This window comes from Glycine soja, chromosome 7 (genome assembly GCF_004193775.1).
Source record: "Glycine soja cultivar W05 chromosome 7, ASM419377v2, whole genome shotgun sequence".
NCBI lineage: Eukaryota > Viridiplantae > Streptophyta > Magnoliopsida > Fabales > Fabaceae > Glycine > Glycine soja.
Window position 1 is genome coordinate 9,502,618 of NC_041008.1, and position 72,089 is coordinate 9,574,706.

The window sequence follows — 72,089 nt, forward strand, 5'->3', positions numbered from 1 at the left end:
GCATTGTCTTATCAGTTATCATACTTAATTAAACCCATATGCCATACTTATTGGTCTTAAAATACACTTTATTTAGTAGACTATATCATGATTTGTTGCACACTTAATACACATATCAATTTTATAAACTGATTCAAATGTTAATAATTTGTTATTTATAAAAAGTTAAAATAACAATTGTCTTTACTATAAAAATTCCTAAATAACATTTCGAACCGAAGTTTATTTTTCCTCTACCATCTAAATACTACTTCATCACTTCCATGGAGCAAAGAGATTGATGTTTTTCTTTTTTTTATTCATAGATTGGGGAACAAACACTCTCTCTTTGTGTTGAAAAGGACACATGCATCGACAAAGCATGTTCCCAAGTAACCTTTTTCACTTTCAGAGCAATCAAGGATTCCTCCACCGACTTGTTTGTTTATACATTTTTTTTCGTTTATACACATACATTTTAATTTGTCATTGTTTGTTTAAACAATATAAACTATAAAATCTAAAAAAGTGTTTGGATTAGGCTAATCAAGAGTAATTAACACTTCTTTTATCAAATGGAATGAGAGTTCTATTTGTTGTCAAATCCCTCATTATACGAACTGCGTCTCTATATACCGTCACATGAAATTCTACATATTTACTCCGTTTGCTCCATATTAATTCCTGTTAGCATTTTGTCGCTTTTAAATTCTTTAATTTGCATTAAGGACATTGATTTTTCTTTTTACAGTCGATCGACATTGATTAACGAATAATAAATAACAAGTTTTTACTGAAAATAACTTTCAAAAAAATAGAAAATATTTTATGCATTAAGGGTGTAAAACATTTTTCCTTCACGGTTATAATGTATTATGTACAGTAAATTTGTTAATTTTAATAATAATTATCTTAAAATTCATACCAACAATAATTTTGTATTGCTAATTTTTTTATATTATCATTAAAATCTTAAAAAATATAGTGAGACTGCATTCATATCATTTTTAATAAAAAAAAAAACTCCTTAACTAGTAGTATAAAAATATGAATATGAGAAATGATAGTAATACATTCCTTACAAATACTTTTTCTTATAGATTAAAATTTATGAAAAACTATAAAATCATGAGTGAGGTCATTAACTAAGTAAGATTCATATTTTATTGTTTTTTAATAAATTTTAATCAACAATGGAGAGTACGTTAGAGGATGCGCACTTAACATTGCTCATATTTGTATAGATACTTCAAACATACGTGTAAATAATTTAATATGAGATAGTTAGTTATCTCAAATGTAAGTTTTAAATATGTGATTATGTTAAATAATAAAAGAAAAAATTTTATTCATCATAATAGTCTTATTTATCTATCTTGAACATGTCTTGTTGTGATGTATAAAGAACATGAATATAGGTTAGAATTCGTCTTATGCTAAAATGTAAATTACAACATGTTTTGTAACTTTACTCCTTGTTCCTTATTCGAGATCAGATCAATTGGAATTTTAAATAAAGAAAGCGCCAACTTTACATTTGCCTAGGCAAGATTCTCTAGTAACATTTCCAACGATCGTCCATGGGTGCCAATGCGCCGTTTTGGATGGGTATGTACCTTTACCTTATCATCACAAAGTTACCTACTAAACCAAATGCATAAAAAAAGTGAACACTTTAATGAACTCTATCATTTTTGCTATTTGTTAAAGGTTTTATGTATTGCCAGTTTAGGACAAGTGGAATGAAACGAATGCTTCATATACAAGTGAAACCTAAGTCCCTGCGTGAATAAGATTGAGCATTTTGGAAATTGAACTGCTAGAATTTTGTGGTGCTATTTGGTGTTAGTGGACTAGTGGTACACCTTTTAAAAGCTACTAGTACATTTGTTGGGCAAAATCATCCATTTTTTTTTCCTACAAATTAACGTAAGAATAATGTTAATTTTGAAAAACATAGTGAATGAAATCAATTCATGACCCGTTGACCTGATCCTGAACATGCACTCTCACCATGGACCTTACCTAACAGATAGAAACAACTCAATCAAAAAGCGAAATTTATATGGCTATAATTACACCATAATTACATGGAGAAAGATGCAATTACAACACTGAGATTGAATGAATTCAAATTACCTGTCACTTTTACAATTAATAAATTAAAATCGGACAAATAATCAACCCAAAAAAATGTCTTCATGAAATGATCAATCACAAGATTACATTTCTCTACCGAACCCAACATGCATGTCTTTGTCTTACCGCAATTTGAGGCAATTTGGGCAGCCCAAGCAGTCCCAAAAACGCGTCCTTGGCACACTGCTCTCTGGCTGTACCATTTCTTTCCTCACATCAAAAGAACACATTAATCATAAAACAATATTTTTATTATTATTATTATTTTTCAAATAATTCCCACTTGCTCTCCGTCACATGTATCAATCATATGTGCAAGATTTCTTGAGGGAAATCGCAGCATTGAGCTTTTTTGGATCCAAAGTTATGGAACATTGAATGGTTTTGTAGTACTTAGGCTTCACCAATTTCCCAAGCACATAAGCCCTAGATCGTAGCACAAAGTTGAGGTTCAATAGCACAGGCACAGTGGGCACACCCGTTGTGCTACTTAGGCTAGCACCACTTCCATATAGAGGGATCTTGTTACCCATCACTGCTACACTCACCAACCTTTGGCTCCTCCTAGATTGATAAAACTTCTTCATCTGCAACAACCGTTTCCAACGTTAGAAAAAAGTGAAACATCAAACATGTACGTATTATACTCTACTATACACTAGGATGTGTTGTGTTGTTCATGTATCTTACATTTCCCGAAGCAATTACAATGTCTGAATAGGACAGTTCCACGGGTGTGGATGTGACATGGACCCCAAAAAATGTGCCTGTGTTGCGGTATGTGAATTTCAAAGTGGAATTCAATGTGATCATATCGGTGGCTACCCCTGTTGCATCCGAACCTGCTTGGACCCTAACATGATCAAACTTTATGCTCTGCAAAATGCCCATAAAAAAATCAAAATCACTCATCAAGGAGACCCACTTCAGACTTCATCCTAAAAAGAACATGAAATTAATCAAGAGCAAGTGCACATTTCATTCCAAAAATGACAAATCGAACTAGGCCCACTTCAGATTTCATTTCATAAACACGAAATTGATCTAAGACCCAGTTCATATTTCAATCTGAAATTACAAAACTATCAAAACCCAGCTCATATTTCGTTGTAAGATTAAAACGTTATTAACACAGTTCAGATTTCATCCTAAAAACACAAAATTGATCAAGACCAACTTCATAATTTCAATCTAGAAATGAAAAAAATAAATCAAAACCAAGTTCAGATTTCATCCTAAAAATTCGAAATTGATCAAGACCCAGTTCATATCTCATTAGAAAAACGAAAAATCGATCAAGACTCAGTTCAGATTTCATCCTAAAAACGCAAAATTGATCAGAACCCACTTCATATTTCATCCCAAAATTGAAAAACCAACCAAGCCACCAGTTCATATTTCACCGAAAAAAAAAATGAAAACTCAAACACAACCCTCCTAGATTCCATCCTAAAAACTCAAACTTGATCAAGCCCCACCTCACTTCCCACCCTGAAAAGCACAAACCAAAAACACATAACTAAAGATAAAAAAGAAAAAAGAGGTACCTTGATGTTGATCTTGGGCTTCATGGGCCTACTAGCCCCCCAAAGGATAAGCGAGAAGAAGGAGAAGAGAACCAAAAACCCAACAACGAACGCGAGAAAGTAGCACCGACGTGGAAGCCCGTTATGGTGATCATCCCCTTGAAGAAGCCCTTCTTCTTCAATAACATCGATTTGCTTCCACGGCTTGAGGCTGTGGCTATGGTCTTTCTTGGAGAAGCGCGTGGAGGAGGAGTGGCGCGAGTGAGGAGGAGAGGCAGAGGGGCTGAGAACGGGCGTTGAGTGAAACGACGTCGTTGCGGTTTTCTCGCCGTCGTGAGAGTCTCGCGAGGGAGACTGAACATAGTAGAGAGGACGGCGTGGAGGGGAGCGCGTGGGGGAAGACGCGGCGAGGCTTGTTACCTCTGAGTCTGTCTTTGCGTGCATTCTCTCTTTGTGTTGTCTATGTTGTTGTTGGGATCTGTCTAGGGAATGAGAAACTTGATCTGTGTTGTTTGTGTTATGTGTGTGTTGGGGTTTGGTTATTGGTTCCACTAGCACATGTGTGAATAAGGTCTTGGAGTTGGAGGGTGTTTTTTGATTTTTTTAATGATGATGATTTATGCAGGGGAAGGAAGAATCTGAACAACTGGATAATTGAAGTTGAATATGACACATGTTGTATTTTTTGCTATAGGTAGAGCGGCATGGAATGGAACCAACGACTCTGTGTTCTGTCATCCATAAGTCTTTGACTGCACTGCAATTTGCAACTGTATTTTTTTTTATGTGTATATTTGAAACTTATTTATATTGGCTAGCCTAAAAAATAGGGAAATATTTCTTTTTTATATTCTTATTTTTAAGAAAAAAAATATGGTTTTACTTCATATACTTACACTTTTTAATGTAATTAGGAGGATAAACTTCGTTAAAAGAAATTAATTAATTTTTTTAACAAAATCGATAGATATTATGTAGATTATAAAAATAACTGTTATAAAAATAAAATAAAAAACTTATCTTCCATCAATGCATATGATTAAATGATAATATAAAAAATAATTTATATTATTTATTCTATTTTTATTGTAATTGAACACAAAATGTTGAAAATAATAATTTTAATATTAAAGTTTGAATAGTGCTAATAAAATTAAATCATGATGAATAAATATTTTCAAAAAATTAACTTATTTTTATTATATTTAAGCAATGAAAAATTAAATAAGGAAAAAAAAGTCATCCGAATAAACAGTAACCAAACAATTAGATATTCAACCTCCTCATTCATTAAATTTCTCTCTTGTAAAGTTTATAGAAGCAGGCATAGATTTTTAGGGTGGACATATTTTCTAATACATTTTTTTAATATATTTTAATGTATTATGAATAAAATTTTTATAAAAAAAATGATAATTAAAGTCAATCAAGCTGAAACTCTTCATTAGTTTTTTATTCTAAAGATTAAAGAACAATGATTCATAAACTATTTATTTAGTGAGTTTTTAAAATATATTTTTCGTCTCAATAAATATTAAATTTATTTTTATAAAATTTTGAATATATTTTTATTAAGGGAGAGTTTGATTCAGAAGATCCAATCTCACTTCTTAATGTTAGATCCATCATATAAATTAAAATTTGTGTTGATCCATTAACATTGACACGCGGAATGAGATCTCTTAAATCAAATTTCGAATCAAAATATCACACCTTTACATTTTACGAACACACAAAACATATTTAAAATTTCATAAGAATAAATTTTAAATATTTTGATATTTATCATGATGAAAAATTATATTTTAGTTTTTATTTACCGAGTCATGTATCCTAAGCCTACATTCCAACCTTACATCCACGTGTTAGTACTTTATAACCTACTTGCAGTAGCTATATAAAATGGGTAGTAATAAAGAAATGTGCGAGAATTATTAATGTATTATTAAAAGAATGCATTAGTGGTTAGTAACCGTTTGTCTAGTGGAGTTGAATGTTGGTGTTAAAGAACATTTATGCTTTTACCAAATGAGAAGAAAAATAAATACAGTAGTTTAATAAATTAAAAAAAAAATGGGGACAGAGCCACCACATGGGAAGAATAAAGAAATGGAAATGGTTGAGATTGAGAAGTGAAGACTGAAGAGGAAGAAGTTAGGAAGTAGTGAACCGACAGCCACATCAACATTACATATGCCAAATTGTCAATAAAAGCGGGTCTATAAATTAATAATTCTACAGAATTTTTTAAGAATAATAATTAACAATTAAAATGTATTATTACTTTAAATTTTATATAAGAATATTTTATTTTAATTTATTATTTCATATTTTCTTAATAGTAATATTAAACAAATGATAAATAAATTTTTGCTTACTCTCTTAATTTTAAATAAATAAATCTTAAATAAAAATTGTAAATGTTACAAATATAAAAACTAGACGGATTAAGGAATAAAAGAATAAAATTTCTATAGAAAATAATACTATTCAGTTTTTGTAATATACTCACTGTCATTTTTAATAATGCACGTGCATGACTAAACAACTCTAATTAGCTTTATAACTATATTTAGTTGACATTGGTGTGATTTTGACTCCGGCGAACAACTTTGCTACGACTCCAACGAACAATTCCGGTGTGACTCCATTCAACACTATTATGATGAATCAAGATATTTTCTCTACATTGTTTCCTATAATAATTTTTTTTACATCAAAACACAAAAAAGTTAAATGAGAAGAACTTTTTGTTGTGGCGACATGATTATTATGCTTGGGCTCAATCGCTTCGTTGTGAATCCTCAAATCCCTCTAAGATATACCTTTGATGAAGATCACGACCTTGATTGTGTTAATCCTCTTTTCTCAATGTGGTAAAAACAAGATAAATTTTTCCTTGTTTTGCTTCAATCAACGCTCTCAAGTCCGATGTTTGCTCGAGTTCTTGGGTCGACACACTTGTATCAAGTATAGGACAAGATCCATGCATATTTTCATCACCAGACACGAACAAAGGTGTGACAACTCCAATCAGAGCTCTATCACACAATGCTTGACAATAGTCTAGTTTCTAATTTTCTTTCTCGTATCAAAGAGCTTATTGATGTGCTTGCTTTGGTTTGTGATGCTACTACCTATCGTGAACCACACAGGTGTGATTCTTGAAGATCTACCTAGGGATTTTGATTTAATGATTGCTCTAATTGAGAGTTGTCTACCACTCATCAATATTGAAGAAGCTGAAGGTTACATTCTTATATAGGAACTATGTCTTTGAAAATACACCAAACTCGAATCTTTGAGTAATTCCTTCACACCAAAAGTGGATCTTACTCAAATGAGTTCTTCGCATTGCATTGACAATGAAAACTCAAATTTATACTCTAACACCAATACAGTGTATACAAATCAATATTCCTCTTATTCTAGAGCTTATGGTGGTCGTAATGGCCATGATGAAGGTGGTTTCAACCGTGGTGGTGGCCATGGTGGTTAGAGCTTAATACAATGTAAAGTTTGTTTCAAGTACAACCACATGACTCTTACTAGCAACAATAGGTTCAATCCTCAGTATCAGGATTCAAATAAAACAATGGGAATTATGGAAACAACAACCATAACAATTATGGGAGCAACAATAATCATACTAACTAGTCTCAAAATCACAATCACAATCAAAATTGGGGTTAGGATTAGAATCAAAACAACTAGAACAATTATTCTGCTTCCAATTAGAGTTAACAACAAAGTCAAAATCAGAATCACAATTCTTAGAACTCTAACTCTAGGCCTTCATAAGCTATGGTGGCAAATTCTGACTCCAATACTTCATCGTCTTGGTTTCCAGATTATGGAGCATCCTTCTATGCAACAAATAACTCACAAAATATCCAACAAAAATCTCCTTTTGAGGGTCTATATCAGATCTTCATTGGTAATGGACAAGGTCTAAATATCTCAGCCTTTGGCCATTCCAAATTTATTTCCCCTTTCAGTCATAATGCTTAGCTTGTTCTTAAAAATATGCTTCTTGTTCCTCAAATCACTAAGACTATACCTAGTGTAAGCAATTTTGCTAAAGATAATCATGTTTTCTTTGAATTTCATGCTAATCGTTGCTTTGTTAAATCTTAAGATTCCAATAAAATCCTTCATCAAGGAGAGGATGGACCTAATGGCGTGTACTATTTCTCCAATCTTCAATTTTGCTTTGTTGTGTCTTATCCAGCTTCTAGCTCTTATAGTATAAAATTGTTTCTTTTTTTGATTGTAATAATGTTGTGCCTAATTTTGTATATACTTGGCACCTTAGGCTAGGTCACCCAAACTCTCAAGCTTTAAAGCTTATGCTTAATCATTGTAGTTCCAAATTTTTTGTTAAAGAAGAACTGCCTTTCATTTCTGCTTGTTGAATAGGCAAGATTCATAGATTTCCTTCTAAGCTTTCTCAAACTATTTACAGCTCTCCTTTGGCATTAATATACAATGATTTTTGGGATCCGGCTCCTATTCTTATAGTCAATTTTGTTATTATATGTCTTTTGTTGATGCTTATTCTAGGTTTACTTGGATATGTTTTCTAATAATAAATCAGATGCTCTATCCATTCTTAAACAATTCAAATTACTTGTTGAATTACAATTTAACAAGAAAATTAAAGCTATTCAAACAGATTAGGGAGGTAAATTTTGAGTTTTCTCTTCATATTTGTCTGAACTTGGGATCATTCATTGACTAACTTGCCCTCACACACATCATTGAAATGGTGTTGTGGAGAGAAAGCATTGTCACATAGTTGAGTTAGGCTTTTCTCTTCTTAGTCATGCATCCCTTCCTTTCTACTTTTGGGATCATGCTTTCAAACAACTGTGTATCTTATAAACAGTTTGCCTTCAACTCTTCTTAAGTTTGATATCCCTTATACTATTTTTTTCAAACTAATATTAATTATCAATTCTTAAGAGTCTTTGGTTGTTCTTGTTTTTCTTTCTTGCATCCTTATCATTCCTATGCACTTAAATTTAGGTCCTCTAAATGTGTGTTTTTAGGTTACTCACCTAGTCAAGTGCATGTCTTATTTTTGGTCAAATTTTTATTTCCAAAGATGTCATTTTTAATGAACATCATTTTCCTTATCCTAAATTGTTTTCTACATCTTCTTCCAATCATGTTCCTATTGCATCCTTTTCCACTACCTTACCTATAATTGAGTCATTTTATTTTTCCCTTCCTCTTTAAATCCATCTTCGCCTCAAAGTCTTTCTTCATCACCCTCTCTTGAACATCACAGTTCTAGCATTGTTGTATCTTAGTCCCCTGTTCCTGCACAGTCTCCTGCTTAGGATACAATAACTTCTACTACTGCTGTAAATGTTGGTACTTCTTAGTCTTGTGATCATTCTCAGTCTCCTGCAACTGATGTAAATACTAGTACTTATTAGTTTAAGGATCATATGCAATCTTCTGCAACTGAATCTCAATATTCCCCACAAACCTCCCTTGTTAAACTAGAAAATGTTCACCCTATGATTACAAGATCTAAAGTTGGGATAGTGCAACCAAGGATCCATCCTTCCTTGCTTCTTCCTCATATTGAACCTAAGTCGGTAAAACAAGCACTTCAACAATACATGGACCCTAGTTCTTCTTCCTCCACACAAAAATGCAATTGAATGTAAATGGGTATTCAGAGTTAAGAAAAACTTTGATGGCAGTATAAATAGGTACAAATCCACATTGATGGCTAAAGGTTTTAATCAAAAGTTTGGGTTTGGTTTCCATGCGACATTTCTCCTTTGATTAACCAGTGACAATTTGAGTCATTTTAACACTTGACATCACTCACAAGCGGCCTTTGCAACAGTTAGATGTAAATAATGTCTTCCTTAATGGGTTTTTAGAAGCGAAAGTTTACATGACTTGACCTCCAGGTTTTGAGTCTTCAATTAAGTCACTTGTACACAAATTACATAGAGCAATTTATGGGATAAAACAAGCTCCTAGGGCTTGGTTTGAAAGGCTCAAAGCTACTTTACTGCATTTTGGGTTTATAGACAATAAATGTGACCCATTTTTATTCATTTACAAGACTTTTTCTACAATTACCTACATTCTACTTTATGTGGATGATATCATCATAACTGGTAATTCATCTTTCTTGGTTGACAACTTGATTCAATAACTCAATACCTTTTTTTTGTTAAGCAGTTGGGTTCTCTAGACTATGTTTTGGGGATTGAAGTTCATTCCTTGTCCAGTGGAGCTTAATTAGTGACTTAATCAAAATATATTAGAGATATATTGCAAAGAACAAATATGTTAGAGGCAAAACCCATTTCTTCGCCAATGGTCTCAAGTTGCAAGCTCTTCAAATATAGATTTGATCTATTGCACGATGCTTCCATTTATAGGTCTGTTGTTAGGGCCTTATAGTATGTGACTATCACTCATCTAGAACTAAGTTTTGCTCTCAACAAGGTATGCCAGTTCATGGCTTCACCTCTTGCTGCTAATTCATGGCTTCTCTAAAACCGATTTCTCACTAACTCAGTTTTTTTAAACGTACTTTAGAAATCGGCTCCTAGGAACCAATTTCTAAAATAGTTTTTCTTTGTTTTGTTTAAATGTAATTTAGAAATCAGTTTCTTGGAAATTGGTTTCTAAACTAGGTTTTTTAATCTCAATTTAGAAATCATTTTTTTCTAAATTGAGTGGTTTTTTATTTAATTTTTTTTATTGTTTTTTTAAATTTTTTTCTATTTATTTTATTTTTTAAAATATTGTTTTTCTCTTTTTTCTTATATTTTTTCATTTAATTGGTTTTTTAGGTTTAATTTGTTTTAATTTTACTAATTTATCTATATTAATTTATAAAAAATATAAATTATCTAGAATAATATTTAAGAAAAATGCATATATTTGAATATTCAATATAAATATAATATAGTTAATTATTAATAAAAAACATAATTTCATATGATTTATATTGTATTTAAAATTAGTTAAATATTTTCCTTTTTATGATTAATAATTATCATATGAAAAAATATTTTTGTTTAACTAATGTTTAAGAAAAAAAAAACTCAATATAAATATCTAAATACTCATAAAATATGAATATGTGCGTTAAAATTATTACTTGTGTGGATTATGGATATGCATTTTTAGGAAATATACAATTTTTTTTTAAAAATGTAATATAATATTTTACCTATTAAATAACATCCTTATAAGAAAATGGCAAACAAAATAAAAAGGAACCTTTTTAAATTTTCTTACATCATATTTTTATTACTTTTCTTACTTATTAAATATATTTTTTAAATAAAAATGTATATATTTTTAAGTGATCTAATTCTTTTACCTAAACAAATTAAATAAATAAAGGATGTTCAATTTTAATAGTATATTTTGGTGATTGATGTAAAACCATAAGTACTTAAATATAATTTATCTAATATAGTATTTAAAAAATAATAATTAATCTTTAAATATAACCAAGTTTATCTAAATTGAAGAAGACAAAAAAAAGAGACTTAGATAAATAAAGCTTAGGTAAACATTATAATCTTTTGGGACTAATACGATTAAAGTAGATTTTTTTTAAAAAAATAACAACGAATTTTCAATGATGAATTGCAAGTTTATTCTAAAAAAGTAGCAACAAATAGTTTGTGCAATGACTACACAGATTCATGATGCATAAGAGCAATTATCTCATTAGTCATTCTTAGTTTCCTTGGTTTGTGCAGTAGGGTAAGGATTTCATTTGGAGAACGCATAAAAAGTTGCATTCAACTCAATCAAACATTTGATACTAAATTATGAATAGACGAAAAATATTTTTCCCACATCATCATCACATTTGAGCTCCACACAATCGTATTCAACATAACCATTATCTACGCAGATTGTTTTCCTGAAGGCAACAAACGACATGTCTTCACTTATTGTGATGACTTTAGCATCACTAGGGCATTCAAACACTATCCCTTCATCTGTTAGAATTATGTTAGCATCGAAATACACAAAAATAGATACACTCTCCATGTTTTAAGCAATAAGGTGAGTATCAAACAAAGGTATTGAGTTGCATCAAACCCTTATATATATGTATGTATATATGATGGTCTACTGTTCTCCTATGACTCATACCAATGGCTGAGATCACACTGATAATATAAATGATTTAAATTAAGTCTTAATTAATTAATTACGTAAAAAAATAGTGTTTAATCAAATCGTTTTGTAGAAAGCATTGTGCAATCACATCATCTCAAAACAAGCAATGTGAGGTCAAATCATATAGGAAAAAGCAACCTGGGGTCAAATCGTCTCAAAGAAATGAATGTTTAGTCAATTCGTATCACAAAAATACAGTGCTCAGTCAATTAATGTATTGTTCAATGTTCATTCAATTAAGAAAGGAAAACTAACAATAATCATAATATGACATAATTAATAATGACAATTAATGTCGTTTGTGTCCATTAGTTTCACATCTGGGAGGTTGTATATTTCTTGTCGATTGTCAACGTACTCGTCTATGTTCTTATGGTTGAAGTTTCTCATTAGGAACAACAAGTTTCTCTTCCTGGACAAATTCATTAGATGAAGAATTGTTGACAATACTTTGGTGAAAGGATGAAAATGAAGATATAGACATACTTGGCATGTACGCATAAGTAGACTCTGGTGTTCAAAGATCTGTACCTATGAGGTTGCTTATAAAGTCTTCTCCCCTTGTGTTGAAGAACTATAGATTGTATCCATAATCTTCTTGATGATGATGAGGTTTTGGCGTGAACTCATACGATTGAACACATGATTGTAGTTCTCCATCATGCATATTGGCAACGACTGGTGGGCTTTGTTATGGAGGATGTTGTTTAGTTTCCTTGTTTGGAGCTAAATGAGATGTGGCAGCAACGTTTGGATGAGCTGCAAACTGAGTTAGAAATTTTTTTGAATTTGTCCAGTACCAATTCACTTAGTGACTCATACGTTAAATCTTTCCTATAATTGTTTGGCCAATTAATACATATTTGCGTCTTTCCTTCCAAATTGCAATCCACTTTTGATGTTTCTCTACCCAATTTGTGTCATTATGTCTTCTCATGTCGATATGATAGACTTTGTCAAAATTATGCAGTGAATTTGGTATGTCTTGACAAAGTCCAAATTGAAGTATGACCCTGTTAGTTTACAGTCATACTACCACTGGAAAACAAATTAATTAAAGCGACACAAACACTCCGTATTTTGGAATCTTTGTATGCATGTTCTGGCAGAAATGACTCAAACCCTCTACAAGGAATCCAATGGAAATAGAAAAATAACTTACGTTAGTAATTTTAAAAAGAATATAATTGGTGTTTGAATAAATAAAAAAATGGTTCAACCTTCTCCTTATTCATGTTGTTGAATATTGACCTATAGCTTATAACATCACCGCATGAGATTTCAGAAAATCATAGCCCTTTGCCGCTCCATCTAGTGAAATGTGACATGTTAATGTCAAATAGATTACCAAAAATAAATTGTGTTTGAGTGAGAACTTTTTTTACCTAGTTGCAAGCGGATATAACAGTTAGCGCTTGAGCCTTCGTTGAATGAATGACATGCGATACCATGCCTATGACTTCAACAACACTGTACATCCTCCCAATTTTTTGGATGTGGGATAAATTGTTTTACACATTTCTCAATAAAATGTGCTAAACATGTTGAACCCCTGCTATACCGGCCATCCCGATCAAGATTTGCTAATGGAGGTAGATACATCAGGTGAACTTTGTTCCCTAACTTGTCTGGCATCAACACTCCACCAATCAACCCTAAAATGTATAATATACAATGGGTTGTTAGTTGTTTGGTGTGGGTTTTGCTGGGAGAGTCAACATGTTTTCTTTTAACCATTTTAGTTTAAGTGTTGATCCCATTAATGCATTCTTTGGGGGAACAATACCTATATATTTGTTCCCAATCATAATATGTTGGACCAATAATTGGTCTTCCATCAACACATAAACCCAGTTGAAGAGCAACATCTTCCAAGGTGATTGTGCATTCATCAATAGGAAGATGAAACTTTTGTGACTCAGGTATCCACCTTTCAACCAAAGCAATCACTTAAGCATCGTCGATTTTAACTTGTCCAAGCTTTCCAACATAAAAAACTCAGCTTGAACCAACAAAGATTCAATTTTGGGATTTGGAGAAGGCATAGCCTGGACATATGGTTGGATTGCATCGTATGTTACTTGTAGAAATAAAAATAATAAGAAAATCATTATTTGTAAATCATAACATAATTAAAATTCAATTAAACAGAATGTATTATACATACTTCTCCAAATCTATGAAGGTGTTGTTTCCAAAGAAAAGAAGTAGCTATAGATTCTATGGTTTAAGTTTTGGTGCTAACGTCAAGAAGTTAAGGACGAATATATGAGAACGAAAGAAAGCAAGGTTGAGTTAGTGTATATGATGATAATACATGCATTGTATTTATAGAGAAAATCTAACAGTAAGACAATTCATTCGGTAGGATCTTGGTCGTTGATTTTGTCAGTGGGATCTTGGTCGTTCAATGTGTGTTGCTTCAATTAGTGATATCTAGGCCGTTGATTTTGTTGGTGGGATCTTGGCCGTTCAACATGAGTTTCTCCAATCGGTGATATCTAGGTCGTTGATTTGGACGGTGTGATCTTGGTTGTTCTTTTTGAGGTGTATGTGACAAACCATTAGACATTATAAATATGGTCTACACTGAGGTAGTCTCACCCATCACCTCAGTCAAAAACCTTATTGCTACCTTAAATCCTAACCATAAACCCTAAACCATGACTTCATCATCAGTCAATACGATTATGTACTACAATGGCGTCATTATAACAACTAGACATGTTTCAACATTTGTAAGCGGTTCACTAAAGATCGTTCAACTAGACAACAAAATGTCACTTGGTGCCTTGAAACAAGCTATTGGAAACAAGATTAGTCTACCAAATGGTAAAGTGGTCAATGATATATATTTTTTATTACCTATATCATTTTTTGGTGATTGTGACCACTACAGAGCATGCATGTTGCACGATGATGATGACATAATGAATATATTTTCTTTGGGAAAATCTCCAAGCTTACATGCATGGAGTTATATATTACAATCACAGACACACCCACACAAAGATGGACACATCCACCACCAATTTCTACAAGCTCTTTAAATTATAAGGGTTTGGATGAATACTTCGATGAAGCAATGCACCTTGAATTATGTTTTGAAGACCCCTCCCCCCAAATTTATTTGATTGTTATTGTATTATTTAATGATTTGTAGTTGTCATGTGTGTTTTTCATTATCGTATTTTTGAGGTTTTGTCACATGTGTTTTAATGCCAAAAGTTTGAAGTATGGATTGAGATCTTGAAGTTTGAGGCCTAGATTGAGAGCCAAAAGTTATCTTAATGGCTTCATTGACATAAAAATTACAAGAATGAAACATTATTTTAACAAAATTATTGATAAAAATAAAAGCCTAAGCATCAAAACTTGCCCTCATGGATTGAAATCTTGAAGTTTCAGTAATTTTTTCTTGTTTTTAGCCACCTTGTTAATGTGTTTGAAGGTCAAATCGAGAGTTGAAAGTTATCTTAATGGCTTCATTGACATGAAAACTATGGGAATGAAACATTATTTTAACCATAATACAAATAAGAATCTATGTACCAAAACTTGCTCTCATGGATTGAAATCTTGAAGTTTTAGTAATTTTTTTCTTGTTTTTGGCCACTTCCTTAATGTGTTTCAGGGTTGAATCGAGAGTCGAAAGTTATCTTAATGGTTTCATTGACATGAAAACTATAAGAATGACGCATGATTTTAACCAAAATAGCTAATACAAATACCAATCTTAGTACCAAAACTTGCCCTCATAGATTGAATTGTCGAAGTTTTAGTAATTTTTTTTCTTGTTTTTGGCCACTTCGTTAATGCGTTTGAGGGCCGAATCGAGACCCAAAAATTGTCTTAATGGCTTTTTTGACATGAAAAATCCAGGAATGAAACATTATTTAAAAAAATACTTGATACAAATAAAAATCTAAATGCCCAAACTTGCACTCATGGATTGAAATCTTGAAGTTTTAGTAATTTTTTCTTTTTTTGACCTCGGTCCATATGTTTGTAGCACAAACCTTAACCCTAGTATATTAAATGAACCATGGATACTAACCCCAACCCTAGGTCAGGAATCCAATACTTTATGCCAGTGCGTCAAAGGCACTTTTGCTTTATGTCAGTGTGTTAGAGACACTTTTGCTTTTACACCAATGCATCAGAGACACTTTTTCTTTGCGCGAGTGTGTTAGAGACACTTTTGCTTTATGTCAGTGCGTCAAAGACACTTTTATTTTACGCTAAGGAATTCAATGCTTCAAATCCTAATCCTAACCTTAGGTTGTAAACCCTTAACTTTGTCCCCCTATATATAGAAGTCATATTCACCTTTGTTTAACACATCCACACAACACTTTCTTACTCTATTACTTTCTTTAAACTTTGCAAACACAAACCCTCTATCATATTTCTTTCTCTATTACACAACATGTCTTTCTCATCTGTCAGATGGTTAGTGCATTACAATGATCAAATAACCAAAACAGATTAAGGAGATATGTTTCAATGCCCACACCTGATATTCTTTCAAAAAAAAAATGAGGCCTCACACTTGAAGCCCTAAAAAGAAAAATCCACCAAAAGGCTTCGACTTCAACCACTGGACCAAGTATGTGATATTTCATTCTGATACCCACAAGTAATGGGTCGCAAAATGCTCAATTTTATAGTAATGTAACTTGTTGACAACGAAGACGTCAGATGTTTGATTTCTATTATTTGCCATTATTCTTCAATGCTGTGAATTGTATGCAAACATCCAGCTACATACACTTTCCATTTGAAACCCTCAACCAATACCTCATGAACCATAATATTATCCTTAGTCCCATTATTCACACACATCCGGTGCAACTCAAGACACTTTTGCTTTAATCCAACCACAACAAAATTTATTTGAACCAAACACATCTTCTTTTACTCAACTTCTTTCTGCACCATTTTCCCCCAATTTGTTAGACTCACAAACATTTGATGCTACCAAGGATCAACCTCACCCATACTTGAGTACTTCTATAGTAGAGCCTACCACATCAACCCAACAAATAATCCTAAGTTTACAGTAGAACCTGACTTACCTAACGAACAACTCAGTCCCTTTAGTGAGGACGAATGTGAAGTTCTACACAATCAACCCTAAGAGGAAGATGACGAGGAAGAAGTTGATCCTGTTTCACCAATAACAACCGTACCACTATATTGCATACCACCACACATGCAAAATTTTGAAGAATCTAATTTTTAAGATTCTGAATACGGCCAAAGCTTAGATTGCAAAGAAGTCCAACATCTAGTGGGGATTCTCTTTAAAGAGATGTGTTTTCTTACAAAACAAGAAGTACAACATGCTTTGCAATAGTATCATGTGAACAAAGAAGCTAACTGCAAGACACAACTATTGAACCCAACAAAGCTAATTGTCATTTGTGATAACGATAGTTGTGCTTGGAGGTGCAGGGCATCACACATCCTTGCAAGTAAGCAGTGGGAAATAAGAAAGGTCTGTGAACCCCATACATTTTTAAATCCATCAATATCACAAGATCTTACAAAGCTGTCATATTTGCTCATTAGTAAAAGCATCCACAACTTAATTGAAAACGATCCATCAACTTCAGTACCAACCTTGGTAGCACACATCAAAAGCACTGAAGGATACACTACCATATACCATAAAGCATGACCGACAAAGCAAAAAGCCTTTGAAAACATCTACGACAATTGGGAAAGATCATTCCACAATTTATCGAGATTGTTGCAAGTTATGCAACAATTTTTTCCTGGTATGGTGGTGAAGGAAACATTGCCAATGCCACCACAAGGAGGTCAATCAGTAGAGGATTTCCTAAAATTTCATAATCTTTTTTGGAGTTTCAAACCGTATATCAATGAGTTTCAATATTGCAAGCATGTAGTTCAAGTCGATGGAATGATTGTATGGTAAATTCAAAGAGACCCTCCTTGTGCTAGTTGCACAAGATGACAAAAATAAAATCCTTCCAATAGCCTTTTTCGTTGTCATGAGTGAAACAACAAAATCCTTCCAATAGCCTTTTACTCATTTGCTAGATTCTCTTTTTATTTTTATTACCATTTCTATTTTTCTTCACTTATTTTTAATAAGCTAAATGTTTTTATTTATTTTAAAATGATAATAAATAAATATTTTTAATAATTCATAATAAACAGACATATATTTAAATAAATAAATTATATTTGGATTTTATAATGAATAACTAAAATTGTGATATAAATTTATTTTTAACTGTAAAATATTAAAATAATTTAAAGAACAAAATAAAAATAAACAAATAATATAAAAGAGATAGACATACAATAAAATTATGAATATGGAATAAATTACTTTAAAAAGTTCTATTTGATTTTAAAACATTGTGATTTTAAATAAGAAAATCATTATAGTTTTGATGTGTCCATTTTAATTTAAATATAAATAATTAAAAATAAAAAATAATTAAAAAACCAGAAAATTAAAAAAATAATTAAAAAACCAAGTTATGAAATCAATTTGCCACGAACCAGTTTCATAACATGTGTTATTAAACAAAAAACCTCAAATTGATTCCTGACAAAAAAATTATTCACGTTAAAAAATTGATTTAAAAAGAACCAATTTCTCAACGTCAATAATAATTTATATCATCCACATAAATTATTTTTTGCTTGAATATTTACATAAATTAATTAATGTATTTGTATTATTTATGTAAAAAGTCTATGAATAGACAACAAAATGGTTTTCAAGAATAATAACTAAACAAACCCTTTATCTCTTTTTACTAATGATCAATATCGAAAGTGAAATTGTTCAGAGATAAATAAAAGTTCGTTGTAATGATCTTTTAAATATTTTGGGTAATGATTAGAGTGTTTTACCTCCCTAAAATCAAACCAAACAATAAAGCTTTTTCCTCCGTTGTAATGAAATTTTAATTAATTTAATTAAACTTTTGAAAATGCAAAATTTTTAAAACAACCAAATTTATAATCATTTTTAAAAAGAAAAAAAACATTTTAAAATGCATTTGTAATTATATTTTAAAATAAAATGAGTCATTTCATAAATTTAAATAAACCAAAAATAAATTTACTTAATGTCTCTAAACAAGAAATCACGTTTTTTAAAGCTAAAACAAAAAGGTTAAATGATAATAAGAACACCACCTTACCATTTATCCATGGCTCACACCCTCTACCGTTAAAAAAAATTAAAAGAACAGAAAATTTAGTAGTTACATATTGGAAATGAAACTATATGCTACAATAGTCAATGAACCTAAAAGATTTCAGAATACATTAATTACAGTCTAAATCTAAATTTATTGACATGATTCTGCGGTTTTATGCCAAAAAAATAAAGGTCTGAGCATTAAACCAGCCTACATAACACAACCAGCTCACCCCTTCCTCAGACAATAAATAGGCATCAGACAAACCGCACAGTTTTTAACGAAAAATCCAAAGCTCACTTGAAGAAAACTATCTCAATACAGCAGATACCTTGTACATACACTATCAGGAACCATAGCTTACTTGTATTGACAAATGATTGCAGGTACATTTTACAATCATCCACTGAGCAAAACAGATTATGCAGTGGATTCACCTTCCCTCCAGAACAAATCCTGTAATACCACAAGATCAGAGTTATATACTTAAATTCTGCAACCTCAGCTATGTATTTGTAAGTATAAGTATATACTGTACAGGAACAAAGTTAAGTCAGCAAAGATTCTATCAAGAGGATGAAAAATAATATAAAAGATTGGTGTACTGCTAATTAACCTTTCAAATCACTTATTCTTGGGTAATGTGGTACACTTCACAATCACACAAAATCCCAACTTTGTATTCATATAATCATATTTATTCTAAAATTGCATATACTGTAACAGCCACAAGATAACAGAGATCACGCTTGCAAATGTCACATCTTAAACTTCAATATCTGGCTAAACCCCACGGTACAATAGGAACGCAATTTCAACTTTATGAATTTGAATTCTTATTCAGCTGTTCTTTTATACTCCTCAGTCCTAAATTTCAACACAAGTTTCACGCAGTTTACAGTTTCTCTGTATTTCAAGTAATTCAAAAGTATTAATCTTTTGGTAGCAACTAGCAGGCTAGGAGCAATTTGCCAATACTGTCTATACTGATCACAAGGTTGGAAGTCAAGTGAATAAGTGTTCATACATGTGCACACCAATACAAAGATGAGGTAGAATGCAAGAGAGAGAGACGAGAGAGAGAGAGAGTAATAGAGTCAGCAAGGGAGACAGACGAGGGATGGGTGAGAGTCGCCTCAAAAAGCAGAGGCGGAACGAGAAACAATTCCAGAGACAGGAAGGACCCACAGCGGAGCTACGCCTGCAGTAGCTTCCATGGATCTCGGAATACCCAAACACGGTGGAAGGACAGGTCGAACACTACAAGCTTCTACTTCACCAGATTCCTAGAAAATGTGAACGAGATGGACCTATGGGGCATCTTAGGAGAGTGGGGACAAGTTCGAGAGATATTCATCCCTACGCGTAGGAACAAAGAAGGAAGAAGGTACGGCTTCGAGAGATTTAGCGGGGTGATCGCCGTAAACAGACTAGAGCGGCAACTTGACAACCTTGTGATCGGAGGCCTGAAGCTACACATCAACGTACCAAAGTACGAACGTCAGACCGAGTCACGACCACAATTAAGACTAGGGCTCGAAACGAGGAGAGGCGGTGGAACACAGGTAAACATTGCACCACGGCAGAATCACAGGGTATCTTCGATGTCCTATAAGAATGCCCTACTCACAACGCCGACGACCCTAGGCCAGCGGCAAGGCTCAGCTAGCGCGAGGCTTACCCACGGCGAGTCGCATTCTTCAATCCACCTTGACATTCCGGCGGGAGCCAAACATTGGTTCTCCGATGCGTGGGTTGGCCAACTGAAGCTCATGAAGACACTCGAAGAAGCTTAAGAAGAAATTGCTTGGGAACTCGGGCCAGACATCGTGCCAAAATTCCTAGGAGACAATATGTTTATGCTCCTAGGTCTCTCGGACTCTAGTGCAGAAGAGCTATCAGCGGAGGAAGCTTAGCACGCGTCGACACCATTCCAAACGATGGAGAAATGGAATCCCGGCACCAAACCAGGGCAAAGACTCATATGGGTACAGTGTTGGGGCATTCCCCTCGTCGCTTGGGATACGGAGCAGATCCGGAAGATTGTTGCCGCCATAGGCGAACTAGTGGAGCTTGACGACGACATAAAGGAATTCCGGCGTTTGGACAGAGCGCGGGAGTTAATTAGAACCCCGTGGAGACCCACGCTGCAACATACCATAAACCTCCATATCGGCGGCGACCTGTATCACGTCCACATCGTCGAAGAAACAGGGTCCGATAACCACCCTCGCAGCCGCCAAACCCATTGCAACACAAGATCATCGGATGAGATAGAGTCCGAAGACAGTGACTCCGGCAGCCTACGCTCATCGATCCGTGGCGCGGCGGACGATGACCATGCACCGCCATGTACTGACTACAACCAAACCGGTGACGGACCAGGAGCAAGAGACAAGGAACATGACCCACTACCCAAAGGATCACCTTATGAGCCACTGGGTAATAACCTCGGTAGGTGGTCTGTCAGCATGACTGTCGAGGATGGCGCATATGATCAGGTAGCTGAAAAGGGGAAACTGCTAGCAACGTAGGTCAACATGGGTACAGAGATGCTTTACGCAAATAAGGAAAAAGGTGGAGAGATATTAGACGTATGTGGGGGATGCATCAAAAGGCAGAGCAGGGCAGATATGGAGTCTAGATTAGACAACGACAACTACATGCAGAGCAGAAATGCACAAGTCAACATAGGACCCTGTGGGCCAGCCTTGGACATATCTAACGGGTCACGTGCCCTACACATAGGTAGCACTCAAAATTCAAATATTTGTGGTAACTTAAACAAGGATATCGCTAACGATCACACTGTCGGTGCTAATGGGCCACTACTATTGGGCCTCACCACCCACACAACAGAAAATGAGCATCCTTCGAGCCCAAATACCATCAAAGCTGAAGCTACCACCCCGGTTTCTCGGAAGGTGTACTCAAAGAGCACATGGCGCAAAAAGCAACAGGCCTGCCACCAACCAAATGAACAAGCTGAGCACTCAGACAAGGATCAGAGCGAATTGGGCCTTGTGACCAACAGCATTCTCAATACCGGGAGCTTAACACCCATGTCCGCCGCATCGACCTTCATTGCTGGTACCTCCAACACCCTGCAGGAGGCAGAACACCTTTGGAATATGGCAAAGCAAATGGGGGTCACATGTACTACTGACCATGAAAGCTTCATAAACACCATTTCAGCCATGGAACTTAGAGACAGAAAAGAGGCAAAGAAGTTGGGAAATAGAAAAGTGCCCCATGAACATTTTAACATATAATGTTAGAGGGCTAGGGAGGGGGATCAAGTGGACTGCCATCAAGAGGTTAGTGACGAAACACAAGGTTGATTTGCTATGTCTTCAGGAGATGAAGAAACAACATATTGAAATCAAACTGTGCCAGTCCATGTGGGGTGATACTGATGTAACCTGGGAAATGTTGCTTGCCACAAATACAACTGGTGGCCTACTATGCTTGTGGAGCGAGAAGAGTTTTAATGTGGAAAGAAGGGTCAGCGACAGGGGTTTCATCCTGCTGGAAGGGATATGGAGAAAAGAAGAACAGAAGGTGTTTATAGTCAATATATACGCCCCATGTGATTCTCAAAACAAGCGTGTACTTTGGGAATCTCTAAGGCAGCTAAAGGATCTGAACCCAAGGGGCCTATGGTGCCTGCTGGGAGATTTTAATAGTGTCAGAAATGCATCGGAAAGGGTTGGAGTATCACAGAGAGGGGGGGGGGGGGTGATCATCAATGAATTCAATGACTGACTAGATGATGTTGAAGTTCTTGAACCACCATGCATAGGGAGCAAATACACTTGGTACAGACCAAATGGGACAGCTAGAAGCAAACTCGATAGAGTATTCATCTCCTCAGATTGGCTTTCTAAATGGCCAGCCAGCACACGGCATATCCTAGACAAAAACTTCTCAGATCATTGTCCAATGCTCGTTAAATCTAAAAATGCTGATTGGGGACCCAAACCATTTAGATTACTTGATTGTTGGCTCAAAGAAAAATCATTTGGGAAGGTGGTCAAGGACAGCTGGACACAGACACAACAAACAGGCTGGAGCGGCTATGTTCTCAAAGAAAAAATCAAATGCCTCAAGGAAAGAATCAAGCTATGGAACAAGGAGCAGAATCGAGACACCTTCAAGAAGTTTCAAAACATAGAAGCTGAGTTAAACAAGCTGGAAAATGACATAGCTGAAAGACAAATGACTCCCCAAGAAAGTCTGAATAGGAAGAGGCTGCAGCAAGACCTATGGAGAGCAGCCCTATCACACAAATCACTAATGAGACAAAAGGCCAGGTCCAGGTGGATCAAAGAAGGTGATTGCAATTCCCGGTACTTCCATCTGATGATTAACTCAAATCATAAATCTAATGTAGTAACTGGAGTGTCCATCACAATGGCTCCTGGGTGGAGGAACCAAACCAATTGAAAGAAGAATTCCGCCGGTTTTTTCAGCAAAGATTTCAAGAACCATTGCAGACCAGACCAACTTTGAATGGTATCAGCTTTAATAGCATTTGGCACCAACCAAATCAATTGCTGGTGGGCACCTTCAGTGAGGAAGAAACAAAGTCAGCAGTTTGGGAATGCGGTAGTGAAAAGAGCCCAGGCCCAGATGGGCTTAATTTTAAGTTCATCAAGCAATTTTGGCAGACCCTGAAACCTGAAATCTTGCGCTTTCTTGGTGAATTCCATGCTCATGGCACTTTCCCAAGGGGAGGCAATGCCTCATTTATTGCTTTGATACCTAAGGTGACCGATCCACAATGCCTGAACAACTTCAGGCCTATTTCCCTCAAAGGCAGCGTCTACAAGATAGTGGCCAAGGTGCTAGCCAATAGATTGAAGAGTTATGCCAACCATCATTGATGAAAGACAATCAGCCTTTATAGCTGGTAGACATCTACTACATAGTGTAGTCATTGCTAATGAAGTAGTGGAGGAAGCAAGGTGGGGGAAAAAGCCATGTTTGATATTTAAGGTGGACTTTGAAAGGGCATACGATTCAGTCTCGTGGGATTTCCTCTTCTACATTCTAAGGAGATTGGGGTTCTGTGACAAATGGATCCAATGGATGGATGGCTGCCTCAAATCTGCCTCAGTGTCGGTGTTGGTAAATGGCAGCCCCACATCAGAATTTGTCCCACAAAGAGGACTCAGACAAGGAGACCCACTAGCACCCCTCCTATTCAACATCGCAGCGGAAGCTTTAACTGGACTCATGAGAGAAGCCGTAAAAAAGCTGTACACTGAATTTCTAGTGGGCGCAAATAAGGTACCAGTTAGCATCCTCCAATATGCTGATGATATCATATTTTTTGGGGAGGCTACCATGCAGAATGTTAAAACAATTAAATCGATCCTGAGGGCTTTTGAACTTGCAGGCAGCTGAATACTTGAATTGCAGAGTCCTGTCTATGCCATTCACATATTTGGGTATTCCAATTGGGACTAACCCAAGGCATAGTGAGCTGTGGGATCCAATCCTAAGAAAGATAGAGAAAACTAGCTAGATGGAAACAGAGACACCTATCCTTCGGGGGGGCGAGTGACTCTAATAAGATCAATCCTAACATCTATCCCAATTTTCTTTCTTTCATTTTTCAGGATTCCCAATAAAGTGGCGGTCAAGCTGGTCCAAATTCAGCGAAGGTTCCTATAGGGTGGAGGGCCGGATCAAAAGAAAGTTGCGTGGGTCAAATGGCAGACAATCTGTCTCCCAAAGGAAAAGGGGGGCTTGGGAATAAAAGAAATCAGGATATTCAACAATGCATTGCTAGCGAAGTGGAGATGGAACATGCTGCAGCAAAATTCAGAATTGTGGGCTAGAATATTGGAGTCGAAATATGGTGGGTGGCGAGCATTAGCTGAAGGCAGATGAGCCAACAATGAATCAATATGGTGGTAGGATCTAATGGAGGTGACACACAAACATAGCTGAATAGAGTACTCCAAAATGAAATAGTATGGAAGGTGGGATGTGGGGACAAAATTAGATTTTGGGAGGACAAATTGGTTGGAGAAGGGGAGACATTAATGAGGAAATATCCAAGGATGTACCAAATATCCTGTCAACAACAACAACTCGTTCAACAAGTGGGAAGTCATACAGAAACAACATGGGAGTGGAAATTTCAATGGAGAAGGCCTTTGTTCGACAATGAAGTGGACACAACTATTGGCTTTTTGGAAGACACATCAAGGTTCCCCATTCATCGACACCTAGCAGATTGCTGGGTATGGAAATCGAAACCTAATGGACACTACTCTACAAGGAGTGCATACCATTTGATGCAACATGAAGCAGCAGAGGCAAATACTGATCCTGCATTTGTGGAGATATGGAAGCTAAAAATCCCAGCAAAAGCAGCCATTTTTGCCTGGAGGCTAGTCAAGGACAGATTGCACACTAAAGAAAATTTGAGAAGGAGACAAATACAGCTAAATGACACATTGTGCCCTTTCTGCAGAAACTACGAGGAAGAAGCTTCCCATCTGTTCTTTAGCTGTACAAAAACACAATCCCTATCATGGATTAACACATCGAGAGCATTTTCAGCCAACCCAAGGCACCACTTCTTGCAACACACTACTGGCCTACACGGATCGAAACAGTACAGCAGATGAAAATGTTGGTGGGTCGCATTAACCTTCACAATTTGGCAGCACAGAACAACAACAACAACAACAACGCCTTATCCCACTAGGTGGGGTCGGCTACATGGATCAACTTCCGCCATAATGTTCTATCAAGTACCATACTTCTATCCAAATCATTAAGTTTGAGATCCTTCTTGATAACCTCTCTTATAGTCTTTTTGGGTCTTCCTCTGCCTCGAATTGTTTGCCTTCTCTCCATCTGGTCTACTCTCCTCACTACAGAATCTACCGGTCTTCTCTCTACATGCCCAAACCACCTAAGTCTATTTTCCACCATCTTCTCTACAATAGGCGCTACTCCAACCCTCTCTCTAATAGCTCTGTTTCTAATTTTATCCTGTCGAGTCTTACCACACATCCACCGCAACATCCTCATCTCCGCTACACCTACTTTAGTCTCATGTTGGCTCTTGACCGCCCAACATTCTGTTCCGTACAAAATCGCCGGTCTTACCGCAGTCCGATAAAACTTTCCCTTTAGCTTGATCGGTACCTTTGCATCACATAACACCCCCGATGCTTTTCTCCATTTCATCCATCCTGCTTGAATGCGATGATTCACATCCCCTTCGATTTCTCCATCATCCTGTATTACAGACCCAAGATATTTAAACCGTGTGACTTGAGGGATAATATGGTCTCCTATTTTCACCTCTGAGTTAGATACCCTCCTACTTTTGTTGAACTTACATTCCATATACTCCGATTTGCTTCTGCTTAAGCGAAAGCCATGTGTTTCTAGAGCTCGTCTCCAAGTTTCCAACCTCTCATTCAACTCCTCCCTCGACTCTCCAAGGAGGACTATGTCATCTGCAAAAAGCATGCATCTCGGCGCTATCTCTTGGATTTATTCCGTGAGGACATCCAGAATTAAGGTAAAAAGGTAGGGGCTAAGGGTTGACCCTTGATGCAAACCAATTGTGATGGGAAAATCGAACTATTTTCTCAAACGAACCATTTAATGGAAGCAGAATGAAGGAGGATGCAATGTTCCTGGTCTGGTCATGGTTCACAGAGCTGGAGAAAAGATTTACAGAGCATTACAACTACTGGTCCAGCAACCTATCAGTAGCTTTCTGTAACTAGCATAGATGGGAAGCTATTGACCAAATGTAACAATGTATCTAGTCTGGATTCTAACAGAGGGACCTTCATCCCACACAGTCATACTCCTGTATTCTTAGTACCCCTGGTACTTTTCTATAATATAAATGATATTTTTGCTGATAAAAAAAAAGTGTTCATACATAAAATTTACATCACCTTCCCAGAATGTAATGCACATACACGAAACATTCAGATAATAAAAGAACATACCAATTTGGTAGCAGCAACTGTTGAGCGCTGCCTTTCCTTTTTCTCACGATTGCACTCGCCACACCAGCTGGAGAAATCTTTTTGATACAGTTTCATCTCTCTAAAGACAGAACTACAATGACATAACACAACTTTCATATTAATTTACTCAGAAGAAATGAACAGAGAATAATGACGGGTGTGATTTCTGAAACTAGTGGATAGGCCAGAGTAATTTAATATGAAGCAAACAACTCAAAAAATCATTAGACAAATTGAAGTAGCAATGAAATCAAGCAACAAGTGAAATCACCTTCTGCACCATAGAAGTAGGTTGACCCGATTACCAGATGTTGTAGCTCTAGCACCATGGCGATGACGACCACGATGAAGGACGGCTCGTCCAGGGACATGAGAATAATCAAAGATCTCCTGCTTTCAAAAGTGTACAACCACCTATGAGAAATAGCAAAAAGCAATGGTCCATAAATTTCCCTACAATAGTTAACAGACAACACCAACTAACTTCATTGGAACAGAATATGAACCCAAAATAAACAATCATTTGGATTTGCTTTCATGATTAAAAACAAATATATACCACTAAAGCTAAACTAAAAAACAGAAATGAGAAATGCTAGGAACACACTCTTTTATTGGTTGAAATTTATTGAAAATTGGAAAAAAATGTGGGTCCCATGCCTTATTTAATGTTCTCTCTAATGATTTTGTAGTATTCAAGAAATTTTAACCAATAGATGTCAGAAAGAAGGTGTTGGAGTGTGTCCCTAGCACTCAACAAAAAAAACACAATTACAGATACACCAATTCACAACACACATGACATGAAGAGCAATATTTTTAATTCACAAGTTATTGTTGTAGGGGCTCAGGTTGTAAACTAAACCAATCCCACACTTCATCCAGATCAATATAGAATCTCCCAAAATTTTTAAATTTGATTATTTTCTTCTCATGCACATATGACTGTACCTAGGGCAATAAACATATTTCTATTTAGCATACATATTTCAAAATAGAAATATTATGGCCAGTATAGTAAAAGGTGCCAAAAGGTAACACCTAAAGCACGGAGGACAGCTAGCTATTTGAGGCACAGAAGGAGTCAATGCTTTTTGCTGATTGAAAGTAGACCAACATACACTTACAGTGATGAAAAAAAAAAAATATGCATTGAATCTTCCTAAAACCAATATAATTTTATGTTACTCAATCACTACAACTTACCTCTGAATGACTTCCAGTATTTACATGTTTCTCACATCGTACACCCCGAAAAAACAATTCCCCTCCAGAAAATTGCTTACCCAAGCAAACATTTAAGGTTACTTCTGAGTCATCCACATGGAAACCTACAGATGCAAGACTCTTAGTTTTACAACATCAGACATATTAACATCAGGAATGCAGATGTATTAACCAGCATATAATATGAACCTAGCATCATCAAAATACGTCACCAATAATAAAGCATTTAAGGTCTCTATCCAAGCTTAGTATGAATTTGAAACTTCAAAAGAAGTAATAAGCTGTCTGAATTATTATTAACCACAAAGCTCCATAGTTATAATAATACCATTATGTAGGTTCACTTACTAAATATTATGCACATGACCTATGGAACGATAAAACAAATACAGATCCAGCAGAAGTCGTACCTAAGTCAACATCTCTATCTTTACCATATTCTACAACAAAACCATGATGAGAATCCAGGGTTGACCCGCCAACTTCTGCAAAGAAGACTGTATAACAAACAATTAAGTGATTGAACATGTCTTGTAAGAATGAAAAATATAGCTAATCATTTCTAAAATATAAATAGATTCAGCCAAATCACCATCATATTATAAAGCAGTCTTCATTTACCTCTAGATAAGGGACGGATAAAACCTTCCATAAGCTTGTCAAGCATTGTTTCAAGTCCAAAGTCATCAAGTACAGCACCAAATTTATTCATTGTATTGGGATGCATGATCCGAAATTTAGTTTCAGTCACCCACTTCTCAAAATTTTCAATCTAGGGAGACAACAAATACATTGTAACATACACAAAACATAAGTAAACAAACAGGCATCTGTTTACAACTTCCAATTTAAAAGAGGAGATAATGCTTGTATCATAGGTGATGATAGTTAAAATGATGAAGTACCTCAGACAGCAATAACTCACAAAAGTGGGTCTGAAATATGTCAAATATAAAAATGCCTGGAAAGGGTTCAGATACTATACTTCTATAGCTTTGTTCTGTATTATCATTAATTGCTCTCAGAAATGTGGGGACAAAGAATGTAGCAGGATCCACAGAGTACAACTCCAGATGTAGAGGCTGCAAAGTTGTGTTTAAAAAACTGTAAGTTTCGCTCTAAAAATACAAGAAAGGAGGTAGAAGAGACCAGGGAAAGAGTGCAATTAATTATCATACTTCACATCAGAAAAATAAACACAATGTTTTAAGATTAATATTTCTTATTTCCTTTGAATGGATATTGAGCACCTTTTCAACAACAGCAACACAAATGAAGGAGATTTAATCACTATTATATTTCTTTTTGTACAAATTTGAATGGATCTCAACAAGTAATAATCAACCTATATCTAGATATTCTTTAAACTGCAGGCTCCCTAATATGTTGCATTAAGGGAGTGGCATGACATCAGGGGCTGGGGGAAGGGGCCAAGTCTCTAGCCATGTAAAGTGATAAGTGTTCATTAGATCATTCATATGCTGACATTTTCTGTTTACTTTTTTTATAGGAATCCTTACACTGGGGAGAATTGCATCATATCAATGGCAAGCATATACAGCAAGAGAAATGTTAATCTCAATATGACTAGATAAAAAATATAGGATTGAAATTTTTAAATTGGTTCAGGGCCATGTAATCAATCCCAAATGGCAGCATGGAGCGGATGACATCAAAAACATCATAGTGGGTAGCAGGAAGGCTGTCATTCCAAGGATTATAAATAATTTATACGATATACATATAAAAAAAAATATAAAAACTTCAAACACAATCTGATTATTAAAAGTTAAAAAAAAAAAAAACAAAAAAATTGAACACTGGGTATTGAGTGGCAGAACAGAGGGTAAAAACAAAGGAATAAGAATTGCAAGCTGGACAGAGGGATGTGGACAGAGTAAGTGTGTATGGTAGAGGTTGAGTAGCAGGGATCAATGGCAACAAGTGGGTGACAGTAAATGCCAGGAATGGCTGGAAATAATCAGTAGCGATCAGTGAGCTCAAGCTCATGAGAAAAAGGAGACCAGAGGCTTGCTTCAAAGTGAATAATGATTGGAAATGAACTAGGGAGAATAAACAATTTTCTAATAAAAAAACATATGTTGAGGAAAAGATGAGACATTATATAATTAGGGATGGAAGAGGTGAAAAATGGGGCTTTACCCTTCATGAGGCAATAATGGTGTAAACAGCATTGGATGGACACTGTACATGATTGATAACATTGGTTTAGGGTGTTCTATATTTCGAGTACTCAAGATCTGCTAACATTAAATGTTGTCTAAATCAGGAAGTTGGATTCATCATTAGATTTAGCCATTACAGTTTATTATATATGCTTTTTTTTATTTAAGAAATTACTTTATGAGACACTCTTTCTCTCTTCCTCCCAGTCTTGTGGAAATCATTCTTTTAGGTTCAACATTAATTTCAGGCCAAAATAGTAGTCAAGATGAACTGTCAAACAAGTTAATGTTCAGTTACCACATACCTGATAATTTGCTATTATCCTCTCTCTATATTCTCTATGCTTTTGTGCCTGCCAAAATAACATAGAAACTATCATATAGTAAAATAATAAAAAGCCACAAGAGTGTGGTAATAATGATGATAACAAGGACTATTTTTTCAGAAATAATCACTTATTTTTTCAAAAATTCTTAGACAGCTGGCAAAAATATGCATTTGTTTTCAAAATAAGTTGAACCAAATATACAGTTATTAACAGAAATGGAAAATTTTCCAAAGGCACTTCAACATCCCAGTCCATAAATATAACAAAAGGAAAGTTATTAAACCACTACAGCATGCAAATGTTATTAAAACTTCTCATTCTCAGAATCATCCTAACCTCAATAATATTCAAAATTTCATTTTGTTTTTCACTAACATAGAACTAGAAGAGTATCTATAACATTGATATCATCCCAACATTGGAAATTTGGCAGGGTTTTACACTTCGTAAAGCCATGTCCAGCTCAATAACCAGACATGGATCATTTAGTGACACTAAAGAAAAAATGACAACCAAAATGTCACAGAATAGCACAAATATTTTTACTCCCCCTGAAGCTTCCTGTCTCAAACTATTTCCAGCACACAAGAATTAGAATTCCAAGCCTAAGGAAACAACAATTGTTTAGAAAAAAAATATAGAGAATTTTTATAATCATATGATTAATATAAGAAAAAATTAACCTGATTAGAGATATTTATAATAATTAAATAAGTAGTCCAATAAGGGAGCCCAAATGAATAGAATAATTTAGTTGTTGTGGGCTTGGGGTCATGAACCAGCCCATTTGCTTGTGAAACCTTAAAAAGACTAATGCATGGGGTTACTTTTACTTATGTAAAAAAAAAAGGCTCCATCCACAACGCTCACCAGCCTCGCGTTTCCCTTTGTATTTTCACTTTCTCCCTTTCACATCTCCCTGTCTCTTCCTATTTTCATCATCTCCCTTCCCTTGTTCCTCACTGTTGCTAGCAGTCAAGTCATTTACAGAGAGAAAACATGCATTATTAGAGTTTATTGTCTTCCTCTATCTATTTTCACTGTCTCCCTCCAGTACATGTTTCTTTTCTTCCTCTATCGTTGCTCTATGTGGCGGCAAACTTCCAATGAGGAAGTGCACACAGTTGCAGCAAGGATTTTTTTTTTTTTTACATGAACGCCCAGTTTATTGTGAGCCATCAAGTTGCCAGTTTTCTCTTAAACCAGCTGAGTCAAACTGATTTCTACAGGGGCATTACATATCCAATCTAACTAGCTACTCAAACAGGTGATATGTCCGTTTCCTGTTCCTGGTTCTGGTTCTACCGACAAGTCAGAGCCAGTTTTGATAACACTGCCTAAACAAAACATACTTGCAATAGGGGTAAATGTGTCATTTTGAGTCATTAAATCACAGGCCTAAGAAATCATCCTACTTTTCTTTGTTTTCCACGTATATCCTCCTATAGAAGCAATCCATGTTGAAAGGAGATGGCCTCTTTCACTAAACCCATCACCCATTGGTAAGAAACCATTCTACTGCTAACACAAACTAGCAACATTCTTCCCATTCGTGCCACTAGGCTATAACTTGACAAACAAGTTACGAAATTCACCCAACTAAAACTAAAAACGCAATCCCTCACATAATTTAACTTAATTTTCTTCCATTTTCCAAACAAACATATTTAAAACCGAAAAACAAGTCAAACACACAGAACAGCGATTAACAGTGAAGGAACACATTAGGGGAAAAATCAGAAACACACTCTGTTGCGTTCCCCGAGGGGCAGATACTTGAGGAGAATCTCGCGCATGAACTTGGCCTTCTCGTCACGCGTCACGTTGAGCATGCTCGGAGGGAGGTACCTCTCCAGCGAGCTAAAAATGTTAGGGCTGAAATCCAATTGCATGTCCTCGTAGCCATCGGGCTTGTGCTCCTTGTTAGGGTTCAGCCGCAGCCTCAGGCTCGCCGTCGACGCCGCGGCCACGGTGCCGTTTCCGCTGGCGCTGCCCTGGAGCGACATTTTCGGAGTAGGGGAAATGAGCTACGCCGTGGTCATGGGGAAGAGCGAAGGGGAAATTAGGGTTTTTCGGAGGAGAAACGAAATCGGAGTTGGAAATTAGGGTTTTGCTGTGTTGGGCAAGGTGAGAGATTGGGTTTTATAAATGAATATTTTTTTTACAGTACTGTACAAGTTTTATAAATGAATATGTGTATTTATACCCAAAAAAAATGAATGTGTAAATGTTTCTTAAAAAAAAAGTGTAAACATAAAATTAGTTACGGTCCGAATGAAAATAAAATTGGAGACAAGGAATAGAGAAATAAGTTTCATTATGAATTTTTGTCAAACAAAAGTTTAATTATTAATTATTATAGTGTGCAATTTAATTTTTAATTGGTTAATATTATAAAAAAATTACATAGAAATTAAACTCAAAAATGAAAATGTTGTTTTATATACGCGATCAATAATATGTCATTGCGATTGTGACAATGAATTTTATATATCTCTTGCAAATTTGTTACCTAAACAAATGCCCTCCTATTAATGGTGCACCAAAAAATAGCTCAACCTATACCATTGTGACTGATGCATGAACGAAATATAACATCTTAAGATTCCAATATGATTATTTTTAGTAAAATAATAATAATTAAATTGTTAGTTGTTTATAAGGTTTAGTGAAAAATGGTTAGTTTAAGAATTCATTGGAATTATTTCGGAATCACAAAAGAATGCAAACATAAAATAAGAAATAATGAAGTAACCATAGACAATAGAAAAGTGAGTTTAGTTGTGTAAAAGAGAAAAAAATGAAAGGAAATTATATATATATATATATATATATATATTTATTTATTTATTTAAATTAAAATAAAAAAACCGTTGAAACATCATCTCTCGGGTTAAAAATAAATAAATTTACACTCTCATAACTAAAAATTCAAATTCAATTGGAGAGAAAGTGGAGCAATAATATGCACCACAATGATTTCTAGGGTTTGAAGCACTTCCCCAAGTCGTGGCTGGAAAACAAGGGAAGAAAAATGAGCGAAAGCACAGAGACCTAGAAGCGCGAAGCTGCTGATTCAGAGAGCAAGGAGAATGCTGTTGCATCCAAGAAGCCAAAGGTCGAATCTTGTTGAACGGGTACCGATGGTAATGGCGTAAAGGAACCATCTTTTCTCATTGAAGCTGATGCCACTGAAGATAAGGGCGCCAGGCACACCATGGAAGATGCGTCGGTCATGCTTCTCGACGTAAGTTTAGATTACCCTGGAAATTTGAGGTTCTTTTTTTGTTTGTGTATAATGTTTTAGTTTTATTATTGTCAAAGTTTCCTACTTTTTGAAAAGAAAAGTAAAAAAAGCCAAAAAAGGGATGTGAGCTGCCATTTGTGTATCAACTTTATTGTATTATACTGGATTTTTTTGAAATGTTCATGCTTTTAGGATTAGGATTTGACATTGACACTTCAAAAGTTAGGAGTTTCAAGATGATGCTAAGTTATGGCCATTCAATAACCGAGTGAATTTTAGAAATTTCTGGATTTGCAATAATATATCTCAGTAGTATGTAATTTATGAGTGAAAGACATGTGAATGTGCAAGCAAAGCATGCATGCTCAAACAATAAAAAAAATTCTACATTAAAAATTATAATTGAAAAAGAAAACAAAGCCCTTGCTGAAGTTATTTCTAATGTTTTGCTTTTCATGTGCTCATGCAATAATTGCTCTTCATTAGTGGTGGTTTGTGCTTCTGGACTTATGGCGTACTTTATTTCTTGGTAACTCTGGTTGCTTGATTTTCAGATGTGCACACTTTGCTATTTATGATGGACATGGAGGCCGGTTAGCTGCAGAATATGCTCGAAAGCATTTGCATCAGAATGTTCTTTCAGCAGGATTACCACGTGAGTTGGTGTTTTACTTGGTCTAATTTCATGTATACTTAGATCACTTAGGCTCTTAAGGCTGTGGCAAACTGAAAAATCTATTTCTTGGTTTTGGTTGTTCTCTGTTTATCTGTTAGTTCATATTTAAGAACCAATTTAAGGACAGTTGTGCAGCCATTCTTAACTGAGTAGTATGGTTTGGAAACGCAGATGTATTTATCTCTTGGTTGGTTGAGGAACCAGGAAATAAGACATAAATGCTATATGGTTGAGAAGTGATCTTTTCAATCTCAGGTAACGGTGTGAAGTGTGTAAGATGTTGTAGGTTCTGAATTTGGTCTGTTAGGCTAATTAGTCTAAAGATCCCCACAGTTGAGTTGATGCAATGCGTCTCAATAAACTAATAAGGAAAAATTAGCCCAATTTACAGATGAAAAGCAGATGATGACCTGATCATTTGATAAATCGAATGCTTGAAATGAATTCTTGTGTCTTTCTCTGGAGATATTTGTTTTAAAATGTGAGCAATTTCCTTTATGAGATCTACTGCAGATAAACATCATACTGCAGATATTTGCTTTCCATTTACCATACTAGTAGTTTACACTGCTGCTGTCTGATGCTAACTGCAGATAAACATCATAGGCAGTATAATTATGGGTATTTTGTTGAACAATCTTTTGATGAATTCAGCTCTTGGTTTGTTTCTGTTTTCTTTAAAGTCAGTTGTAATTTGTTTTTGGCCTTTCCTGTTTGATGAGTATTTGTTAGGTTGTGGTTGCAAATATAGGAGATGCCAAGGCAGTATTAGCTCGGTCAACTAATGGATCCCAAAATCACCCAGATGGTGTCCAGACACAGCTGAAGGCCATTGTTTTGACTAGAGAACACAAACCTATCTTCCAACTGGAGCGTGCACGCATTGAGAAGGTATGAAACTCCTCAATAATGATTGATTAGATCACGAGAATTATTTGATGATAATGCATGCAGTTATCAAATAAGACACTGACTCCTATTTGTCATACTTCAAAGTTACTTTACCACCACTTTTTACAGAGCTTTCAGCTGCACTCTCTTTCTCTGTAACATACATTGTTGAATAAAATGGAGCATTTTGAGATTAAGTTAAGCACCTGTATTATGATTTGTTGCGTGAATCATTGCTTTTTGTTGCCAACAGATTGAGTACATGTTTGGTTGGGATTATTTATGGGAAAAGAATCACTTTTTCTTCTAAAGCTCTTTCAAGATGAAAAAAGTGAATTTATTTCTTCAAAATAAACTAATCCAATCATGGCTCAAATTACTCATGTTGTCATACATTCTATAAGTAGCACAGATTTTATTCTGTAATTAGTACAGATTTGATTTTTTTTTTATTTGTACAGATTTTGTTCCATTTTATTTCTTTTCTTAATTAGGTCATTGGCAGCTTGTAAATAAGTCTTGTATTCACTCTTCGAAAGACAGAATTACAATAATATTCAGATTATTATCTTTCAAGTTGGTATCAGAGCCTCCGATCCAAGGGGATCTGCTTCTGCATTCTTCCAGGCAGCCTTCATTGCTGCAGTTGATACTGTTTCAATGCCCGGTCACTGCGTATACCACTGGTCGCAGTTCGATGCCGTCAACCACCTTCCGCCGTCGTCATTGGAACGTCTACGAGCCTTTATGGATCCTTTCAGTAAGACATCTAGCTCTTGTTCTCTAACCATGGCTGGTAAGAGTTCTAGCTTCCTATCCTTTAATGCTTCTGGTACTGAAAATATCTGAATTATAGACTCTGGTGTTACTGATCATATGACACCTCACTCTTCTTATTTTTCATCTTACACCTTTTTAATTGGTAACCAACACATCATTGTTGCTAATGGTTCTCATATCCCTATTATTGGTTGTGGTAACATTCAACTTCAATCTTCCCTTCATTTGAACAATGTGCTCTATGTTCCCAAACTATCTAATAACCTCTTGTCTATTCATAAAATCACCTAGGACTTAAACTGTGTTGTGACATTTTTCCACTCCCATTGTGTTTTCTAGGATCTTGCCATGGGGAGGATGATTGGAATTGCTAAAGAGTAGGGTGGGTTATACTACTTGCAGCATGAGGACAATAAGGAGTGTACCAGATAAAAGGCTCTCACTTCCAATCATCAGACAAGTTCAGAACCTTGGTCATCCTCCCAAATATGGCTTCAGTACAAGTGTTTGGGTCATCCTCCGTTTAGTGTCCTTAAGTCTTTATTTCTTTTTTTTACAAAAAGGTCAGTCGAGTCTTTTCATTGTGATGTTTGTGAGTTTGCAAAACACCATCGAACAACTTTTCTTCCCAGTACTAATAAAAGTTCTAAACCTTTTGATCTTGTTCATTTAGATGTGTGGGGACCTGCACCTATTAGTAATATTTCTGGTGCAAAGTGGTTTGTTTCTTTTATTGATGACTGCACTCGGGTTACCTGGATATTTTTCATGAAAGACAAATCTGAATTTTTCCAAACTTTTATCGTATAATTCAAACACAATTTGGGAGCTCAATTAAAAGATTGTGTTCTGATAATGGGAGAGAGTATGTGAATCAAAACCTTTCCAATTTCCTCAAAGATAATGGTGTTGTTCATGAGTTAACTTGTGTGGACGCCTCTTCCAAATGTCTGTTCCTAAGTCTTATCGGGGGGAAGCTGTTCTAACTGCTACTTACTTGATAAATAGGTTACCTTCTCGTGTTTTAAATGGTGTTAGTCCTACTCAACTCATGATCACATTTTACCCGTTTGTTCCCATTATGGCCAGTCTTTAGAGTCGTGTCTTTGGATGTTCTGTCTTTGTTCATGTTCATGGTCCCCATCGGGGAAAGTTAGATCATCGGGCTATCAAAAATGTGTTTTCATATGTTATGCCTTAAACAAAAAGGGATACAAATGTTATCACCCTTAAAGTCGTCGTGTCTATGTTTCCAAAGATGTCACTTTTCATGAAATAAAGTCTTTCTTCACTAGTCCTCCGCTTCAGGGGGAGAATAGTCTAGAAGCTGAAATCCCCGAGTTGTCATGTTTTCCCTTGTTATAGGATTCCACTCCTACAAAGGATGACAAAGACCCTGAACCAACATCATCACCAGTTCAACATAAGGAGGACAAAAACTTTGGAAACCAGTACCAGCGAAGAAAAAAACCCGACTTGGTCCAACAACAACTTCAATCATCCAAATCGGAGGTAAGAACCCATACTCTTGAGGACACCTTAGATGCCTCTTGTGAATCTAATTTAGATGATTTGCTAATTTCCTTAAGAAAAGGAAAAAGATCTTGTGCCAAATATCCTATATCCCAATTTGTGTCTACTAAAAATCTTTCTCTATAGCACCAGAGTTTTATTTCAGCTATTGATTCTATCATAATCCCTACATCAGTACAAGAAGCCTTAAAGGATGAGAACTGGGTTTGAGCCATGAACGAAGAAATGAGTGCATTGGAAAGGAATGAGACTTGGGAGATTGTAGAGAGACCAAAAGACAAAAAGGCAGTGGGTTGTAGGTGGGTATATACAGTTAAATATCTGGCTGATGGCACATTGGACCGGTATAAGACAAGGTTGGTTGCAAAGGGATACACCCAAACCTATGAGATTGATTATGAGGAGACATTCGTTCCAGTGGAAAAAATGAATATAGTTAGGATCATCATCTCCTTAGCTGCGCACTTTGGTTGGGAGATGCATCAATTTGATGTTAAAAATGCCTTCTTACATGGAAGCTTGGAAGAAGTGTACATGGAGATTCCTCCTAGATATGGTGCCACTAATGGAGGACATAAAGTTTGCAGACTAAAGAAGGTCCTATATGGTCTCAAGTAGTCTCCTCGGGCTTGGTTTGGTAGGTTCACTCTAGCTATGGTATCTTTGGGGTACAAGCAAAGCCAAGGTGACCATACTCCCTTTATAAAACACTCCCAAGATGGTAAACTTACTTTGCTCTTGGTCTATGTCGATGATATAATCATAGTTGTCAATACCGGCGTAGCGAAGCGGAGCGGCCGACCCCAAAAGTGGGATAGCGGGATAGCGGATAGCGGGATGATTGTTATTCTAATGTTTTTTATATATGTTAAATAATTAATAATATGTATATATATAAGTTCAAAAAGAGTTCAAACCTTAAGCCAATTTCGTACTACAATACAAAATCTGCACTTAATGTCTTACAAAATTAAAATATATTGATGGAGTCCAAAAATTATTTATAATTAAAATGTTTTACCTATGATTTTTAGGGAAAAAAGATGAAATGAATAGAAAATAAGTAAAAAATTTCCTGTCCAAAAAAGTAAATTTTTTAAGTTGTTTGAAATAAAAAATCTAAAATTGATAGCTTGTTTGAAATAAAAAAAAACTTATTAACAAAAAATACTTTTATTTTAAAGTTAAAGTATTTTTTCATATCAAACCTATTTTTAATTTATAATACAATATCTTAAATAAAAAAATAAAAGTATTCCAGAATTAAACTTATTAATTATTTCACTAAACAGTAAATAATACACATTAAAAATATATTTTCAATTATTCATGTATGTATATTTTTTTCTTTCATTTTTTATTCTTTGCACCTAACTTTCAAATGTAGATGTTGATCCTACGCCAAACGGAACCTTCTACACATAATCAAACCGTAAATTGATTATAAACACATATCCCAGGCCCAGCTCGTGGCACCCACACTGAAAAAAAAGGCAATTAAATAATTAGGAAAACAAAAAATGGAAAACCTCAAGCAAGGTGGCGGGGGCGGCACAGACTTAACAGTGTCGCAGACTTGCAGCGTGCTCCTGGGCATGGAGGAAGTGGCGGCGCTCGTCGGTGTCGCAGTGTCGTCGGGGTATCGCTACCTAACAGGTGTGGAGAACAGCAAGCGCTAGGGTTTTTGACTTCCAGCGGAGCCTTGAGCAGGTAATAAAAAATGAAAATACCCTCACTTTCACGTATTAAGTGAGGGCATTTTCGGAATTTCGACGGCTTCAATGTAGCGGCGCGAAAATCTAGTTCAGATCCCGCGCCGCACCGCCATGCTCCGCCGCAATAGTGGTCGCGCCAACCGCAACGTTGAACCGCGCCGCTATGTCCATCCCCGTCGCGGATGGGGGCCGCGCCACTCCGTTCCGCCGCGATAGCGGCCGCGAAGCCCGCGATTGACAACATAGGATATAATTATTGCAGGCGATGATGAGCTTGAAGAACAAACCTTGAGGGAGAGGTTAGCTGCCCAATTTGAGATGAAGGATCTCAAGAAGCTAAAGTACTTCCTCGGGATAGAGGTTGCATACTTTAGGCAGGGTATCTTCATTTCTCAGAGAAAATATATACTTGATCTCCTCAAAGAAGTTGGCAAGTTGGGCTGTAAAACCACTAGAGCGCCCATAGAGCAAAATCACTGGATTGGAAATGATGAAGAAATCCCAAAGGTAGAGAACACACAGTACCAGAGACTTGTGGAAAAACTTGTTTACTTATCCCACACTAGGCTTGATATAGCCTATGCAGTTAGTGTGGTTAGTCAATTCATGCATGACCCAAGAGAGACATTTGCAGGCAGTAAATAGGATCATTCAGTACTTGAAGTCTTCTCTTGGAAAAGGGTTGTTGTTTAAAAATGAGAAAAATTTATCCATGAAAGTATATATTGATGCTGACTATGCAGGATCAATTGCTGATTGGAGATCTACCACAGGATACCACATGTTCTTGGGTGAAAATTTAGTAACGTGGAGGAGTAAGAAGCAAAATGTGGTTGCAAGATCAAGTGTAGAAGCAGAATTCAGAGCTATGGCTCAAGGTGTTTGTGAGTTGTTATGGATGAAGATCATACTTGATTACCTCAAAATAAAATATGAAGCTCCTATGGGACTGGTTTGTGATAATAAATCCGCCATCAATATTGCACCCAATCCAGTTCAACATGATCGAACAAAGCACATAGAGATTGATCGACATTTCATTAAGGAGAAATTGGACAGTGGTCTTATAGCTACCAAATACATCCCTTCAAAGCTTCAGTTGGCTGATATGTTCACCAAGGGACTTCCCACGGAGCAGCTTCAAGACCTTACTTGCAAGGTGGGAATGATAGATGTACATTCACTAGCTTGAGGGGGAGTGTTGTGATACATTCCATAATTAGCACAGATTTTCTTCTGTAATTAGTACAGATTTGATTTTTTTTTATTTGTACAGATTTTGTTCCATTTTATTTCTTTTCTTAATTAGGTCGTTGACAGCTTATAAATAAGTCTTGTATTCACTCTTTGAAAGACAGAATTACAATATATTCAAATTATTATCTTTCAAGTACTCAGGATCTACAGGGACCAGTTCTAACTTGTAAGGTGCCAAGTTCAGGCTAGCTTTGAAATGAATTATTAAAGAGCCCAACCTTGATGTACTGTTGATAATTGTCTTGGATTGCCCTGGTTTATTGTATATATATTGCTTGTTATTAGGAATTGTGCTTTGAAGAACTCAGCATTGATGAACGTATTCATTCTTTGTGATTCATTTTAGTTTAGAATCAGTGATTGGAGAGTGAACTTGTCTCCACAGATACGTGATTGGAGAGTAAATATGTGAATTACTTCTCACTGCAAACAAAATGGTGACACCAAAACGCATACAAACTAGTTTTTTACTCTTATGAAACTGATTGTTGTTATTAACTTATTGTAATACATGTTGAAGTGTAGTGAAGGTCAATTTGATTTACAAAGCATCTAAATTTGAACTCTGAAAGGGGATATTGACACTTACTGAGAAATTTCTGGCCCTTACGCCTGAAGCTCTGCTACCCCACATGTTCATTCGATTTGTATATAATGTGGGTTAATAAAATTAAACAAACTCTTGAATTAAAAAAGTAAACAAAGTCCTCAATACAAGTTCTTATGTGATTAATGAGTGATCACCAACCTAGTTAAGAGTGCGGTGTCAACTTTTCGTGATAGAGACATAAAATTAACATATGCCAATCACCATTGAATTATTATTCATTTTAAAAATAAGTAGGACAAACACATTAATTTGATAACAAATCGAATAAGCTGCGATTTGGACACAGCATGTGGGCATATATGGTTTTGTTAACTGAAATTTGATATCGATTAGCAGTCGTATGCCAGTCACTTGTTTCTTTTTCTTTAAGTTAGTTACACTGTCTAATTAAAATGAAATTCGTTGAACATTCAAGTAATTGTTGCAAGTAGTTTCCAATCTGAATAGAAGTGCTTGGCTCTACCAAACCCCTATTACCACAGTTGTGCCAAAAAAAAAAAAACACTACAATTGAATGTAGAAAAGTAAAAACTGATAGACTTTGCCTTCTATTTGAGTAGATTAATGCAACAAGATGAAAAACAACGAGTCTAAATTTTAGTAGTGGACGGTGAATTGGTTTTAAAAGGATTGACATTTGGCAGAGAGATAGATGTAGCCAATCATAATGCCATAATATATTAAAGTATGCAATCAAAATAAATGAACTTTGCTACCAGCGAATCACATATTAGTTAGTGATTTTATAATTTATTAAACAAATCTTGTTGCCTCTCTCCTATGCGGTGCAGCTGATACATAATGTATCATCCACTAATAGTCTCTCAATCCCGAATATTCTCACACTTCTTCAATTACATGTTTGTTTTCTTTTTTCTTTTTTGCTTGACACTTGGATGAACCAATCTAACCTTAGGTTCATGAATAAGTACATCGAGTCAATAATGTTCCTCCCATGATCTAGTTGATGTAATGATTAAAATTTTATATTCAAGGGAGTACCAACCACTGAAGAACTCTGAGAAAGCTCACTGAAAAAAGGTCTCAAAAAGAAAAAGAAAGGGTTGGATTACCTCGTAAGGCTTAAACCCACACATTTTCTTTCATGTCTCACAACACTGAATTATTTCAAGGCTAACTAAGATATTTGTCTAGTATGAATATAATGCTTAGCTTTATTTTTATTTGTAGAAATTGAAAACAAGTATCAAGGTTAGTAGTTTCATTCTTTAAAAAACCGCATTACATCTAATAACAACTCAATAAAAAACATCAATTCGTGGAAAAGATTGTCTCTGCTACAAAAGAAGACCAAAAGAAAAACTCAAGCAATTTATGCCAATTTTCAGGGCAACATGGAAAGTTTAATCATAAAATATACCTAGTTGTAAACAGTAGCACATGCATCTTTGATTCATATTTTCATTATTCCCCTCATTTAAAAGCATTCAAAAGAATCATTGAGTCTGGAGCAGCCAATCATCATCATTATCATGGTTGATATGTGGCTTCAAATTTTATGTAAGAAAAATAATCAAATCTCTGTTGGATTAGATTTATGAGAATAGAAAAAAAAAAGTTAAACTATTCATATGGCTCTTATAATTATATTTATTTTGAGTTTTAGCCTCTATACTTGAAAATGATAAGTTTTTTATCTCTACATATGCATAAAAGTTAAGTTTTGGTCCTTAATACTAACATCAGACAACAATCTCTGACAGTATAAAACCACTATAAAAACTTTTTGGCAGTGATAAACTGCTACAAAAACTGTGTAAGGACTATAATGTATAATTTTCTTATATGGGAATTAAAACTTAAAATGAGGACAACTATAAGAGCTAAATGAATAGATTAACATAAAAATAATGCAATGATTAATCTCTACAAAAGATAGAGAGTTGGGACAGCGGTCTAATAAACATAGTATGAAAAAGGGATGGTGGGAACATGTTCATTCAAATGATAGAGGTTGGTTACTCTCTAGCTACCAGAGTAACGTGATGCACCTTGACTCTGTCTCACTAAATTATTCAATTCAAAGTCAACGAGAGCAAAATAAATTGTATTATATCCAAGATTTTGTAGTGCATGAATAACTTAGCGTGTATTTTAAACGTTTACATATCTTAGTAGCAGCTATTCCGATACATCAAACAACATAACTAACTACTGATGTTAACAATAACAAGAGATTTAAAATACTATATTCCTTCAACATTTTTCTCTCTATATAAGCACCTTTCACTCTTATATCCCCTCATCAACAAGTTATACAAGAATGGCTAGTGTTGTGACAGAGAAAGTGAAGCTTCTTGTGGCATTGCTTACCCTGCAGTTGTGCTTTGCAGGATATCACATTGTGTCTAGACTTGCACTAAATATTGGAGTCAGCCAAGTCGTTTACCCCGTTTACCGAAATTTGATTGCCTTGCTTTTGTTGAGCCCATTTGCTTATGTGTTAGAGAAGTGAGTTTCCAGATGAAGCTTGTTTTCACTTTTCACCTTTCCTATCGAAATCTTTTATGTTGTTTCCTTTGAATTCATTTTCCTTTGAGCTATATATATTTTTAGACTGTCATCATAATTTTTTTTACACTTTCAATCAATAAAAAATCTTGCCAGGTAAGACTTTTCTTTTTTACCAAATGCCAGGTAAGACTTGTAAGGTAGTTATTGGAAAAATCATGCCATGGCAATTTTTAATTGGTTGGTGGTGTATAAATTCTTTACACTGTTAATGCATCAACTATTTACTCCTAATTTTAACATGAAGCAATGTCAATATCTTTATAATCAGGAATCAAAGACCACCCCTCACTTTATCTTTACTTGTTCAGTTCTTCCTACTTGCATTACTGGGGTAAGAATGTATACAAATTGCAGATTTCCATACTCATATTTCATTCTTATGAGTTCTAATATTTTTTTCTTTCCATACTTTTCCTTGGCAATGTAGGATCACCGCAAACCAAGGGTTTTACTTGTTGGGATTATACTATGCTTCTCCAACTTTTGCTTCTGCCTTGCAAAACTCGGTTCCTGCAATTACTTTTATCTTGGCCTTGGCTTTAAGGTAAATCACGTTGCATCTCCTTGTGACATTCTTTATTATATTATGTCGTAATGTTGCTATAACTTGATGATATCATTTGATTTTTACCAGGCTTGAAGAAGTCAACATCACAAGGAGAGATGGATTGGCAAAAGTTCTTGGAACCATTGCCAGTGTGGGGGGTGCCACAGTAATAACTCTATACAAAGGTCCTCCTCTTCTTCACCTGCAGATGGACCAGATACAAGGAGACACTTTAGAAGTAGATCAGTCAACAAAAGTTCAAAATTGGACTTGGGGTTGCATATACTTGCTTGGACATTGTTTATCATGGGCTGGCTGGATAGTTTTTCAGGTCTTGTCAATAATCATGACATAAGAAGATTATATAAACTGAAATTTCAGTATTCAGATAACCATTATGTTGCTTCATACTTAAGATAAACGTATCCTTACAAATATATTATAGTATAATTGGCAGGGTTTGCATGTGAGCAGACATATGTTTGTGAAATTTACTTGTTCAATATCACCAATTTTATGACCTGACTGGTAAAGTAAAAATTTGGTGCAGGCTCCTGTGGTGAAGAAGTATCCAGCAAAACTAACCCTCACCTCTTTTACATGCTTCTTTGGATTGATCCAATTCTTGATCATAGCAGCCTTTGCAGAAAATGACTTGGAAAATTGGAAGATACAATCACTAGAGGAGCTTTTTATCATTCTATATGCTGTAATATTCGTCAATTCAATTCTCAAATATCATTAATTTTGGTTTGCGTGACGCATGTAGTCCCTGGTGTTGGAAATTTTGAAGTTAATTCAATTCACTATTGCATGATGATAATTGCAGGGAATTATAGCATCCGGCGTTGTCATATCTCTCCAAACATGGTGTATTCAAAAGGGTGGTCCTGTGTTTGTTGCTGTCTTCCAGCCAGTGCAAACTATTCTAGTTGCTGTCATGGCAGCACTAATTCTTGGTGATCAGCTATACTCTGGAGGGTACGCGTTAAATTTGCTAATCATTTGTGGAATATTTGTTCCTATCAATTTTACATTTATAAATAAAATTGTCAGAAGTACAGAATTTCCTAATTGAGTTTTTCAATTTTTATTTCAGGCTTATTGGTGCAATTCTCATTGTGCTTGGTCTATACTTGGTCCTTTGGGGCAAAAACAACGAAAAAAAAGTGACTGAGCCATCACTAACAAACCCCTTGCTTAAGGCAGAGGAAGAGAATAAAGAAACGGTTTCTGTTCCAAAAGACATACCATGACATGACATATCCATCTGTTGACTGATGACTGAGGCAAACTATCTAGTTCTGGTTTTAAGTATTTGAACAACCAGTTAACCACTGATATATGGTCCTGGTTAGCAGCATTTCAAGTGATATAACCAAAATTATTAGAGTCAGAGTGCTCAAGGCTAAGTTGGGTTGAGGAATAAAGCCTGCTGGTGCGTTTTATTTGTTTTTTGTTTTTATCAGAGAAGCTAATTCATTGACCTTTGCTTACAAGGTCAAATATGTAGGCAATGTTAGCATATGTGTCATGTCAATGATACAAACAAGACTCTATGAGCTGTACATTAGATTGACTATACATGAATACTACGGCTATTGACAAGTTTTCACTTTTCAGTTTTCAGATATTAAAAAGAACCTTGAGAAATTATGTCTATTTATCTTGGTTAGCTATTAATAACCAGAGTTCTCCATATCAACTAATTAAGGATAAGAAGTTAACAAAAAATACCAAATTTTTCCTTAAAGGTTTAATGAACATGATAGGATGGGCCGAAAGAGGCCCAAAAGAAGAATGATTAAGTGACTCAGATTATACAGGATGGAGTTAGATATTTATAAATTATAGTTTTTATTTTATTTATGTTAAAATAACATGATGTTGACACTTGAATAATTATTATCCATTGATTAACATCCCTTAGGTTATATAAGTGTATTCATCTACATCTATAATCATTAATGAATGAAATATCTCAGTTTATGTTTGTCTTTGTAGTTCTTTTAATGGTAGAATGTTAGGAGTAAAGTAGCGTAGTTTTTGCTTACTAACAGAACATCTATATCCCACAAAGAGATTCTTCAACTTGCCGGTAATGCCACAATATACTGCTGAAGATTGGATAATTGGTACGAACCAGGATCCTTTGCGGTTCAAGAAAGAATTGATGATGATGCAGTTACTAATGGTTGACACTCATAAAACCATATGTATTCCTTCAATATTTTTATTATAATTAAAAATAACTATTTTTAAAAGTTGATATCCTAGAATGTGATTCACTTGGTGCAATTGAAATAGTTGTAGTTCTTGCTAACAAAATATAAACGGTGCCTGCTGGTTGACAATCTTATTTTGTCCATTTTATTCATTCAAATAAGCAATTAGTTAGAAACTGAAATATTTTTAAAGGGAGAGCTTTCATTTTTTTGTAGTAATTTTGAAAATAATATGCTGGAACAGTCCATAAAATATTGCACAATGGGAAAAACAGATTTCCACAGGTTGTGTTTCTATTCACTGCAAAAAGAAGCAATATTGTAAGAATGTTGTACATACAACTCAATTTGCTTCTTTAACAATGGATCCTCAGTTCACCAAGTTAGAGAAGATACAAAAGGTAACCAGAACGCAGAGTAATAAGAGATCATTATATCTTATTCAATGATATCACATAATGTTATCATCATGATACAAGATTTTTTTTATATATAACCAAAGACAATTGGGCTTTCTATTTGACACTTAACTAATGCCCTCTCACGATCATGTCATTTGGGAGTAAATGTTAAAAATAATGTAATTCAAATGTAATTGTCCAATTTTGTTAGTTTGTGAAATGTATTAGAGGTTAGCCATAATAGTTGGGTTGTTAACTAACTATGATTAAACCTTACTCAGTGTATAAATAGTATGTAAACCCTTGTCATAAAATTGTGATTGTTTTTCAGGCACTTAATTCCTATTTTCAAGAAGTCATTATTTGTTTTTATTCACGTTTTTTTTCTCTCTCTCTCTTGTTCAATCCTTTGCAAAATACCACCACGAAACGTTGATCAATTCCAACAATTGGTATCAGAGTTATACGATCCACGACGGTGAATAATGGTGACGTTAAAGAACAACGACCAAATTCTAGTGAAACTACCAATCTTTGATGGAACCAACTATGAGAGGTGGATGGCGCAAATGAAGGTGGTATTCAGATATCAAGGCGTGCTTGATACCATAAGCACCAACGTCACATCATTCGAGACGAATCCCACAGAGGCACATAGGGCAACTCACTGTGAACACCGAAGAAAGATGATAAAGCGATCTTCCTAATTCATCAATGTGTGGATTCAAATGTCTTGGAGAAAATCATTGACTATGAGACGACCAAAGAAGCATGGGATGTGTTGGCTACAACTTACACCGGTAACAAGTAAACCAAGAAAGTGAGATTGATGACACTCCAGCATCAACTGGGTTTGCTTCAGATGGAATCAAACGAGATGGTGGTGCAATTTGTAAATAGGTTGGTGATTCTTACAAACCAAATGAAGAGTTATGGTGAGGTGGTGACCGATTCGATGAAGGTGGAAAAGGTACTCACCGATTTAACACCAAACTATGATCATGTTGTTTTTGCTATTGAACAATCAAAGGACCTAGAAACGTTGAAATTGGAGCAATTACTGGGTTCTTTGGAAGCACACGAGTTAAAGATGAAGAATAGAGAAGGTATCAAGAAAGAGGAGAAGGATTCCAAGAAAGCTCTATTTGCTCAAAATCAAAAGAAAGATGGTGGTGATTCTTGGAAGAATAAGAAAGGGAAAGGCAAGTGGAAGTATAACAAACAAGAAAGCAGTGGTTCTAAAAGTGAGAATCAAAAGAAAGAAGGAGAAAACAATGGAAAGGGAAAGAAGAAATCAAAGGACTACATTCAATGCTATAACTATCAAAAGTATGGCCATTATGCATATGAGTGTAGTAATCCTAAAGTGCTTAGGAAGAGAAGTGAAGAAGCACAATTTATGCGTGACTCTGATGATGAAGAAGCAGTGTTGTTAATGGCTATTGTTAACAGTGAAACAGGCATTGAGGAATGGTGGTATTTGGACACTGGTTGTTCAAATCACATGACAGGACACAAAGATTGGTTTTGTGAAATTGATGAAACAGTGAGAAAAAGCATTAAATTTAGTGATGGCAGGTCAGTGATGGCTAAAGGAATTGGCAAGGTGGCCATAAGAAGAGTAGATGGAAGCAAGGTGACTATCAGTGATGTCTTATATGTTCCTAACATGGAAAGCAATCTGCTAAGTTTGGGACAATTGCTAGAGAAAGGATTCTCAATGCATATGGAAGGTGAACACATAGAAGTATCTGATTCTAACGGGAAATATGTCTTGAAAGCTCCTGTGTCTAAGAATAGAACATTCAAGGTGGGAGTGAGCACCATTGAGCAGAAGTGTTTGACTGCTCAAAACAATGGCAGTGTGTATTGTCTAGGGTTCTTCTTCACGCTGGGTGAGTTCTCTTTCGCGCTGAGCAGGTCGCCTCGCTTAGTGAATCTTGTGCACTGAGCGAGCTCTTCAGCATGCACTTCCAAATCTTCCTTGCTTAAAACTTGAAAAATTCAAATGAAAACAGTATCATTCATCAAGATGAAGTCTCCACTGTGCAAAACTCACAAGAAATCAGTTATTTAACAAATCTCACACAAGAAACCATAAAATTGGAGGCACATTGCTACTTTTTGATGCATTTTGTGCTCTTGAATAGCAATTATCAAAATCCACCCTTGCATGGGTTTCTTTGGCAAACTAAATGGACAATGCTTATTATTGTTATCAATTGTAGGAGGTGTGATTGTTTTGTGCTTGGCATCATAATGATCAATGATTGGCTTAGCTTGCAATGAGATAAAAAAAAGATAAAAAAAAAATTCATTAAAAAATAAGCAAGAAAAAAACATATATTAAACATGACACTAACACTAACCAACATGATCACTTGATCTGTATCATCTGTCTACACATTAGTATAGGATAATGATTGGGATCGTGGCCCACCAAATTTGTTAAAATTACTACTTTGGCAGTCCCAACTCATTCTTGGGTTAAAAGACATGGAAACTCATTCTAGAATTGAGTTCCCAACTTGTTTTTGCATCGGCATACCCAATGCTCTCTCTGATGCCATTTCCTTTAGAACTTCCTCCTCCAACTCTCGTCGTTGTGCTAATGTCATCTCATCAGCAAATATTTCCCTACTGATTTTATTCTTTTCCATCTCTCATATTTTCTGTCTTACCAACTCTTGCCAGAACGCTTCAGAACATTGTTAGGAATCAAAAGAGAAAAACATTGCAAAAACATTGTTAGGAATCTCACCTAGCACAATCTCAACCCCTTAGAAATTAATCAATGTTAGAAAAACTTTGTTTTATAAACAAAAAAACTAATCAAATGGATGTCTTGAAAGGAAGGTGAAGAAAAGGAAGTGTTACCTTGTAATGGGAATTTCAAAACATAGGCAACACTCAAAGAGGTTGTGATGTTGTTCTTTAGTTTTGACCCTCATCATATTTGAACTCTATGAAAAAACATTGGAATGTGAAACAAAGAGAAAGACAAAGTGAAAGAAAGATAGTACTAAGGAAATCAGAGGCAATGTGTGTGAGTCTGTGCATTTAACCTTGGAAAATGTGATTAAATAGATATGAAGGATGAATGTTCATAGATGTGATTCAACACTTGAAAAAAGAAGGAAAAGGAAAAATAATTTTGACTGTGATTTTTTCTCACTTTATTAGCATAATTCATCATATATATATATATATATATATATATATATATATATATATATATATATATATATATATATATATGTTGAACAAGTGACCTCAATAACTTAAGAAGGGGGAGGGTGAATTAAGTTTAAAAAATTTTCCCTAACAAATTTTAATTCTCTCCTTAAAAGAAATATGCATACTTAATATGTAGAAAAAAGAAGTAATGAACAATTTATTTGATGTTTCTTTAAATGTGCAAAATAAAATTAAACTGCAATAAAGTAAAAGAGTTTAGGGAAGAGAAAATTGCAAACTCAGTTTTATACTGATTCGGCCACTCCATGTGCCTACTTCAGTCCTCAAGCAATTCACTTGAGATTTTCACTATCTTTATAAATTCTTTTACAACTTCTGAATCACCTAGGGATACCTTTCCCTCGTGTTCAGAAAAACTTACAAATCAAGAGACTCACTGCCTCTTGATTAACAACAATTTGCTTTTGAAGTACAGAAGATGTTTTTCTCTCTTTAAGAGAAGAATGATACAACTTGAAGAACTTATAAGAATTCTTAATAGTTTTGCAAGTGTTTGACCAAAGGTTTTCTTGTGAGAGAATAGGACAATGAAGTTCTGAAAAACTCTGGAGAATTTCAAACACAAGTCACATATTTATAGGCCTTTGGTGGCCTTTCAAAAACTTATGAAGAGATGCGACTTATTAGAGTTATTTTTGAAATTTTCTTACTGATAATCGATTACAAATCTATGGTAATTGATTACACAGTTAATTTTGAGGAGTCGTGTATTTTCAGTTTGAATTTCAAAACATTATGTTACTAGTAATTGATTACACACAGCTTTTAAAAATTCAAATTCAAACTTTCTGAAAGTTTTTCAAAAACATTTTTGCTTCTGGTAATTGATTACAACCTCTAGTAATCGATTGCCAGAGAAAAATACATATTTTTCAAAGATGTAAAACTTCTTTAAAACTTTATAAGAGATTTAAAAACTTAAGTCTTTTAAGGCCAAACCTTTGCAACATTTTTAAGAGATTCTTTTAACACATAAAGGGCTATTGTGAATCGTTTCTCTTGATCTCTTGATCTTGACTTGAATCAATCTTTGAATGGCTTCAATCTTTTGGCATCATCAAAATCTTCATATGCATTCACACCATATAACTCATAAGTACAAATGTTTTCATCAAACCAACAAAACTATTATTTTGGCTTGTAATTGCATAAAATAAATATATATTTTATAAAATTAAAATTTATAACAAATAAACATTTTTATAGTGAAAATTTACAATTTATAATTTATAAAAAAAATTAATATGCAATTTTTTATATAATTAAAATAAATAATTTATATAATACTTGTAGGAACCATATAATATTTTACTTGAGTCTATGAAAATTAAGTAAAGATTTAATTTAAAATATTTTATTTCAAAGACATAAATTAGTTAACAATTTTCATAATTTTCCATTGAATTTTTTGCTTTTTACTCAATCAATTTATTAGCAAATTATTCATTGCTTTTAATTTATTAAATATATTTCATCTTTTAATAATTAAAGATATTTGATGCACAATTTTAAACATAAATCAGATCAAATGTATGACACCAAAAGTGGAATTTAAAATCTTGTGTATTAATTGAGGACGCTACTTTAATGCATTTTCCTTTTCCTTCTATTTCATTTCAAGAATATAATTAATAGATTATTGTATTTGATCATTTTTAAATTTAGAAGCATATATTGAAATTGATGATAATGATGTATTGGTAAAATATTAGATACAATATTTTTAATGAAAAAAAGACTCATTTCTATCCTTTGACTATTATTTTTTAAGATAATAGTAAATAAATACATCAATAAATTTTAAATATTTATATAAAAATAAAGAGATAAGTAAAATGATAAAGTGAGACTTATTCGTCACTAGATTGAACCCGTGCAATGCGTTGGGGAGACATTTAACTTGATAATATTTTCTTTACTTGTTTTTATATTCTAACTATATATAAAGTTGAGAAAATAGTTTACTTTTTTATATCTTTTTTGTTTTATACCTTTCCTGTTAATTTTATTTCCTGCTTTGGTTTTATGCATTTTTTTATTTTCCTTTTCCAACAATTCAAATTTCACATTAAAATGGTCAAGGACATTCATATAGTATTATTTTTTAATGAATACCCTTGTGATTGTGATTACCAGATGTTGCAAGGTATTTGTGTTTACGTTTTTTTTTTTTTCTCAACATGTGTTTTTTTAAGTGAATATCATTCTAGCCTCATTTTTTTAATCTATGCAAACAATGCTCATTTGCTCATTGTATATTTTGGGTTTTGGATCTATCATGGAACTCTAAAGAACTTCAAAATTCAAATTCAGGCACATTGTAGTTGTTGATATTTTAATCTGTCCTAATTAAGTGTTTCTGACAGGAATAATCAATTTATTTTAACCGTTATTACAACACTTCTCTACTCATCGATCTCTCTGTACAAGGGATAAATGGATACAGTAAACAGCCAGCACATATAGCATTGCTGTGAATCGAAAGACAATGGTTTTCTCTCAGCATTGCAACTTCTTTATGATGTTTCAGATCCTAAATCTTAGTATATTCTTTCCAATTTTATTCCCATTAAGCTGAACCACTCAGAAATTTGGCCAATTGAGATATAGTTCTCCAATCTAGCTATAGTCTTCTTCAATTTCAAAGTTGAAAACAAATGCTTTTATCATTGGTTTCGTATTCAATTTAACAACGTCTCCATAGTTTATATATTCATGGAGGTTGTACAGTGATTTTAAGTCATTGCACTGCTATTTTTATATAAAAAATATAATAAAAAAGTAAACTGTACTGCCATATTTTGAACACAAAATATTTAAAATTATTAAACAAAAAGTCTTAAACTGTAATTGGTGGTAGCAACAGTGCAAATACACGTATCATATATATGATATTAAACTGATAAGAACAGATATTACATTTGTTCTAAGGCAAATGTGCAACAGTTGGAAAGAAGTAAGAGAAGAAAAAAGAATAAAAGGTTTTCCTATATATATATATCAGATCCACTGCACCATTAATTGCACCATTAATTGCACCATAGTATCATCTAGGAAAATGCTAAAACGTACAAACGATTAATCTCAATTGTTTAAGATTAAAATATTTTAAATTTCAATTAAAATTTTATTTAATTATAAAATTTATCAAAAAAATAAATAAATATTTTAAAGATTTAATTTAGGTTAATATATATATATATATATTATTTTTTTCTTAGTTCTATTATATATGATAATTATTACAGGACCGAGGAAATATTCTTTTATTTTATACTTAAAAATATTCCTTTAATTTAGTTTTAAATATGTTTGTAAAGGTTCAATTTTTAGTTTTGTGAATAGAGAATACTTTGTTAACATTTATTGATAACTCAAAATAATGTCCAAGTCATTTAATAATATGAAAATAAAAATTTCAAACTTTTCATCCTTTATTTATTTTCTTTGACTCGGTTAAACATTACTCAAATATACTCGAGTAAAAAGAAACCTGACAAACACGGTAACTATACCCGCCTTTTAAAATTTCCAGTTTTATCATGTAATTAATAGTCTTCAATTCGTATATGATCTAAGATATGGTAAAGTTGAAAAATAACTTCCAATATACTAAAAGATAGCATAGAGCAATATATAAATATACATTTCAAAATAATCCAGGAATATTTTTAAGAAAACTGTTTCGTGTGAAATATATTTTTTTTAATAATTTATTTAGTTAACTAGTATGTAGACCTACAAACTTCAATAATTTTTTTAGTAGACCTTTTTTTTATAATACAAATTTATTTAACTTAATTTAACTTCTCATATGTACCTCCACAACATAAATGTATTTAACCTGGTTCGATATTCGATATTCATTCTTGCGTCTATAATTTCATTATAAATTTTCTGAATAAACTTGAAAATTTCTTCTTTTATATGATTTTCTCTCTCATTTATAAACTTAACATCAAATAATCCATAATTTACACATCAACCATTTCAACCAATCCATATATTTCTTTAACTTCAATTATTCTCACTCTTATATTACTTCTTAACTATACATAATTATCTAATAAATGAGTGTTATTGCTATTAAATTGAATAATTATGTATCTATTTCAATTTCAAAATACAATTTAGTAGAGGAAAGAAGGAAAAAAAAAAAAGGAGAACATGAGATGACTGCATATTTAGTCATGTGTTGTAGCTAGTAATTGTCATTATTGAGGGCACCTTAGAAACGTCGGCAATACTAATACACAATAACTGAGGATATATTCATATATACCAGTAGTTATTGAGTATAATTAATAACACATTCCACACTACTATTACAATTTATTAAAAATTTAGTATGTATGTTTATTTGTTTTACAAAGTAGGAATAAAATGAAAGAGAGTATGTAAATTAAAATAGAGTTAACATGCATTGATACAAAATATTGTTCAACAAAGTAAGAAAGACAATTAAATCAAACTACGTAAACTGAATTTAATCAGTATCGCTCTCATCCTAATCTTTCTTGGCTGGATGACAATTTCCTAAGATTTTTTTGTTTTTGTGAATGCATGGTTGGATTTTTTGTATTTTTGTCTTTGAGTCAGTTTCTTTTCTGCTAGGGATTTGTTTGCGAGAAATTGTGGCTGTGTTTTAAAGAGACACAAAAAACACCAAAATGGGGCTAAAAGGAAACAACCTCTAAATGTATCGAGAACACGGAGCCATGCAAAGTTGTCGTTTCCAGCGAACCTCTCTAGTCATTTGAGGTAAAATGCTTTCCATTCTCGCAACCTTACTTAGTGCAGTGCCTTCCTTCGCATCTTCAACCGTCAAATCGCTACTCCTCCGTAACCACCAACTCTAATTTCTCATTCAGTTGGGCATGTTTGCGGTCTAAGAGAGCGAGAAGGCTTGGGAATTTTCCAGACTCTACGGGAGAAGTAGAGAGAGAAATGAAAAGATAAAACGATGGGAACAAAAAGCAAAACAAGTGTCAATCTAAAAAAGTTGTTTCAAATTTTTTAAAATTCTAAGGTTTTTGAATTTGCATAAGAGTGTCATCTAGGAGTTCGTTTAAAAACATCTGGTGAAGAGAAAAACATTTCCCTTCATCAAGAATAATGTAAGATTCATAAAATTATTATATACGATAAAATTGTTTCTCTTAATATTTAATATGATTATATATTTAAGATTTAAATTTAAAGACATATAGTTAAATTAAAATTACTTTATCCAACTTAATCAATATGTTTGATAGTATATGAAGAAAGCGTGTATTAAATGAATAAAAATTAGCAACTTAAAAAATGGGTATAAAAGAACTTTATCATTACAGAAAGAGACAAAATTACATAAGCACAAAATACATCTACAAAAAGAAGAAAGCAAACTAATTTAAAATTATAATTTTTTTTTACAATATTATCCCAAATTAAGTGTTTGACATTGTGAATTAATCATAATGATGAGTTGTGTTTCTAATAGAAAATATCTTTTGGGTTCTGTCCTTCATAGTGAATGAAGTGGTTGTCAATGGTTTTGCCAAGAGGTATGTGATTTAGTCATCTTTTAAAATTTTATTTTGATCTATGCGTTTGATTTTTGAGGTTGAAAGCTTCATGCAACATTTATGATACCGATGTAAATTCAGGTCTTCATGGTTTAACGAAAATCATAGTTATCGTTTAGGCGGTTATCCTTATCAAAATACTGGAATGGTTTGTAAAGATGTTCATCACGTTCAAGTCTGTGCCTATGCATTATAGTCGAAATGAATTCAAGATAGTCAATTGACTCATTTCCGTCAACATCAGCCTGAGAAAAAAATATACATGTCTTACAAATGGAAACAATTAGTAACAAAACAAACATGCATGACAACAAAAAAAATAAAGAGATAGTAAATATCAAAGTAAACTATTGTCATCACAACATAAAAAAAAAGCCTTTAGTTAGAGTCGATATAATAATAATAATAATAATAATAATAATAATAATAACAACAACAACAATAACAACAATAAAATTAAATAGAATTCTAAAGCAATACTTATGATAATCTTGAAGAAAGAATGCTAAAGAAAACAAAAAATGAAATGGCTTGGGCGACACACGTGCTACAATGGACGTGACAAAGGATTGGGATCCTGCAAGGGCCAACAAAAAAACATTAAGAGATAGAAAATATCAGTGTTAACTCCTGTCGTCACAACATAAAAAATGGCCTTCAACTAGAGCTTACATAATAATAATAATAATAATAATAATAATAATAATAATAATAATAATAATAATAATAATAATAATAATAATAATAGAATTCTAAAGCAATACTTAGGACAACCTTGAAGAAACCATAGTCATTCAATAAAATCCATTCTGATTGAAGTATTAGTTCAGCAAATACAACTACTGATTTTCCTAAACTGTTGGAATCATTGTTTCCAACAAATCATAATGCAACTTAAATTATGCAGTTCAACATGCAAATGAAAGTTGAATAAGGAAAATAATAAAAAAGAAGCAAGAGTAGTGAACTAACCCGACATTGAAGATGATGGGTGGAAGAAGGTAAATGAAGAAAAGATCTTCACTGAAGACAAGTATATGAGAGCTTTTTCCTCCAGTAGAACATCTTTGGGGGACTACAAAATAGACCAACATGAACAATATCACTAATAATCTTAAGATGCCAAAGTCAAACAAATATTACTTAAAATAATCAGTACTCTAAAATCTAAAAATTACTTTAGGGGTCAATCTAGAACAGAGCACAACAACAAACTAAATGGAAAATCGATCCACTTCAGGAGAAAATTATTTTTTAAATAGAGATCTATAACAATATTAATGATCATGTTATTGACAGAGACAAAAACATAACTATGAAAGATGATATTATGTGATACAAAAATAATGAAAAATGAAAGATATTGACTAACATTTTAAGGAGAATGATTGTAAAAAACAAAATAAAATTAAGGAGAATGGAGTGTCTAAAAATGATCACTGTTCAAAAATAATAAATCCGAGACAAACAATATATCAACCAAGAAAAAGAAAAGAGAGATATATTATTGAAAAAGTAAAGCATGCATAGTTCCATTCTTAAATACCATATCAGGCACCCAAGATCAATGTCACAATCGGAAAAAATAATTATTAGTTAAGAAGAAAAGATGCATAACAACAAACAAAATTAAAACCTTGCAAATAGATACAAATAGTAATGAAACAAACATGCATAACAACAAAAGGGAAAAAAACTTGTCTGCTGGATGCTTCTTCGTTGATAGCTTAGTAAACAGGAAAATAAAAAAGGAACCAAAAACAAAGTGAAAAAATCAGTAAGAAAAAATAACTATTAGTTTAGAAGAAAACATGCATAACAACAAACAAAACTAAAACCTTGCAAATAGAGACAAATAGTACCGAAACAAACATGCACAACAACAAAAGAGAGAAAAAAACTTGCCTAAAATTTAAGCGTGGGAATAGCACCTTACCTATTTTGCGATTTTCTTGACCCGGCCTAAATGACAACCAAAACATACACCAAATAACATTAGGCAAACAGGGATGAAAAAAAAGGTAACGACCAAACATGCATAGATATTATAAAACATTTCAGGCATGGTCATTATAGCTTACCTCAAACATTCGTTTGTCAAACACCAAACAACATCAGACATATCAATTTTTTTTAAAAAAAAGAGTCACGGAAAAAAGCATGCAAAAAACAGATCAAAAACTAACAAACTTGCCTTGTGGATGCTCCTTTGTGGATCAGCTCATAAAAGGGAAAACCACAAACAAAGCAAAAAACATTGACCTCTGTGAACAACAAATCAACAACAACACCACCAAAAAACATGCATGCATGAAACAAAAACTCGTGTGCCCGTAAAGAAATGGACAGGAAAAAACAAAAACAAGAAAATTCTAAGTAAAATGCACAACAACAGTAACGAAACACGGAAGGGAAATATAAGAAGCAACGAAAGTTGAAGTACTTAAGCATGAAGGAAACAAAAGCAAAACCTCATATGACAAACACAAAATGGAAGACCTCAGCAGCTAGGAAACTAAACTGGAAGTGAAGAAACAAAAATGAAGAAGAAAGGAAGCAAACGGAAATAACGCAAAAACATAGGAAGCAGGTTTGAAGTTGTTGAGGAAATGACTGAAAATGCATGCAGAAGGTGACACTTGGAGTAAAGTGAAAATGCCCAAAAGACCAACAAATGAGACACGTGTCAGCATGTAAAGCATAGGCACAATAGAAATTTCAAAGGCATTCCCATTTATAAGACTTTATATAGATTATAAATTCGTTAAAGATGTTTATTTAGTAAAGTAAAATCTGAGACCTAAAATTTCTTATGAATTAAAATAAATTCCAATTAGTAAGATTGTGTTAAAGTAAAGAGAATGTTACCCACATTCAGTTATTTTTTATTATTTTTATTATAGATAATTTTATGTTAATATTTCCCTTTAGATACTATTTATATAAAAAAAAATATAACATCAATCCTCATATAATTAAATAACATTTTTTATATATTATTTTTTTTCATTAATATATACTTCCTTCATCTCATAATATTTTATCGTTGTAGATTTTTTATACACACAAAAACTGGTATATAGATGATAGAAAATATTCCTTCAGTTTTGAATATAAAAAATAAAACCTTTTTATTTTTTAGTCTCATTTAATTCACTTTCTCTTAATGAGACTATCTAGTAAAACGAGATATACAATTTAGAAGAAGAAAAAGCAAGAAGGATACAAAGAGATGACTACATATTGTAGTATTTAGCTATGCGTGTTGCTTGCCTTAAAAAAAAAAAAGAAGCAATGAGTGTTTGCTGTAGTAATTGTCTTTATTAAGGGTATTAATTAGTTGCAAACGATGACAAAATGACTGAGGCCAAATTAAGTAATTTGTCGTGTAAAATTTATGTTCTCAACTCTTCTACTACCTCCATTTGAGTTGACACCCACCTCTCCTCCTTGTACTCAATGTCCAACACCACATGATATGATATATATATATATATATATATATATATATATATATATATATATATTGTACTCAATGTGTGTGTATAGACTTCACTGTATGTAAATTATATTACCTCCCATTCCCATAGGTATCCCCAGCAGCTCCCAATATAACATCCCCACACCCTAGCCTCTTGCTGGACAGAATTCAGAAAGTAATTCAGATTTTTACATTGGTGTAATATCTCATGCTATTAATTAAAGTAGTCATATTTATATACTTTTATTAAATATATATTAATTCTTTACAAAATTAGTTTATAATATACATAATTTAAAATAGAGCAAATACGTTTCTAGCATCTTTCTAGTTTCTAGAGTAGAAAATACGTTGCTTTCTTGTCTGATGTCCCGATTTTGTTTTCTTTTACTAATTTTATTTCTTATTTTTAGTGTTTTACTACTTCAATTCTCTTTTTTTTTTGTTGGGAAAATGGATTTCTATACAATTAATTGCACCACAGAGTATTATCTAGGAAAATGCTAAAAGCTACAAACGATTAATCTTAATTATTAGATTAAAATAAAAGTTAAAGATTAAAATATTTTAAATTTTATTTAATTATAAAATTTCTATAAGATTTATAAAAAAATTAAATATTTTAAAGATTTAATTTCTGTTGATATATATGATATTCTCTCTCTCTATATATATATATATATATATATATATATATATATATATGTATATTATTTTTTCTTATATTTATTATATATGATAATGATAATTGTTATGGGACGGAGGAAATATTACGTTATTTTATACTTAAAAATATCCATTTAATTTAGTTTTTAACTTTGTGAATAGAGAATACTTTGTTAACATTTATACACAAAAAAATTGATAAATAGATGAAAAAAAGTATTCCTTAAGTCTTGAATATAAACAATAAAAAAAATTAATTAAATTTCTTTTATTTAATGAGATTATTTTTAAAATATTCTTCATTTAATAAAGTTTAATACATTTTTATGTTCAAGTTTTAATAAATTATAGTTTAGAAAGAAAAAAACTTATTTTTAATAAGTTTGAAACCAGTTTTGTTTTGCTTATAATCAAAACCGAAAGAAATAATAAATTTACAAAATTAATTTTACTACCATTAATTCATTTATAAATTTATTTCTTATCGTTAATATTATTTGAAATATAAGTAAAAAAATCATTAATGTTATATTGAAAAGATAAATTGATAATTATTTTAAGACTTATTTTTTTACAAGATTTTATTATGGGATTAAGAAAGTAAAATATAACTTGAACCTATGAAATTCTATTGTTCGGTTTTTATGCAGATATTTTTTTTTATTAATTTTGTGATTTTCTTGCAATTTTTTATTGATTACTATTATTGAGGACATCAATTAGTTGCAAACGTTGACAATACTAATAAATAATGACTGAGGCTATACTCATGGTAATTATATTGGTCAAATATGTAAGATTTATATGTTCTCAATTCTTCTTCTGCAGACTCCATTACCAAAATAAATTTTGATGTTTTACAAATATATATCTTGTTAATTTATTTATTTTTAGATCCCAAGTCAATTGGACCAAATCATTTCCACTATGTAGATATTCTATTTCTTTCTTTTAATAATATCAGCAGTATGATCCTAGCTAAAAAAATATTTTTTCAAATATACTATTTAAAATATCCTATGTGTGCGTCTGCAAACATTTTTGAAATTATGAGTAGACTAAAATCTATCAATTATAGATGGATTTTGAACTCATTGGAACGAAAGTGAGTGAAGTTCTAAAGAGGAACTGTTGCACAATTTATTCGAAGAGTGAGCGAGAGATTTTCCCAGGATCAAGAGAAGCATGAGGTGTTCATCGTGAAAGAAGATATTAGAATTTAAATGAAAATGAACATGAAAGAATAGAAAGTGAAGCAATTACAGATCATATAAATATTCTCAATATTTATATAATAGGGTGGATTTGTGTGTTTTTTAATGCTTAAGAAATAATTTAGATAAAAACATAAACTGGTGAGTCACTAAAATCTATTTTTTTTTAAAAAAAATATTTTTAATCCAACACTTTTATTAAATTTTTCGTTCAATAATTTTGGATGAGTCACAAACCCAAAAACATAAATAAATAAAGCAAAATCATATTTTAATTTATTTTAAATTGATTAAGAGCAAAAAAAAAACTTTTTTTTGTTGATTTTCATTATTGTTTTCATTTTCTATGTATTTTTTTCCTTTCGATTTTTCCTATATATTTTACTTTTATTTGGCTGAATAAATTTGAGTGTTCATATATAACTGGCTGTCCAAAAGCTGCATAATTATTAGTTGCTAAATTCACCTTATTAATGTCCTTCATGGTTAGGGCTTTAGAATTTAGTTACTCTCCTTATACTCACAGGAAAATTTAGGCCAGTATTTTTTCCAATGTACCTGAACTATAGTCAGTTATACATCCATGACACCAATTTGTGCAAGTTCTGTCTTTGCAGATTCAATTCAAAACATCATTCAATTCTCAGGTATCCAATAAAAATTATAAAATCACTCAATGAATTTCAGAAACCTTTTATTTCCCTTACCTCAATGAGCTAACTCCATACATAAATAGAGAAAGCAACAAAAGTACGTACCATCTCTGGTATTACTTTAATCAGCTTTATACTTCACATCTTTCTGATCAATAGAACTTCCCTCCAATCTTAATTATTAAACATGGATTCTACTTTTAGTTACTCAGCGGCTATCTTAAGAATAAAGTGTCAAAGATAAAATAGTGACTCGTACTATCAAAAATTGCATTAAAATTATCTTTTGTGCAAGATTTCTAAAAAACTTTGGAGCTAATGGTTTTAAATTGACATTGATATTTTGAAAAACAAAGGGCCTCCATTTTGGGACTGTGCTTGCACTTATTATGCAAGTGGTGTGTTTCTTTGTGGTCATCTTACGCACCAATTAAGAAAGAAGTAAAGGGCTCCTGTATTCTAGTAATTTTGGATCTTAATAGCAATAATGCAATATCTTTATTTTTCAATCAAACAAGGAAGCTATTAGAGCAAAAGGACAAGGTGTCCAAGCTGATAAACATGAGGTACCAAGAAAAAAAAAATGGAACTCTAAAATAGTCGAAGAAAAATCATGCTTAGGCAATTATTTGGATCCAACATGGCCAAAAGCATTATTTGCAAGAATCAAACAGAGCCCTCGCCATTATACTCTACACATTAACCACCAAGCAAGAATCAAACAAAGTGCTGATGTCTTTTTGAATTTGGATATAGAAACTCTCATTAAATAAAACAACCTGGTTTTGCTGCCTATGCTCTGGGGAAATTTTTAATTCGTTAACAATAATATTTTAGTTGCGTACACTAACTCCAAATTATCCCTGGTGGCAAAATCGTAAATTTGAAACTGCTGACCCGATGGACAAAGACTACACGTGGCCGTTTACCATTGGCCACTTCCAAAGACGGCATTGGAACCCATAAAACAAAAACTGCAACAAATAATTCGCCAATGGTAATGAAAGTAGTAACCAACTTCAAGTAGAATGAGAGATAGAGAGTAGCCAAAATGGGCATATGGAGAAACGAGATTTCAGAAGAAGCAAAGAAGCAGCTATGGCTATCAGGGCCAATGGTATTTGTGAGTGTGTTTCAATACAGTTTACAAATGATATCTCTCATGTTTGTAGGCCATTTGGACGAGTTGCTTCTAGCTGGTGTTTCTCTGGCTACTTCATTTGTAAATGTCACTGGTTTCAGTGTGCTGGTACGTTCACATGATTATATTCTTTGTTGTTATATTTCCTAGCTATAAATTGATGTTCACGAGTATTCCATCATTTTCATATACCAAGGCACAAGATAATAATATAATAATTCATATAACAAACCTTCTAGCTGTGTTTGAATTAAAGAAGCTCAAAAGTGCATCATGCAAGTTCTTTAGAGATTTTCAGTGGCTCGGAATGAAGCCTAAAAAGCTTCTTAGCCACACTAACTTGCAAGGGGGTGTTATGTTCAACTGCTACATAATTTAGCATTACTCTAGTAAAATTAACGTTAAGGAAATTTGCCGAAATTTGGAAAGTGGAAACAGAATAAAAAATGTCAATTTGGGTCAACCTCCAGATGAAATATCAAATTTCAAATTTATATGTATCATTGCTCCATACAAAAATACTATTTGTTGCTTATGTTGATTTGTTATTTAGCTAGGTATGTCAAGTGCACTTGACACATTTTGTGGTCAATCATATGGAGCACAGCAGTATCATATGGTTGGCATACACATGCAGAGAGCCATAGTGATCATCATGCTTGCTACTATACCAATGTCTTTTATTTGGGCATACTTGAGGCCTATTCTGGTTGTTCTGCATCAAGACAAAACAATTGCAGCACAAGCTCAACTATATGCCACATACTTGATCCCAAGCCTTTCAGCCAACGCTCTTCTTCGGTGCATTACTAAGTTCCTACAAACCCAGAACATTGTCCTTCCAATGATGCTAGCTTCTGGATTCACTACCTTAGCACATGCCCTTCTCTGTTGGCTTTTGGTTCTAAAATTTGGGCTTGGCATCAAAGGAGCTGCCATTGCATTTTGCATTTCAAATTGGCTTAACACGGTGCTACTAGCACTTTACATCAGGTTCTCCTCTTCCTGCAAAAGCACTTGGACTGGTTTCTCAAGGGAATCCTTGCAGAACATTCCTCAATTTCTCAGTCTTGCTTTTCCTTCAGCACTCATGGTCTGGTATGATCTTCGTTATTGACCAAAATTAACCTCTATAAAAAGATAACAACTTGCACACACCCAATTCATGAGCAAATTTTAGTACTCCGAAAGTAACTACTCATTTGATAGTTAGGCCTTGATTGGATAAACTTCTTCTAAACACACCATTAGTACTCTTATTTTGACGTTTTTATTTCATTTCAATCCCCAAAAAAATAGAGAAAAAAAAATAGCTAACATGTCAGGTGTCACGGTTTTAATGAAAGGAGTTTGTACTTTTTGAGTATTGAATTTTTTTTTCTCTAAATTAGTTAATATTCTTCTCCAACATCTAATACATATGCCTTGAGAAAAACTCAATTCTATTCCTTGTGATTCATAATGTGCATTGGAAAGTCTCATATGGTCTGCCATAGTTTCCAAGGTGCAGCATATAGACTTGTTAGACAATTTCACTTAATGCTAATTGGTTGAGATGAACTTTAACATGGCATTAGAGCCAATTAGTCCATCTCCATGTATAGCCTATTCTAGTAGCCAGTAGGCATCTGTGAGTTGAACAACTTTACTCAATGTCAAATAATTTTAAAATGAAATCTAATGATGTGAATAACCAATGTGATAATATGATTTAATTTCTGATCTCTGCTACTACTTTGTTACAGTCTAGAACAATGGACTTTTCAGATAATGGTACTCCTATCTGGGGCTCTTCCTAATCCAAAATTGCAAACATCAGTGCTTTCTATATGGTTAGTTACTTTTTTTTTAGTTAAGGTCTTAGAGCTATTCCATTTTATGATCAGGATTTTATATGGCATGTCACTACATAGATCTTTTATCTTCTGGATGCACCATTTTCATGAATTCTTATCAATAACCAATTGGACTTTTCTCATCCCCAGCTTTAATACAACTGGTCTGTTTTGGATGATACCATTTGGGGTCAGCGTTGCTGCAAGGTTAGTCTTTGATGCTATCTGTTCTACTTATAGTCTATTATTAAAAAAAGAAAAGTATGTTTGTAATTCATAGTTCATGAAGAGTAGTCAGCTAGTCATGGTCAGAAAATGTGTTTTCTATTACAACCATGAAGAAAAAAAAAATTAATGACTGACTAACTCTTACCACCAAAAAATAAATATTGCAATATCATGATTTATATATTATTGTTGGTTTACCAAGTCTAATTGCATTTTATATGTTTACTCTCAACAGTACAAGGATATCAAATGAACTAGGGGCTGGCTGTCCAAAAGCTGCATATTTAGCGGTTAAAGTCACCTTGTTAATGTCCTTCGTGGTTGGGGCTTTAGGATTTATTCTTCTCATGGTCACAAGAAACATTTGGGGGCATATTTTTACCAATATACCTGAAGTAATCCGTTATGTGGCATCCATGACACCAATTCTTGCAAGCTCTGTCTTTGTAGATTCAATTCAAACAGCATTATCAGGTATTGAGTAAAGTGATACCAAAAGTTGCACTAAAATTATCTTTTCCTCATAGTTTCTAAGAACCTTATGCATCATAACAGGATGAAGAAAATATATTTAAGTACAATGAAACAAATTAAATATTAATAAAAAATTTCAAAAGCAAGTATATGAGGAACATGAATGGATTCCACTTCATCTAGTTCCTATAAATGACAAGCACTACAGCAGTAGCCAAAAAAAAGTAAAGGTACTAATATTAAAATTGTGACACTTTGACACGTATGATTATTTTTCTCAATTTAAAGTAATTTTTAATTTAAAATAAGAAAAGAATGTTAATTTGAGAGTATTAACTATCAGAGTACATACTGAAAAAATAAAAAATTGTTCATGCTTGACATTGACATATTTTGTGTTAGGAAGAAGAAAACGCTATAGCCAAGTATAATAACCCACGTGCAGATTAGTTACGTGTAGTTAGTTAATTCAGTTGCAGGTTGTTAGAGTTTGTTAATCCTGTTAGTTAGGTTGGTTATACGTGTAAAGAAAGCTGCAGTATATAAAGGCTGAATGCATAATGAATAAACCATGCAAAAGCTTATTTCCAGAATTCCATTTCTCTTTTAGGAGGAGCCTTGTCTCGAACTAAGGCACATTATCCCCTCTACTCATAACAATTGGTCCGACCTGTCATCCATGACTGTCTTCCATGGCTGCCTCTACCCCTACTCCGGCTATGCCATAACACACCACCCTCTGTAGGAGTCATCCCTTCCGTCTCAGTTCCCACCTTCTCCTTATATACATCCAGCTCAATCCCTTGGGATTGATTTTGAGAGTACTCGGATCCGCTTACTAGCCTTGTGCGATACCCGGATGCCATGGCTTCCTTCTTCGGTGCAGCCACCACTGCCGCCGCTAGCTATTGATTTTGCGAGTACCCAACACCGTATGTTCAGCTTGTTTAGTACCACCACTCTGCAAACCATGCCACCTTCCATGGATCCTATAACGCCAACAACAACAACACCCACATCAGCTCCGTCCTCTTCCGCACAACCACCACCTACAGCAGCACCCACATCAGCTTCGTCCTCCTCCGCACAACCACCACCTACAGCAGCACCCACGTCAATTCCGCCTCCCTTGGCTGTTTCCCACCATCCCACACTCAAAACAGTCGCACCCATGGCTCCGCTGCCGCTTCCCCACTTTCATACGACCAACCACCACTTCCAGCTTAGTCGTTCGTTGCCCCTATCACTCCGCACTGCCCACTGTCTTTACCGCCACGACCATTGCCGCGAAATCCCTTATGGCAATGACACCAATTTGCTCGGCGATGATGCCATCAAGCATCAGATTCATCTGCGCTTGGTTTGGATTTTTTTCGTCGTCAAGACTTGGATTTGCTCTGTCTGTCATCGGCGACAACGTTCGCCACCACACCCGCCACCACATCCACCGAAGCCACCGCCTCAACCACAACCATGGCTGGCACAGGCTGAGCTTCTGTTTTACTCATGTTCTTTTTTTTCTGCACCCAACACCTTGAGGACAAGGTGTTTTTGATGGGCTAAGAAATGTTAGTAAGAAGAAAACGCTATAGCCAAGTATAATAACCCACGTGCAGATTAGTTACGTGTAGTTAGTTAATTCAGTTGCAGGTTGATAGAGTTTGTTAATCCTGTTCATTAGGTTGGTTATACGTGTAAAGAAAGCTGCAGTATATAAAGGCTGCATGCATAATGAATAAACCATGCAAAAGCTTATTTCCAGAATTCCATTTCTCTTTTAGGAGGAGCCTTGCCTCGAACTAAGGCACACTATCCCCTCTACTCATAACATTTTGTTTATTATATACATATGTGAACTTAACCTATGCTAATCCTTTGGGGTGTGAAAATTAAAGGTATTGTAAGAGGATGTGGTTGGCAGAAGCTTGGTGCATTTGTCAATCTTGGATCTTATTATCTTGTGGGGCTTCCCTTTGCAATTGTGTTGGCTTTTGTCCTCCATATCAAAGGAGAGGTAAGATTTAGCCAATCTTGTATCATTTTTTTAATGTACTTAATTAGTAGTATAATGAATTTGTTTAATTGGAGTTAGTGCTTTTAGGGGCTCCTTTTAGGGATTGTGATTGCACTTACTATGCAAGTGGTGGGTTTCCTTGTCATCACGTTGCGCACCAATTGGGAGAAAGAAGTAAGTCTTCGTTCAAATCACTGGTGTTATCAATTTTCAATTTTGGAGGAAATGTAAGATTGGTCGGTGGTTGAGAAAGAAAGGAATGAGGGAAAGGTCACCCATTCGATCTTCATTTGTCTGCTTATAAAAACTAATAAATAAATAATTAATATTTGTCTATAAAAAAAATTCTAACTTTGGATCATACCATCAATAACGCAATATCTTTATATATACTGTTCAGGCAAATAAGGCAGCAAAAAGAATAAGAAGCAACGGAGTGCCAACTGATGCAAATGCACTGCCAAGAGACCAAAATGAAAATCTTCGACAGTTGAACAGTAATTATGCTTAGTGATTCTGATTATTTAGAAAAGCAGTTTTTAGTGAACATTTTTTTTGGTACAACTATTTTGTATATAAAAGGAAAGTGCCCTCGTAGATTCATAATTAGGCTGTTAAAATCAAACCAAAGACTAAATTAGCAGTGGGAGAATGAATGGTTCACAATTTAATAGAATTTCGTATGATATTAATAAAAAAAAATATTATGTTAATCTAAATACATTTTTGCTATTTTCTCTAATATTAAATGTTTCTATTGTTAATACAATCTTTCATTTCTGCTGTATTCAATTAAAATAATATATATTTAAAATATGCATATTTAGTAAAGGCCAAGTGTGGCATTAGATTTTAACTCAGAAAGTAAATTTTTTAGTGTACAATAATTACAATGGGAATATTAAACCTATGATTTATCCTAACCCCTTGTCTGCTAGTCCGATCCCAGGGAGTTTGCTCATAATATCTAGCTAGTGTGCGGTTGAATCATAGATCATGATTTTCTACGGTGTTTTTTCAAACCTAGATCTCAATCACGAATTAAAAAAATGACCTCATCCAATGAGATGTGTCATCGCGCGCAATTGGTGCCATTCAAAATTAATTGATGGAAGAAAGATAAAGAAATAAATATGTACAAAACTTTTAAATGAAAAGTGAACGAGAGAAAGCAATACTGTTAACATTATCGTTTTTAGAGTATTCATTAGCGTTGTTAGCTCTAAAAAAAAAGTGTTATGCCCTTCAACATTTTGAACTCGTACCAGCTATTAAGGCAGCCGCGTTTGCACCCCTCATTTTTTACAATTCATTAAATTTGTAAATAAAATTTTATATTTTTATATTTTATTTTATTTATATTTATATAATTAAATCTATTAATTTTATTTTTTATAATTTATTCCCACTAATTTAGGATCTTAAATCTGCCACTCCATTTAGGGTTGAGATGGTGAATGGAAGATCATCTAGGAGACACAAGAGACATATGTATCATCCCTATTGGTGTGATAATCCCTTTTATTCCATGTACCTCTTTGTCCTTTGGGAGACTATAGGCATGATTCTTCTTGATTATCTTCATCTGTCTCGGGTAGGACATTGTCCCCATCATGTTTCTGGCAAGGCTAGAAAGCTAGAGGAGAATGTCGCTTCATCATCTCCTCATTGTCCATGGATGTGGGCCTTTGGTGTACAATCAACATAGGATGTGTGTGATGTATTATTCTTTTCCCCTTTTGGTGTATTCGTTTTGTTAATGGGTGGATTTTCGGTATATGTTGTGTATTTATTCTATGTTTACATACATATTTTTATAACCAAATTAAATTAAGAGTTGGTTGATGACATGTAACCAAAGCGAATCATCGCCTATAATAATGTTACTCAACTTAATTAGACAGGATTAAAAATATACCAATGAAATTAAGAGTTGGTTGATGACATGTAATGCAAGCAGATCGTCGCTCATAATAATGTTACTCAACTTAGTCGGGATTAAAAATATATCAATGAAAGAGATAAATGTCAACACTATAATTTATGCTTAAGGTTTTATATAATTTATAAATAAATTTGCATTTTAATCTCTACAGATACATAGAATGACTATATTTTCATATGCAAACATTTAATTATATAAGATGAAATTATTTTATTATATTTGTTTCATGAATCAAATTAATTTAAAAATATAAAAAAAATATTATTTAATTTGATTTAGTTTCAAAGATCATACTACCTTTGTCTTTTTTCATGAATCAAATGTGTGTAAGACACCTTTTTGAGCTTGTCTTTTTCTTTATAAATCTCATTTTAAATTGTTTTTTTATTAATTAATTTTTTATCTAAATATCTTAATAATTTTACAATAAATTTTATAAATTAATAAAATAAATTTATTCTCTTTTATAAGAATTGAAAAAGATGACCGACACACATTAATTTTTCTTTTTTTGAAAAGCAATTAAGTGAAAATTGTGAGATGATGACTCTCAATAAATTTGAGTTTAATTTTTGAAAAATAATATTCTATTTATTCTATTATAATTATTGTTCTAAGTTATTAAGATATTTTGCACATATCAAAGAGATCAAGAAAACTAAGTGAATATTCAAATGGGTAACAAATATTCCTTCTAATTTAAAAACTACGATAAAAAAATTAACATAGTATCATATAATTCAATATTATATTGAATTAACATAATTTAATGTAAGATTATTTATTTTGTATTTTATAAAAAACATATTGTAAATAATATATAACAAATTTATTTATATTTTTTCTCCCGTGGAATATCCTTTTCTATCCCTATATATATAGGGATAATTTGTGCAAGTACTTATAGATGTGGGTATTTTTACCATAAATAAATCTTTTAATTTACTACTATTTTTTTGGTCAACACTGTGCTCATAAAGGTCCTCACACACATATTCCAAGGTTAGACCTCATAATAAGAGAATGGTCCTTTTTTCTTCTTTTATCTTGACCTATATCCAATGCCTTAATAACTCTTTGCCCCTACATATGTGATTGTTGCCCTTCTCAAGGTGATTGTGTCCAATTATATTATTGATGTTAGACAAATTAAATTAGGTCCCGCAAAGTCCAACTTGATTGGCATAACTTGTCGGGTCCATTATATTTTATTCTGACACATACTTAATGTAAAAATTATATTTAAGATTAGTTTAAATAAAAAATTAAAATATTTTAATAATTTAAAATGAATCTTATCAAAATTAATTATATACAATCTTAAAATAAAATAGAAAACATCAAACTAATAAATTACACTATCAATAATTTTATATAAAATATTTTTATTGATTTAATCATTAAATTGTAATTTTTATTATATTAATTTTTTTGTCAAATTTTATAAAATTAAACATTTATAGGCATATAATACAAGATTCTTATTTTTTATATATTATAAAAATGAAATTATATCAATTATATATATGCTAATGTAAGTATTAAATAATTTTGTATTAATATAAGATTGTTTAGATAATCTATTTGATAAAAAAATTAAATCTAATGTTAAATTTTAAAATATTATTGTCCAATAAAAAAATGTATTATATTTTTGTCTAATTGATATATATATATATATATGAGAGAGAGAGAGGGGGGGGGAGATAAAGTCACATAATCAATTGAACAAGTTATGTAAATTTTAATAAATTCATGTAAAGTGTATTTTATTCTTGGTCATTCTTCACAATAAAAGACAATAACGGATCCCCCCCCCCCCCCCCTAACAATCATAATATGAGTATTTTTCATAGTCTCATTATTTTCATGCTTTCAATTAAATATTCTTACTCTTTTCTTTTTTTATTTAGATTTAGATGTGCTTTTCACTCACTATACTACAATTAACTAAAACTTTCTCTCAACTGTTTCAAATTCTCTTTGTTTTATCTTTAAGCATATCCAACTCTTTTAATACTTTTTGGTAATTAATTATTGTAATTAAGATTTTTGAGTTTCTTGTGAAACTTAATATACTTAAAATTCTTCATCATGCCAAATATGTGTTTTGTGAGAATGAAAACTAAAATATTTTCTTACATATTGGACGTATTTTGGCAATTAAATTATCCTAATTGAGTATAAAGTACAAAATAAGATATTCCCTTCATTCTAAAATAATCCTTTAATTAAAGTTATGACACACTAATTAAAAATATTCAAGTGATATAAATTTAAAGAAAAATATCCTTAATTTTTCAACTACTATTTTCATAAATGACCCTATTAATTATATCTATCCATCAATGATAAATACATTATGCTTTTCAGTAACTTTTTTTTTTGTCTCATTTCAATGCAAGCTAAGTATCAATTTAT

The 72,089-nt window shown here is 33.4% G+C and overlaps 4 protein-coding genes across 9 annotated transcripts; 2 read left to right on the forward strand and 2 right to left on the reverse strand.

Annotated features, from left to right (window-relative positions):
* Nucleotides 1–2,022: 2,022 nt before the first annotated feature.
* Nucleotides 2,023–4,335, reverse strand: LOC114418652. The gene is made up of 3 exons (XM_028384107.1): nucleotides 3,666–4,335; nucleotides 2,809–2,994; nucleotides 2,023–2,705 (listed from the first exon to the last, which is right to left on the reverse strand). Exons 1-3 carry the CDS (start codon nucleotides 4,086–4,088, stop codon nucleotides 2,421–2,423), a joined length of 894 nt encoding a protein of 297 aa, XP_028239908.1. The 5' UTR covers nucleotides 4,089–4,335; the 3' UTR covers nucleotides 2,023–2,420.
* A 14,722-nt stretch (nucleotides 4,336–19,057) lies between these two features.
* LOC114418654 (uncharacterized PKHD-type hydroxylase At1g22950-like) lies at nucleotides 19,058–32,924 on the reverse strand. The gene is made up of 9 exons (XM_028384112.1): nucleotides 32,524–32,924; nucleotides 30,752–30,799; nucleotides 29,166–29,342; nucleotides 28,882–29,032; nucleotides 28,671–28,757; nucleotides 28,240–28,364; nucleotides 27,305–27,423; nucleotides 27,013–27,124; nucleotides 19,058–19,474 (listed from the first exon to the last, which is right to left on the reverse strand). Exons 1-9 carry the CDS (start codon nucleotides 32,779–32,781, stop codon nucleotides 19,439–19,441), a joined length of 1,113 nt encoding a protein of 370 aa, XP_028239913.1. The 5' UTR covers nucleotides 32,782–32,924; the 3' UTR covers nucleotides 19,058–19,438.
* A 735-nt stretch (nucleotides 32,925–33,659) lies between these two features.
* On the forward strand, nucleotides 33,660–46,181 carry LOC114418653 (WAT1-related protein At3g18200-like). 3 transcript variants are annotated; one of them, XM_028384109.1, is made up of 11 exons: nucleotides 33,660–34,022; nucleotides 34,577–34,677; nucleotides 34,870–35,589; nucleotides 36,084–36,385; nucleotides 43,839–43,956; nucleotides 44,288–44,350; nucleotides 44,447–44,563; nucleotides 44,654–44,897; nucleotides 45,117–45,275; nucleotides 45,396–45,547; nucleotides 45,666–46,181. In XM_028384109.1, the coding sequence occupies exons 4-11, from the start codon at nucleotides 36,250–36,252 to the stop codon at nucleotides 45,820–45,822; spliced, it is 1,146 nt and encodes a 381-aa protein (XP_028239910.1). In that variant the 5' UTR covers nucleotides 33,660–34,022; nucleotides 34,577–34,677; nucleotides 34,870–35,589; nucleotides 36,084–36,249; the 3' UTR covers nucleotides 45,823–46,181. The 3 variants fall into 3 exon arrangements, with proteins under 3 accessions (XP_028239910.1, XP_028239911.1, XP_028239912.1); XM_028384110.1 differs by having other exon boundaries at nucleotides 33,662–34,022; nucleotides 35,450–35,589; XM_028384111.1 differs by lacking the exons at nucleotides 33,660–34,022; nucleotides 34,577–34,677; nucleotides 34,870–35,589; nucleotides 36,084–36,385 and having other exon boundaries at nucleotides 41,506–43,956.
* A 16,708-nt stretch (nucleotides 46,182–62,889) lies between these two features.
* LOC114418655 (protein DETOXIFICATION 16-like) lies at nucleotides 62,890–68,399 on the forward strand. 4 transcript variants are annotated; one of them, XR_003668076.1, is made up of 8 exons: nucleotides 62,890–63,280; nucleotides 63,726–64,270; nucleotides 64,918–65,004; nucleotides 65,158–65,214; nucleotides 65,471–65,709; nucleotides 67,605–67,723; nucleotides 67,802–67,897; nucleotides 68,124–68,144. XR_003668076.1 is itself a non-coding variant. In XM_028384114.1 (8 exons), exons 1-8 carry the CDS (start codon nucleotides 63,091–63,093, stop codon nucleotides 68,232–68,234), a joined length of 1,431 nt encoding a protein of 476 aa, XP_028239915.1. In that variant the 5' UTR covers nucleotides 62,919–63,090; the 3' UTR covers nucleotides 68,235–68,399. The 4 variants fall into 4 exon arrangements, 3 of the variants coding, with proteins under 3 accessions (XP_028239915.1, XP_028239916.1, XP_028239914.1); XM_028384114.1 differs by having other exon boundaries at nucleotides 62,919–63,280; nucleotides 63,730–64,270; nucleotides 67,811–67,897; nucleotides 68,124–68,399; XM_028384115.1 differs by having other exon boundaries at nucleotides 62,928–63,280; nucleotides 63,726–64,165; nucleotides 67,811–67,897; nucleotides 68,124–68,399.
* Nucleotides 68,400–72,089: the final 3,690 nt, after the last annotated feature.

Bases quoted from the DNA above. Each gene is read 5' to 3' on its own strand.
- LOC114418652 (XM_028384107.1), bottom strand. From the start codon at position 4,088: ATGCACGCAAAGACAGACTCAGAGGTAACAAGCCTCGCCGCGTCTTCC. The intron at 2,995-3,665 runs GTACCTCTTTTT...GGCATTTTGCAG, and splicing joins AGCCCAAGATCAACATCAAG to AGCATAAAGTTTGATCATGT. The intron at 2,706-2,808 runs GTAAGATACATG...CGGTTGTTGCAG, and splicing joins TTGTAATTGCTTCGGGAAAT to ATGAAGAAGTTTTATCAATC.
- LOC114418655 (XM_028384113.1), top strand. From the start codon at position 63,083: ATGGGCATATGGAGAAACGAGATTTCAGAAGAAGCAAAGAAGCAGCTA. The intron at 64,271-64,917 runs GTATGATCTTCG...ACTTTGTTACAG, and splicing joins CCTTCAGCACTCATGGTCTG to TCTAGAACAATGGACTTTTC. The intron at 65,710-67,604 runs GTATTGAGTAAA...TGAAAATTAAAG, and splicing joins AATTCAAACAGCATTATCAG to GTATTGTAAGAGGATGTGGT.
- LOC114418653 (XM_028384109.1), top strand. From the start codon at position 36,250: ATGCCCGGTCACTGCGTATACCACTGGTCGCAGTTCGATGCCGTCAAC. The intron at 44,564-44,653 runs GTAAATCACGTT...GATTTTTACCAG, and splicing joins ATCTTGGCCTTGGCTTTAAG to GCTTGAAGAAGTCAACATCA. The intron at 44,898-45,116 runs GTCTTGTCAATA...AATTTGGTGCAG, and splicing joins CTGGCTGGATAGTTTTTCAG to GCTCCTGTGGTGAAGAAGTA.
- LOC114418654 (XM_028384112.1), bottom strand. From the start codon at position 32,781: ATGTCGCTCCAGGGCAGCGCCAGCGGAAACGGCACCGTGGCCGCGGCG. The intron at 28,758-28,881 runs GTAAATGAAGAC...TTTGTTATACAG, and splicing joins TATCCGTCCCTTATCTAGAG to TCTTCTTTGCAGAAGTTGGC. The intron at 27,125-27,304 runs GTGATTTCACTT...ATGTCATTGTAG, and splicing joins CTACTTCTATGGTGCAGAAG to TTCTGTCTTTAGAGAGATGA.